General features: G+C 38.7%; 2 protein-coding genes and 1 long non-coding RNA gene across 3 annotated transcripts in view; 2 read left to right on the top strand and 1 right to left on the bottom strand.

Annotated features, from left to right (window-relative positions):
- The window catches only part of fgfbp3 (fibroblast growth factor binding protein 3), a 2,002-nt gene extending 1,229 nt beyond the window's left edge, over positions 1-773 (top strand). The window contains 1 exon segment of the mRNA NM_001078724.1: positions 1-773. This exon segment is cut by the window's left edge and continues 535 nt beyond it. Coding sequence (NP_001072192.1) covers positions 1-308 — 308 coding nt within the window. The 3' untranslated portion in view covers positions 309-773.
- A 19,140-nt stretch (positions 774-19,913) lies between these two features.
- On the bottom strand, positions 19,914-50,233 carry tnks2 (tankyrase, TRF1-interacting ankyrin-related ADP-ribose polymerase 2). The gene is given in 27 exon segments (NM_001017008.3): positions 19,914-20,850; positions 21,124-21,280; positions 21,951-22,137; positions 22,437-22,542; positions 22,636-22,710; positions 23,153-23,250; positions 23,948-24,068; positions 24,557-24,639; positions 25,148-25,400; positions 25,954-26,142; positions 26,230-26,339; positions 27,106-27,325; positions 29,268-29,433; positions 30,620-30,765; positions 32,501-32,580; positions 32,688-32,859; positions 33,594-33,672; positions 33,764-33,855; positions 35,166-35,287; positions 38,463-38,649; positions 38,815-38,881; positions 39,075-39,169; positions 39,323-39,398; positions 41,081-41,117; positions 43,782-43,877; positions 46,089-46,313; positions 49,786-50,233. Coding segments are annotated over 27 exon segments (3,504 nt in total). The 5' UTR covers positions 49,988-50,233; the 3' UTR covers positions 19,914-20,787.
- Positions 50,234-56,220: 5,987 nt separating this feature from the next.
- Positions 56,221-62,574, top strand: LOC116412227. The gene is made up of 2 exons (XR_004223593.1): positions 56,221-60,109; positions 60,961-62,574. It is a non-coding gene; the product is annotated as an uncharacterized LOC116412227 (long non-coding RNA).
- The last annotated feature ends 9,515 nt before the right edge of the window (positions 62,575-72,089 follow it).

The following is a 72,089-nucleotide window of genomic DNA, read 5'->3' as shown; positions in this document are numbered from 1 at the left end:
ATATCAAAACCAAAGGCAAAACTCACATTAAAGAGTCTGCAAAGGGGGCAGAGCAGAGACCAAAAAGCCCAGAAGTAAGTGAAGACGATGGGGGAGACCAGAAAAGCAGCTCCAAAAAGAGGAAACCTGCCTCTAAGTCCAACCACAAGCCCAGCCCACCCACTCCTTCAACTCTACCCTCCTTGGCCACCGCAGCCAGAGAAGTTAATGATGATATTATAGAACTGAATGAAGATCTGGCAGAAACCTACTGTGCAGAAAAGTGGCATTCGTTGTGCTCTTTCTTTGTCAATTTCTGGAATGGTTAAGGGCATAAGAATTGTGGGTGGGACAGAAAAGGACCAGACCTAAATCTTTTTATTTTAGCTAAAATTTGCTAACTCAGGAATTCATTGTTATTCGTAATATCACTGACAAATCCTTTAATACTAAAGCAAGCGTAGGCATGTCTGCATTTATGCGTTGTTTTCAATCATGTATTTTTTTAGACTAGTAAACTTGTGTAAGCCTAGTCAGAACTCAATCACTAATGATGATGGGAGTTGCAGTTCAGTGACAACTGTAAGATCTAGGTCTCTACCCTGCTGGTGCAGACTGCTGTCATATGGTGCTATGCTATTACAGAGGGCAATTGTGATGAATTTAATCATTCCATATTATATTCTGTCTTATAACTAGAAATGGTTTTTGTGATATTTAATTCAGTGAAGCATATTTTTATGATCAATATTTACTGTCACATTTGAATATCCTAATAAAATGATTTGAAAGTATAATATAGTTATTTATTACAGCAGGGTAATACATTCTAACACAGAGTGCTATTGCAGTGACATTGTGCTGTATGAGTGTGAGGAGTTCAACACATCAAGGTCCAACTTACTGTTCCAAGGGGTCCACAAAATCAACATCATTTTCTTCCCTCTGAATCCTTACTGCCATACTGGCATCAACATAAAGGGAAGCCATATCAAGGAGCAAAGCAGTCCCATTTACAATGTTATTTTAATTTACAAGCCGTTTATCCAATCAAACAGAAATGTTTCTGAACATTAGAGTTTAATCTCAACACTTTCTTCAAAAGCTGCTCAAAATGTCGGTCATGCTTGTTCCCAGTCACAAGTCGAGACTTGCCCTGTGCATGTTTTCCCTGTGGGACATTCCTTTACAATTGTGCTGTACAAATTTGGACATACCCCCTGTTGCTGCATATGATTGGAACAGAAAAATACAGTTTTTCTGGTGGCCTATACAGAAAAAGAGATAAACTACCCACAGCATGTACAAAGGTTACTTGGTGATACTGAAATGGGCAAGAAGCCCAGTACACGGTTCAGTCACTTAACTAGAGCCTGTGACCTGGCACTGCCACTGCTTAAAGGCACAGTCCAAGCATACGGCTTCCTATACTGCTTACTGCATTCTGCACCTCTGTTAAAGATTATCTACTTCAGGCAAATGTGTTTTGTATTTGTGGCACAATTACTTTAAGATGAAAGCTGCAATCTTGAAAAATGAAAAAATAATTATATTTTTATAGTCCAAGAATCTAGTATTTAAGCACCAAACCACACTGGCACTAGGTCCCACTTCGTATCTATCTGAAATGTTAAATTACATTAAAATATCTATAAACTCTGCAACTCCAATGAAACAGGCATGAAATGGTGATTAAAAGTCTATTGATACAGGAGAACCGTGGAACTACTGCAACTTTAGGAACAGGTGATAACAAATGGATGGGTTCCCTCAGCAAAACAAGGAAACCATCCAGACATAAAACACAGTATTATAATAGGTAGAAATAATAACTTACCAAATGTAAAGCATGGTCCAGCCCCAGACCCATAGCAAGGGGTGCGGAAACCCTTATATATCAGTGCAAAAATGGGGAACAGGCAATCAAAATCTACAAAGGTCACCAGAGAAAATAAGTTAAAACAAAAACTTAATTGAAGTGACATCTCTCGGCCCCCATGCACTGAAAGAATAGGGCACACAGTCACTCCTAAGCCAAACATCTGAAATGAAAGCAGACAGAAGTTGAAAATATTTGTCGCAATTGTGCCCGATTTCCGATGAAGCACATGTACAGTCTATTTTGGTGAACTGGATACAACTGCAGTAGGCACAGCACAATTGCATCAAGAGAATCATCTAATTGCATCCACAATGACCCTGGAATGCTAGAAATAAACATGTATTGTAGGAAACTGAATGCACCATACTGGGTTATCCCTTCCCCGAGTTTTGTTGACATGAAACAACATTGGGCTAACAGTATTAGTATTCCTCAAATAATCATACTTATCCATACAAGTGTTACTAATGGTTCAAACGAATAATTTTTTACAGTTCATGGAGTGAATGCAAAATGCATTAAAGGTAGGTGATTAACTGATGCAGGTGCAGAATTTATGCAGTAATGCACCAGTACCAACTAGAGAACAGTAATACCTGCCGCCTCCTTCTCCTTCCAGGGCCTGGACAACATTTGTAGTCTACCCCAATAAATTAGCCTTCTCCCCCACTTCTTTTGCATAATTACAAATGTGCAGATAAGCACAAACTGACATGAAGCTGACTGTTTTGTTGCTCTTTATGCATGTTTTTACTTTGCCCTGCCATTTGCACCACATGCAGAAGAGTTTGCACTTCAGAATGCAGCACAAAGAGCTGTGCTTTCCCCATGAATACAGTGCTGTCAGCATTTGGCAGTGTTGTATTCATAATGGCCAGGCTGAGGGAGGAATAGCATTTTATAAATGCTATGATCAGTGGAGAGGTAGAAGCTTTGGGGATACAATTACCCACTTGGCTCAAGCCAGCAATTAACATCATATTACATAAATATAATGTATGTTTACACTGCCTTGATTGGTTAAAAGACTCTTACATATTGTAAAGCAATTTGTTTAATCCTTGCCATGTCATCCATTGGTTGTATAGAGCACAAAATACATAGCATGCCATTCATCAATTCTCATTCACATGTTCTCAGCTTAGTTTTGTCTTTCTTAAAGGAGAAAGAAAGGTAAAAACTAAGTAAGCTTTATCAGAAAGGTCTATGTAAATACAGCCATAAGCACTCACAGAAATGCTGCACTGACTTCTCTGAAAAAAGATTAGTTGTGTGTGTAATTCCTGTGCCACAGACACACAGCTTTCTGTTCTCTTTTCTTTCCTGCTCCCCCTCCCTCAAGAATGCTGAGAACACTCCCCCCCCTTAGGAATGTGGATCTGAGCCAATCAGCAGGAAGCTGACTCATAGTCTAACTAACTGAGCATGTTCCCTTGGTCTGGGTGTCTGTGCAGGAGTGAGGCATTATGGGAATCTTCTCTACCCAGCTCAGCGGTTTTTCTTCCTGTTTGGCTTCAGATCATCTGAACAGTGAAATATGGGGAGACTTAAGGGCACTATTGAGAGAACCGAAGGTATGCCTGCAGCTTGAGATTAACTCTTTATTAGCCTTTCCTTCTCCTTAAAGTGCCTTACATGATATCCCAGAATAAGCAGGTAAGTAGATGGCTTGCTGGGTCCAAACAGAGAGAACTTCCCTTACCCAAGATTTTCCAGCTGAACCAACCAGCAGTATGGTCATGACATATTAGTATTTAAAGGATATGTAAACCACTGACAAAAAATCTAATCAGTGAACAGTCTCTTTGAAATCTTTAAAATTCTTGCCTCTCCTGTGGTTAAAAGGTTAATAGTAGGGCTGCAGCATCCCTTTAATCACCTAGGGTTCCTTCTCCAAACTAATTCACTCTACTCCATCCCTTAGGAATTTGCTTTGGCTGTTGGTTAACTGGGCATGCTCATTTCTTCTCAACTCAGGTTACTAAACACACCCTCCAGTCTAGCAGCCAATGAAGAGGTGCAATTCTGGTTTCCATAAAAACCCTGCTCTGCTGTGCATTCTGCTGAAGAAACATGTTTTTTTCTCCTAACCTCCTCTCCTGGTCTCAGTTTAACTGTTAAAGTGCTTAATCCAAGCAGGACTTTTTATCAAAGTACGTTCTGCATGTGTAAGCCTGCATTCTTCATTGCATGGACTTTACAGCACACAAGTACTGTTTGCAGATGTAAATGTCACTGAAGATGTGTGAGAGGGAAGATTGCCACCAGGTAAAAGCTGCTATTTGTTTAGGAAAATGTGATGGTGCTGCCAAACAGAGGGGATATATGCAATACAGATGTATATACAGTACATGGTAGGAAAATGTAGGGATGAACTCTTCAGCACTAATGTCCTACTGTCGAACATGACAAAACAAACAGGTTCAAATAAACATCTTACATACTGTATAGAGGATAGAAAAAAAATGTTATGTTAAGTCAATTAAATAATTTTTATTTAAGGTGATATTGGTCTGTCATAGCCCAGGTGTCTCTCATTTGCTTCTATTGTAATAAAGCACTGCTTTCCTATTCCTAAAATGCAAATTGCATATATATTACTTGGAAAAGTGGCCTCTGTTTATTGATTTGTATCCTCCTTCCAACATCTGCACCAACCAACCATGGTGTTATTTTGGTGTTCTTCTAGGCTGGCACCCATGCTCTTCATGTTTCATTTTCAGTTATAAGACACTTAACACCATGATAATAAGTATTTAATACAATAAATATTATTGATAAACATGAAAGCAGTATTTTCTGCTAAGTAATGATCTTCTGCAACTTTCAGGTTTTATTTCTCTTAATAAAGATGCCAAATATTCTCCAGAGAGGCCAAGCATATTTCTGCTTAAATTATTCTTTTGTGCATTGCCTGCTTTTGGGAAGGAATTCCCAGCTCCTTCATCTGCATTTTTCATGCTTTTGTACATAGCCAGGGGTGTTAAAGGATGAACAACAACAGATTTTGTCTGTTAATCTTACACACACAAAGCCTGAAGCATAAAATCAAAGGCAGAACTTCAATGAGACTTTTATGCGCTGCGTATGTCTTTTAAGAATGATTTTGCAAAACCACGTAAATCATTAAGCAGCTTGAGATATATATATATATATATTGTTGTGTAAATACCATAGGGTGATATGGTGACACATGACGAGGCAGATTTATCCAATGTCAAAGTTTTTTTTTGAACTTTACATTTTTCAAATGTGTGCCAACTTATAAAATAAAACGATGTCAGAAACAAAATCCCCTGTAACATATATAAAAAAACTTGAACGTAGTAAATTTTACCCTTTGTTTTCTGGCAAATTTCAAAATGATCTCAAAAACTCAAAATGAAAAGTTACTTGAATTTTGAAATTACAGCTCCTGTTGACTGTGCCAGCTTTTACATGCCGAATAATTTTATTTTGCACTTAAGAAAATCTATTAACAAATAATTTGCATTTCACAAACTCAAGTTCATGATATTTGTTAAAAAAAACTTAAATCACAGTAAAAAGTTGAATTCAAATTAAGATGAATTTGCCCCTGCTTCTTGGTTCACCGAGCAGATCACAGCAGTGATCCCCAACCAGTGGCTCGGGGGAAACGTGTTGCTCCCCAACCCCTTGGATGTTGCTCTCAGTGCCCCCAAACCAGGGAGTTATTTTTTTATTCCTGACTTGGGGGCAAGTTTTAGCCCTAATTTGGCACCTCCACAAACTTTTATGGTGCTTGTGTTGCTCTCCAAGTAATTTTCCATTTGACTGTGGCTCATGAGTAAGAAAGGTTGGGGAACCCTGCCTTACAGTATGCACTGGCCAATTTGGTCATCAACTGTCCAGATTTTATAACCTACCAATACATCTTTGCCTCCTAAAGCATTTTAAACCGCAAATCTGATCGACTGCACACACACAAATGCTGGGCAGATTTGGTGTAAAGCTTAGGCTTAAGCCACACAAGGCTGATTCTTTGCCTACAGAAAAACACAATCCACTCTGTGTGGCTGCACCTAGGCCAACACAGTGTCTCCAGGTACAGGCACATAGAAAGGTTGTTCAGATCATAGGGACTTATTCTAGGCCTGTGTTTATCACAGGTCAAGAATCAGCCCATGTGGTTGTTGCCCTAAGTCACTTGGGACTTATTCAGCCCCCACAAGCCTAGGGGCCCCTATGCTCTGACCAGCTTTCAGATGTGTCTGCACCCGGAGCCACTGTGTTTTGGGTGCGGGCACATGATGTAGATTTCACTGCTATAATGCGCGAATATGCATTTTGGCGCCATGAAAAGGCTATTTGGATTGTACACTTCTACCAGCCTTTCCCTGTGCCTGTAACCTTATAAAGTGATAAATGTTTGCTCATCGTTCTAGTAAATCTGACATAATATAATTACTGGTACTCTTGGAAAAGACCTATGAGTCTATGGCAAAAATTTTGCATAATACTGTATTCAATTATAATTTGTTTTACTATTACTCATTGGACGTATACTGCTTGTATCTATTAATAAATAGAAGTTAATAAAATGAATACTTTAACTGTCATAGATAAAAGAATCTATGGCCAGGCTGCCAAGGACCTGTTGTTCAAGAATCAAATTTTAAACGGTTGAATCAATTATTTGCAATGTGAACAGGGTAATATAGTAATAAAAACTATACCATAAAATCATGACAGACGGAAAACCTTACCTAAAGTAACAATGCCTTTAATAATTCTAGGTACTTGTACTGTGGTGAGAATATTCTTATATTGATCCTGTGATTTGGATTCTTTTTTTTAAATCTGCTCCCAGGTCCATAACCACAGGACTATATTTACACTTTAGGATCCTGGAATCGCAAACACTTTGGTACAGAAGCACAGGAAAAGGGTGAAATTTTGGGGTAGGAGGTAAATACAGGTATAGGATCCATTAGCCAGAATGCTCTGGACCAAGGGTATTCCGGATAGGGGTCTTTCCGTAATTTGGATCTCCATACCTTAAGTCTACTAAAAAATTAATAAAACATGAGTTAAACCCAATAGGATTGTTTTGCCTCCAATAAGGATTCATTACAGTATATCTTATAGGTACTGTTTTATTACTACAGAGAAAAAAGAAATCAGTTTTAAAATTCTGAATTCTTGATTAAAATGGAGTCTATGGGAGACAGGCGTTCCGTAATTCGGAGTTTTCTGGATAACGGGTTTCTGGATAAGGGATCCCATACCTGTACAGGTATAGGATCTATAAAAATTTAAATTAAATTTAAAAAATGTAATTTATCATAGAGGCCATTTTAAGCAAATAATACTAATTTTTAATAGTGATTTCCCTTTTCTCTGCAATAATAAAACAGTAGCTTGTATTTGATGGTAACTAAACTGCATGAATCCATATTGGTGGCAAAACAATCCTGTTGGGTTAATTTCATGTTTAAATTATTTTTAGAAGACTAAAGATATGAATATCCAAATTAAGGAACTGGATCTTATCTGGATACCACCCCCAGGTTGCAAGCATTCTGGATAACAGATCCTATACCTGTATAATGCATTTGTTCTTTTTTTGGAAGCCTTATGACCATATGCCACTCCTGTACAGAAGCACACTCCTGTACAGTCTAGCAGCACAGACATACTTATGCCAACCTCTTTTATTTCCCAGCTTGAAATCAGCATTCAGATAGGGATCTGCCCTATGTGCCCAGAGCATGAATCAGTTCAATCAGAGCACACTCAGAACTGCTGCCTCCCTGTGTAAAACAACATAGCATTTCAAAGGCTACTAAACTTGAATTGTTTAAATGAAACCATTAATTATGTTCAAATGAACAGGTTGGCATCACCCATGATGCTGTACACTAACTTGGTATTCTGGTGACTATTCCATTGCTGATCACTTGTAAAGGCTATTATGAACGAATGTCTTATATCTGGTGTGAGGTGTACTTAGTAAAAAAATTGTAAATTTAGCTTGATAAGTAGCAGATACTGTATATCATACATATACTGCACCAGTGATAAAGAAAAGCCATAGTACAATGCTCAGACATTCCCCCAGGCACATAAACAGTACAGATACAATTTAACCAATGTCAGGTTGATGCCAGATGTCATCACCACTATTATATTTATTTACACAATTTTGAGTTCTACAAATGTAGGGACTGGGTGGAAAGGGAGTATAATATTGTTGCCCAGGCAATTTAGCCTAACACCCCCCCCCAATGAAACTGACCCCTGCACCTGTACCAGAGACAGACATTACATTGAGTTCTACTGTCCATGGATGTAGATACGTGCCCTCTTAGTCAAGCCCAAGACTGCGAGTCTCTGTTGCACTAAGCACAGTTGCTGTATTGTCAGGTTTTGCTGCCTGCCTTTCCCTAAATTAGCCTTTCTGCTCCATAATAAATAAGCAATATAGTGTTGATCCATAGATGGCAGCTGCCAAAATTGCTCAGCCTCTTCCAGATGACAAATTCTAAATGGAAACTACACAGAAGCTTCTGCTAGAGAATTCATTATAGTGAGAAATAATCACTGCTGCTATAGAACTGCTAATAAAGAGAAGTAAAAACTCTAATATCATTCTGCAGCAATCTCCATAAGTAGCAGGGGGTTAAAGTAGAACATATTCTACAGTCCATTATACATGACCCTGCAAAGTATTTAACCAGGGGCATAACTACAGAGGAAGCAGACCTTGAGGTTGCAAGGGAGGCTCAGGAGAGAAGCAGGCCCAGTTAGGGTCCAATTAATGAGTAATTTCAATATATCATGGCTAAAAGGTCAATTTAACAATGTTTTGGGGCTGCAGTGAATATGCTGCGGTGCCCTGTAACATCAAGTTATGCCACAGTATTTAATAACTGAGCACTACGACTAAGAATCAAGAGAGACAAGGCATAATATTATTTCTGGATAAATAAGTCACCAGCGGGTTGAATAAGAATTAGCTTGATACAAAGTGTTTCTGAAAGGCCAGGCTTCCCAGGAGAATTAAGGCAAAATTGTGGGTTTTTCAGCATTACTTTGGGTGGTCACATCCTGAATTTGTAGCCAGCGGGTCTCCCATCTTTGATCAATAAGTTCTTTTGTTGTTTGACACAATGACTATAATAGATGTTTTAGTTCTATGAGGGCAGCAACCAGAACTTGTACTTCAGAAAATATTTAAGAAGAGGGGGAGGGAAGGGATCAGAATGCTAGGGCTGGATGCCACTGGGTATTTGTAGCAACTCAAATATGTAACATGGTTTCCCTTGTTGAAATTCCTGCACACAGTGTTTCCCATGATTACCATACTTTGCCAATACAACAAAGAAATATGGGGGTCTTGGGAAATGTGAGAACCAGACAACATAAAAGGAATTCCCTTCTTTAAAAGGCTCTGATCCCACCCAGGGATTTAAGCAAGAGCAAGTCTCACTTCTGCACTACAAAACTAGCCATGATTAAATGCAATAACCATTATGACTTAACAATGTGGGATATTTAGATGTTTCTCTTAGAATTAAGTTGTAGTACAGTATAGATTATGATATTTGAAAACAAATAAAATAATTTGCTTATACCCCGAATTTAACATGTTAACCCCTTAAGTCTCACTAACCCCAATGCGAGCAAATGTGCAAACTCCCTACCAACCCTTCTTCCCTTCTCCTTTTCTCCCTTTTCTCTCCCCCTCTCTTATATTGGTTTTATTTGTTTGGAAAAAAAGGAAAATAAAAACATTTAAAAAAAAAAATATTTTGCTTATTTCCTATCTTTGCATTTTTTAAAAAAATATTTGCCTCTATTTCAGGGCTGGATTTCTGAATAGGATGCCCTGAGGCTGCCTACTTTTGCCCCCCCCCCCCCCGTGCTTGCGAGCCTGCAAACCACTTAACTCATACAAAGCATTGGCAAGAGGATGCGCTAAAGTTTTTGCCTTGCACTGCTGGGGTCTTAAAGGAGACACATTGGATAAATGGGAAAAACCCTAATTTTGTAGGCAATTATGAATAATATACGGTGCTGGTTTCCCTTTGGGCTAAACATTAACCCTATCTGTAACAATTGCCCCTTTATTGGAGCTCCCTATAGATCCTCTCAGGTCCCTGTCTGGGTTTCACATGAGGGGTGGGCGTGTCCTAACGGTCCCTGCCAGAAGCACAGTAGGAGGGGGAGAGCCAATCACAGCCCTGCACTCACACAAGCACAGACAGGCTTCAGTTCCCTATCAGGTCAGCCTAGCTGCTGATTGGTTCCTATCCTACAGTGCAGGGTACGGAGGGCCGCCGGCTCCCCAGCTCATCCAGAGAATTCAGCCAGCAGGAAGTGGCACAGATGGGCGGGGCTAGTGGGGTTTGGGGGAATTTCTCAATAAATCAGTCAGAAACAACTTTTTAAGCACAATCCTTCTATATCTAGAGGAGTATAATTCCCTGCTACATTCATCATTTTTATAGGATATGTCTCCTTTAAGTTTGAATCCAGCTTCAACACTGTAAGGAGTTTGCATGTTCTCCCCAAGTCTGCATGGGTTTTCTGGGTACTCAAGGTTTCCTCCCACACTCCAAAAACATACTGGTTAACTTGCTGCTGATAACACACATTGGGGCTGAGATTTTTTGTATTTAGAAGCGATTGTACTTTGATAAATGAGCCCCATTGTGTGTGAATGTGATAGGGACCCTAGAATGTAAACTCCGCTGGGGCAGGGACTGCTGTATAATCTCTACAAAGTGTTGCACAAATGTGTAAGTACAGGTATGGGATCTGTCATCCAGAATGCTTGGGACCTGGGCCCAGGAGTCTTTCCATAATTTGGATCTCCATACTTTGCCAACTGAAAAATAATTTCTATACCTGTACTGTATAAATTAATAAAAAAGACCGGAATAAAAATTAAACCATTTTGACAAAGCTAAATATTTACCACTTGTTCATCTGTATGTGAAAAACACAAGCAGCACAATATCTTGGGACACACTAAGCCAGTAATGGGTTAGGTTCCCTTAGTGGTTTATGGGGAAAGACAAATGTTACAGTAGTATATACTCACAAATTGGTTTGAATATTGTATTTATTACAAATGTGTTAACCCGGTCTTTTAGCTTGAAATTGGCTGATTCCTAGGGTATCTATGCCCCTGGTCCACAGGTGGGGAGTGTTAGGTACAGTTTTGGAAAAACTGTTCTACTTGTCCAGCCAACTCTTAGGCTATTAGATGGCATTAGAATATGGACAATGTCCATTTAACCAATGTCCAAATATTAAGTATTGTTACACAGGCATTGGACCTGTTTTCCAGAATGCTGAGGACCTGGGGGTTTCTGGATAACTGATGTTTCTGTAATTTGGATCTCTATACATAATAAATAAATAAAGCATTTAAACATTAATTAAACCCAATAGGATTGTTTTGCCACTAATAATGACTGATTATATTTTAGCTGGGATCAAGTACAAGGTACTGTTTTATTATTACAGAGTCATTTTTTAAAATTAGAATTATTTGCTGTATAGCCTTCCTGTAATTTGGAATTTAATAAATCTGGATAGTGAGTTTCCAGTTAACAGATCCCATACCCAGCATTTAAGGTATGTGATCTCTTTTCCAGAAACCTGATTTCCAGAAAGCTCAAAATCACGGTAAAGCCATCTTCCCTAGGGTCCATTTTTACAAAATCTATTTTTATAATATTTCCTAAGAATTCTTAATGATAGATCCCATACCCTGTACTGATAAACCCCATGTCCGGCCATTTTTGGTCTGTTGCAGTAAAGATAGAACTATTTGCTAATTGGGGCAATATTTCTGTTGCTGCATACAGAATATTTAACATACAATCCCAGTGCTTACATCTGCTAATTGATTTCCATCCTCACTAATTAGGCTGTTATATAAAGAAACTAGGGCACGGCAGAGATATTATAGTTACATTCAACAATCTACTCTTTAAAATATGTTTGAATAGTGTGCAGTGATAATTACAATAACAATGATAATAATTAATATTCTGAGTTGTTTTGGCTCCATTAAAAAATGCAGCAATGTTCAGATTAGAAAAGTCAAGAAAATGGATCTAGAAATCAGCACATAGCATTGTATCTCGTCTTTTGGATGAAATACAATGTGTAAAGGTCCCTTTCTTGGATTTGTTATTCCGGTATTCAGAAAACAAGACCGTGGGAATTGTGATTTTATTGTCAGGCATGCTGATGGTTAATAATGCAAGTGCCTTCTGGGATAAGGACACAGAGGTCGGACAAATGTTCCATAACTCAGCCCACACTTCGCTTTCTTGAATAGCCAAAATCGCCTGATTAGTATGGTGTGATCTTACTCATCAGTACCCACCCCACAGAGGCTCAGGCCCGGCCCCCTCATTCTGAAACAGCCTGTGCTGGGAATTCAAGTTGAAATATCCTTCAAACGCATACTCATTACTGGTTATAAAAAAAGACACATTGAAACTTTCGCGTTTGAAAAAATTCTAAAAAACATGTAGGCATCCAAACACAAACTGTGCCCATATATGTGTATGTGTGTAGCAGAGCCCACTGACTGCAGTACATAAATACACACAGATACTGTTGGCAATGGCTGCAGCTTTTCTGTTTACTTCACTGGATGGGTGAGAATAAAAGAGCTTTCTTATCACTGTTGTTTATCGGGATGTTTATTTACCGCTATGAATGGCAGATGGCTGATATCACCACCCATGCACACATTGGATGTAGTCCAGTTTGTGTATTTAAATGGAGAGCACTCAGTAGAGAATCGGCCCATTCAGATATAATGTTCCTATAATGACCTACATTTCCCTTAATTACAACAAAATTATGTATAAATGACCGGATGGGCACTGTAGCATGTTTATGGTTCAGTGAACTGGTAGACACATGACTTTAGGGACGTCACTCTTGTATTCTGCATTTTGCCAGTATGTGGAACATCTGGTTGGCAGGGCACCAGCTCTCTCTGCAATGTTATCTGACATAAAGGAGTCTATGGCAAAAGAAGTCATAAAAGAGAGGCCCAACTGCTGTGCTTGCACAAAGCTAGGCTTCTGCCCCCTTTACATTTTGTCTGGGTAACCTTACGTTCATCAGATATCATTTTTGTTTTGGGTAAACTAAGTATAAAACAAAAAAGCAACCCAAATAAAGCATCCCTTAGAAGATCTTATGTAGCTGATGCCAAAAATGCCGGGCCTGGGTAGCCCAGCTGGCCAGCTCGCTTACAGCACCGCCCCTCTCCCGTTGCATTACCCTACTCTGTCACCGCGCATGCGTCCTGGCAGCGAGGGGAGGGGGAGAGCAAGAATAAGTGTGACAACCACACTGTCTGTGGGGGGACAATGGCACGGAATAGGGGAGTAGAAGAGGTATGAGCCTAGTGCCCCCCCATCCAACATTGTGCCCTAGGCACATGCCTCTTCTGCCTACACCTAGTTCTGGCCCTGGATGCCAATATCTATAAAACTGCTGCTATTTTGGTTTCAAGATCCTTAAAGTTCTGGTTGAATGCCTTTTAAGAGGACACAGATGCAGGGACTGCTAGGGATGTGCTGTTAGATATGTTATATCCGATCATGTTGGCTACAGATTCTTGTGCTATGTAGCAGTGGAATCTTTCAAGTTGGGAACCAGAACTATGTCTCTTTCCACTTCAAGCAGAAAAGCGTTACCGCTAAAGGCTTGGTCAGTGGATTTGGCTTCTAAAAACAAACTTCTCTCTATGCCATTTTAACCAGGGAAGCTGTTTGGTTCTGAATTGGATAAATGAATTGAAAGGAAGGGGAGGGTGCTTCAACATGGTATATCAAACGTCCACAGGAAATCTTCTTTTCGTCCCTCCACAGGGGAGTTTCTCCCCAGTCTTCAAGATCAAAAAAAATCTTTTAGAGACAGAGACGTTGGAGACAAGCTCCACAACAAGACCTGAGTCTTTAGATGCATATTTGGACTTAAAAAGGCTTGTTGTGGAATTTGTCTCCAACGTCTAAAAGGAGATTGGTGGAAAGCTGACTCTCTTCTTTCCTATTTGGAAGGAAACAACCTAAGATTCTTGGGTGTTAAAGGTGATAGAAGAAGGTGACTTCATAACTTTTCAGAAAATCCAAATTTACAGATTTTGCATAACAAAGCAAGAAGCCCTGGCTGCAGCAGTAAACCAATTTCTTGTCCCGAAAGTTCTGGAATAAGGTTCTCGGGACGAAGCTAAGGGGGAAGTTTATTCGACTATCTTTTTAGCCAAAGAGAACCTTTAGGCTGGCGGTGGATCTGAACTTTCTGAATGGAGAAAGTTTAGAATGGAGACCATTAGATCATCATTAAATATTCTTCAACAGGGAAAGTTTCTAGTCACCATAGACTTAAAAGACGCTAATTTGCATGTACTAATTGACCCGGGGTGCGGGACGTTTCTTCGCATCATGGTAAGGTTCAGCTACAAAGTTCACCACTTCCAATTCAGAGCTCTTCCTTTTGGTATAACCTCAGTGCCCAGAGAAATTTTTCGCTGGGACAGGTCACCACAGTCTCTCGATCATCTCATGAGGATCTTGGTTCCCCTGAAAGTGGTGGATACAAGCCCACAACTTGAGTGTAGGAATGCCCTTTCATCTCCTGGTGTATCGATTAGTGACAACAGGTTTGGGTGCTCACCTTGGAAGCAATGCAGTCCAAGAAAGTGGTCAGTGAGAAAGAAGTCAGTCTTCAAATTTCTAAGAGGTCAGGGCTGTACTGGCTGTCTGACTTTGCAGATCTGTAAGGGATCAGGAAGTATTAGTACAATCAGACAACACAACAAAAGTATTTTACATAAACAACCAAGGGGGAACAAGAGCCCCTCTGTTGATGAGGGAGTATCAGAAACTGATGTGCTGGGCGGAGAGGAATCTAAAACTTTTCAAAGCAATTCAAATAAAGAGTTCAGAAAACAGCAGATTGTCTGCTGGGTTTCCCCAAATCAATCTGACGGGACCGGACATAACAGAAAAGTGTTAAAATTTTGTTCTCTGTCAAGAGCAGAAAGTCCAGACTTCCTAGATGCAATGTTTATTCCATGGAAGTTTTAGATAGCTTACATTCCACTTCCCCTCTGGCAATGATTCAGAGGGTGGCAAAGAAAATTAGACAAGACCAGGACTTGGTTATTCTGATAGCTCCCTTCTGGCCAAGGACAGTTTGTGGTTCATAGACCTTATGATTCTGTCCAAGGTAGTGTCTGATCTTTCCTGCGACCATTGGTAGCAGGAAAGTTCATTCCCACCCTCCACTGACATTCAGAGCCGAATCGTTGGATATGGAGATAGAGATATCTACCCCTATCGATTCAGCCCTGAATGTAGATTTTTCTTGGGCACCTTCAATATCGTACGAAACGAGGTGCATGTATGGCCAGCTTAACAGCTTACAAACTCTACTGCATTCTCACAAAGTCTACTTCAAAAGGGTACAGGAAAGTATGGAAAGTTTTTAATCATAGCTGTTCTATGAAAAACATCCAAAGGACTGTCCAGTTGCAAAGAGTCTTCAATTTTGTCAAGATAACTTTGATAAAGGTCTTAAGCCTTCTGCCATAAAAGTTAATTTAGCCACTATTTGTGACATTTTAGAGAGAGAGAGTTAGCCAGTGAGCCTTAAGTCAAACGCTTCATTAAAGCAATTATGAGAATAAAACTTTCAGTTAGGGATGCTGTTTCTGCGTGGGATCTGAAGGGCAAGAGATGGTCCGAAACGTTGCCTAGTCTCTGACCCAAATAAAAATTGACCTTTTCACTTTGCAAACAGAAGTGTAGTAGTATCTTCTATTTGATATGATTAATCACTCCTGGCAAGGGTGCGAGCTGCTTAAGCACCCATCCAGCAAGGAGAAGTTAAGGTGGCCGATTCTCTCCTGACAATTAAAAGGAGGCCTTATGTGAGAGTCCATTGGAAGCCCTGCAAATTATGTCCTGGAAAACTCTTTTTCTGCTGCAATTGGGAGGGTTGCAAAGCTTTGGCAGTGGCGTATTCTTATGCCTTGTTCTTTCCAGAAAACGTGCTGAGGATTTTTTTCAGACCGAAAATTCTTTCTGACCAGAACATAAATTTGCAAATTGTTCTTCCGTCCTTTTCCCCATACCTTCCAATGAGGAAGAAGAAAAGTTAGATGTTGAAAGATTTTTGGCTTATATTGAAAGAACCAAATCCTTCTGGAAGTCTGAACATCTCTTCATCTCATTTTCTGGTAAAAAAAAAAAATTGCAAAGCCTACCATTTCAGCATGGGTAAAAAATGCTATTGCTTTGGCTTACACATCCTTTGGGAAGGATCCTCCAGTTTGCTTAGAGCAGTGTCTACTTCCTGGGCAGAGAAGTCACCATTGAGCTTGGAAGAAATATGTAAAGACGCTACATGGAGCAACATTTCTACCCTTTATTAAGTTTACAGACTTAGCAACCTTTGAACAATGCAGCCTTTGGCAGCTGGATTCAGGAGTTATTCAACATCCCTAGATCTTTCCCCCCCCCTCCTCCTTATTTCTAGCTTGCTAGATCCTGTTGGTTTTCTGTGCTGCCTGTAGGATTATGGAAAAACTAAAATGTATACTTAGAGAAATTTTCTTTAGCCTGAAAGGCAGCACAAATATTTCCTTTCCTAAATACATTTTAAGCATGGCATGGTGTGGGATGCACCGAATCCAGGATTCAGTTCGGGATTCAGCCTTTTTCTTCATGATTGGGATTCAGCCAAATCCTTGTCTCTGGCCACCCTGAATCCTAAAAAACACCTGACTTTTTGTCACGTAAACACAGAAGTTGACATTTTCTCCCAATTTTTCCCCCAAATTTCGGTTCAGTATTCGGCCGAAAACTTTATGAAGGGTTTGGCCAAATCCAAAAAAGTCGATTCGGTGCATCCCTAATTATAGATTTGTATTAATTACTCTGTGTGTCTTTTTCCTGTGCTACAGGGGTGGAAGGGGACTTAAAGGAACAGTAACACCAAAAATTCAAAGTGTATAAAAGGAACTACAGTATAATGTACTATTGCCCTGCACTGGTGCAACTGGTGTATTTGCTTTAGAAACATTACTATAGTTTAGTAAATGAAGCTGCTGTGTAGTCCCGGGGGCAGCCATTTAAAAGACAAAAGGCACAGGTTACATAGCAGATAACAGATAAGTTATGTACAATACAATGGTGTTTTATCAGTTATCTGCAATGTAACCTGTACCTTTTCTCCTTTTTCCAGCTTGAATGGCTGCCCCCGTGGCTACACAGCAGCTTTTTATATAAACTATAAAAGTGTTTCTGAAGCAAATGTGCAAATTTTACCAGTGCAGGGCAACAGTGCATTGTATTATGATTACTTAAAAACATTTTTATTTTTTGTGTTACTATTCCTTTAACCCATAGTTTTCTATGCTGCCTTTTGGATTAAAGAAAAGTTAAATTTCGGTAAATATAATTTTAACTTTAAAGTTTTGTGCATGCACTCCCCAGGGTGGCAGGGCGGTGCCTGGAACAACAGAACATGGCGGCACAGTGCTCTCATGCTGGTGCATTATTTGCAGAGGAACATCAGCCCTGGATAGGAACTGACTAGAATCACAGGGGTAGGCCTAACAACCTGCACTACCTTATGAGTTTTATTACAGGCTTTTTTGAAAAATCTCCATCCCCCAAGGGCTGAATTTAGATGTGTCAAGCTTTATTAAAGATATTCAGATGTGAACATTTACAGTTCTATCCGCTTGGCCTATATAAACGTGATGTATAGACTTTTGTGGCTTCTAGAAGTTAACATCAAGGCCAGGTTGCCCCATTTGGCTCTGTCCAAGAGACTTTGAATTTACACAATTTTTTTTCTGCAAGCATTTGAAATCTAAAATACATTTCTGATGAAGAAAATGTTGCTGAATATGACCTTACGTCCAGAAAACACTAATCTCTTCTGGAATGTATGAGATGTTAATTTGACCATCTTTCACAGGTCATAAATCTATTGAACCTACAGCTAGACAGCCAGATGCCATGGAGCAGATCACTTTTATGCCCTCCACAAATTCTAATAAAGGCTTTGTATTTTAAGACCTGGGAGCAGCTTTGTGCATTTTGCTAGCACAGAGAAAAGCAGCAGGAACTGTGGAGGTCTGAATGTAAAAACTGGTGGTCTCTTGCACAGACTGATGAAGGAGGGGGGATAAAGCACTTTGATGTGAATGAGTAACTTAGTTGTGCAGCTGTATGCATTATTTCTTTTTTTGATTCCCTCCATGGCTTATCCAAAGATTTCATTTACTTTTAGAATGTCTTTATGAGATGTAATATATTCTAATACAGACATGGAAATAATTATCCCGAAGCTCAGGATTACAAGAAGGCCAATTACCCATAGGCTCCATTTTAATTAAATAATTCATATTTTTAAAAATGATTTTTTTCTTTGTAATAATAAAACAGTATCTTGTACTTGGTGCCAACTAAGATATCATTTATCTCTATTGTCTTGTCTGAGTCCACTGCTCTGGGGGCCCAGGTAATATGTGGCCCCGAGACCATTGAAGATGAAACTACTCTTACACTATTTGGGTGTATTAACCTGGGCAGATTGTTTTTTGCAAGGGCTGTCTGGGTTTTCTAAATTAGGAAATCCTGCCCCCTGATGTAACAAGCCCACCCCCACTATCACTAGCCCCACACCCTTCGCAGAGTTACCAAAATGAAAAGGCAACCCTAATCTGGGCAAAAAATAAAAAAAAAAACTATTTGCCATTGAAATTTACAATAAATGATATATCAACAGCACAAAGTTTAACAACTTGACAAATGCACATTTTTAATTCTTGTTCAACACAAGGGAGCACATTACACACAATGCAATGCTATTGGCTACCCACAAAGCAAACATTTCCTTTTTTTTTTTTTTTTAAATAGGATGAGCATTGTAAAAAACACAATTTCAGCATACAGTCACACCCTGGGATAAAAGAGAGTATAAATCACCAATGGTTTCCTTCTCTCTACAAAATGAGAAAGTCAATTGTTTTGTGGGTACAAGTTATCTGGACCAAACACCACAATGAAAGGCATGACAAATATCCACATTGAAATTATTCACACCAATTTAAACCATGTACATTTTGAAGTCGGCAACCACCTACAAAAGGAAGTTCAATATCCACTGGTGAAATGATAACAGGATATCAATGACTGGCAGTTTCCTTCCCACGCTAATACATTGTTATGGACTAATAAGGTATCAGTCACTAGTTCTAAAAGGCCATTATAACACAGAAGGCATATACATCAGGAATCCCTGCACAGCTGGGACAACTTTTTGGTCATAGGGAACAAAACAAGGTCACATGTAGTACTAATGCAAGAGACAGACAATGCCAGGAGTTGCTATTACCATGAAGTTGTTTTTGGTTGCTCTAGGAGTGACTTCAATTTAGTAATAGAACAGAAGCCCAAGACTGTGGTTCTTTATAGCAACGGGTACTGAAACAAATGTGACCAATTCGAACCCCACACCCACATCTCCTCTTCAGTGCCTCACTTCTTTGTCTCCCCTTTGCAGATGGGGTGGATTTTCTCCAGCAGCGGCTCTAAGCAACTTTTCAGATGCCACCACCAGCATGAAGTCACATTGGGTACAAAAACTAAGCTTGCAAAGCCCAATAATGCACAGCAATCAGCACAGTTTAAAGGGCAGTTATGTTAACTTTTAACATGCTATAGAATGTCCTATTCCTAGCAAACTTGCAACTGGTCTTCATTGTTTATGTTTCATGTTTTATGTCACTGACCCTGGCAGTCAAAAAAGCTATTTCTCTGTGAGGCTGCGATTTTGTTATTTTTTTTTTATAACTTATTTTTCTATTTAGACCATTTTTTTATTCACATTCCAATCTCTCATTCAAACTACTGCCTGGTTGCTAGGATAAATAAAACCCTAGGAACCAGAGTTGTTGCTAAACAAAATGCTTAATAACTGAAAAACCACAAAAAATAAAAATGAAGACCAAATGCAAATTGTCTCAGAATATCAATGTCTACATAATACTAAAAGTTAATATAAAAGGTGAACAAACAAATACATTGCATTGGCTGCTATTGGTTACTGGACCAAGCAAACTACATAATCCTGCCAAGTATGCTTCTTCCTATTGAAGCAATACTGTAAAAAGTTCCCTTTACTTATTAAAAGCATGACTCTTCCTTTCCTCAAATTCATTTTGAATAAATTGTTCTCTTTTAAATAGACTGTATTTTAAAAACAAAGCAAGTTCGCGTCACAGCTAAAAAACAAAACTGGTGCAATAATAGCCCTGAACAAGCTGTGCCTGAAATCTCCCATAGTTATTTAATGGTTTCGACATTAGAAACGGTCCTAGAATATAGTACATAACGGCCAGCATTGTGGTACACCAAGGACAGTGCAATCTCCATGCCCAGAGGATTCAGTATGCAATTCATTTTGTACAAGGTTGAAATTCTAAAAGTCTATATTACAAAGCAATGTAAATAAATACCAGGCTAGTACAAAAGCTCTTATTTACAGTTTTACAAGTGAACAGTATTCAGTGTGCTTTAAAATACACAATTTTAGTAATGCAATTTTTACACAGATTAAAGATTTTCAGTTAAGATATTCAAGGTGAACTGAAAAAAAAGTTTCAAGTTAAAACATGTAGAATTAAATAGACAAACCCATTTTATAACAAGAATGGAGTCTGTTAAAGTGCTGCTAAACAAAAATTATTTTTGTGAATGTTCAGGAAACAAACTGTACATTGTTTAAAGCGACTCGACTGTTCCAATGCATTCACGTTGCTTTATAATGGATCCTCCTTGGTGGCAAAATAAAAGTAGGCAATTTGCGAACCATCTTTCACTTGTCTGCAGTAGCCCTTCTTCTCAACCTTCAGCAACCACCTCAGGCCTCATTATTTGATAGGTTATTAGATATTCAGGATAAGCCTACAAAACAGTTAAAAGAGGATAAAAATAGTCTGGGTTTAAAACGACACCCCTGCAGTTAAAATTTCTTTAAGCCCAGGTAACCAGGTAACACACACACACACACACACACAATATTATATTTTACATTTTATATATATATATATATTATAATACATATATATATATGTGTGTATATAATATATATACACACACACACACACAGACTCTCTAGGTTATCTTGAAGTGCATGTTACCCAGACCCACAAAAATTATTGATTGAACAAACTATACCTGTTCTCCCCGGTAGATGACATACTCTGCCAAAGCGAGTCCATTTACACTGGGTCGACCAGTTACAGAATGGTGACCAGGAGGAGAATGAGCCATCTTCATTGCACTGAACTGAAGAAACGACTTCCCCAGGGTAACTCGACAAAATAACAACTGCCTATTGGTAACAAAGAACAGCAGCTAAATTGCAGGATTCTTGTATTTACACTTATACAGAAAGACTAATTACATGTTACAGATGCCACCTAGTGGAAGGAAGTTTCACAAAATAAAACAAAACACTAGCTCACTGGACTATAAAGAGCATACTCTTCAGCTAATGCAATTCTTTGGCTTTTTTTTTTTTTAATGAGTGGGAATTATTTAATTTGATTATCGCAGATTATAAGTAGGATAGTGATTTTTTTTTTTTATCATTCGGTAGCCAGAGAGGCACCAAGCATACTGAGACATCAAGTAATTTGCTTAGGATCTCTAGAACTGAAACTAGGGTTACTAGCATAATATCCTGTCTCAGAGCAAACTATTTAACCTCTAGCTCACCTTCTCTGCATCATACCCCTGTATTTCATACAAGACTAATTTTGCCCACGAGCAGTAATCCATAGCAACCAATAAGAAGTTTACTTCTATACTGGTAACCAGTAAATGCTTCCTGCTGATTTGTTATAGGTGATAAGAACAGTAGCAATTTTGCTCTTTATTAAATACATTTCCCACATATGGTGCAAATATTAAATAGGTATTTATGGGCAAAACAGATTCAAGGCCATATAAATTAAAGTATTGGAATGATCATTCTTATAAAAAAAAAAAAATACACATACCTATGACAAATGTAACAAGATCGATCTTTGTGAACTGGGCACCCTGTGCCACCTCCAATGCCATACACATACTGGTTACTTTTGGAGGAATTCTCTGCAAAATATATTCCAGCACCAAACATCCCACCAATGTATGCGTGCCTTTCATCAAACCCCTTGTGGATAATTGCATTTACAAATGGAGACCCTGTGAACAGAAGAATATATAAAACATTTAAATAAGTAAAACACTGAATAAACCAGAAAAAACACAATCTGTGTGGAACTAAAAATAACCAAGTATGCAAAAAACAGGAGACTGTCATGCACTGTAACATCCTAATATCAGTTTTAAAAAAACAACCATGGATCATGTCAATTTCATGCTATACCAACACATAGAAATATTACACTTGACATCCCTTAAGTTCTAAATATTACTGCCCAACCATCCAGGAAACAAGAGTATGACATGCACTGTACTAGAGACTATAATGTATGCCTTACCATGGAACAGCATTCTTTCGTTAGAGTGGTTATGGTTTTCCTCAGTAACTTCTTTTCTCCTATGAGTGTATCTTTCCCAAAGTTTTTTATTGCAAACTTTCTGAATCTAGGAATTGAAAAATAATTAGATAATTAGCAACTTTTTCAAAAGACAAGTGTGTAACACAACACTCATTCAGTTTATTACCAATACATGTACCTTTAAGATGTTATATTTGGTAAAGACTCCACCTGCATGCCCCCCATCTCTATGTTCCCTGACAGTGCTCTGCATCTAAAAAAATACAATAGATTAATACACACACACAAACTACTTGAAAATTCCAATAGGACGCAATCCAAATACCACCCACTTATCCTGCAACGTGCAATACTTGAGATCTTAATAAAGTACCATAAAATGGAATTTGCACATTGCAGAACATGTTGGGGCCATCTGGAAGGTGTTGAATTAGAGTTATACAGTCCTAAAAGCAGCAGGAATCCAAACTAAAGCACCACCTGTATGTTTATTTAGGTAAATAGAGGAGGTGAGGTAGCTCTTGGAATGTTCTGAGGAAATGATGTCTGAATGTTATTTGAAAAGTTCAGTATTTGCAATTAGAAAAACATTTTTTTTTTATTTATACTCATCTCAAAAGCTTTGAAAGATTTATAATCAAGAAAGTTCCAATATATATGTGTCAAAAGGAAATGGATCTTGTTACACAGTTTACCTCTTCTTCAACTGAAAGAAATTCTTTGTCATCAGGAGCAAGATCAATCAGGATTGTTCCACTGTTAGCTGTATTCAGTGTTAAATAAGGGTTCAAACCTAAATAAAAGTAAAACAACAACAAAGGCAAGGGTTATGTTAGACAATTTTCTAGCAGCTTCCCATGTTTTGTTTTCCGTGGCATTTAACAATGTTATTTATGTTTATATACACAAAGTGATCTATATTCTTATAGTTTGTCCAGTCTGCAAAATATATTACATGTATCCATTAGTCATTCAGTTTCAGAGTAAAATCCATCACCTGAGTATAAGCTAAGTTAAAGAATGCCTCTTGTATACTTATAAAGTCCATTAATGGTTAGTTTCATTGGAATAAAAGTTGTCACTTTCAAGGCATGAACATAAAATGTTTAAATATTTTCTGCAATGTTCTTTACAATTAAAGTGCCCAAATGAGAAGGAAAATTATTCCAATGATACTGAGGGAATGACAAACTGTAACAGAGAAGAGTTGCTACCATTTAAAAAGTCACGTGTGCCAAAATCTACATCTGAAATCAGTTGACCATAGCTACAGTTGTTACTTTACCATAACTTTCCTTGAAGAAATACAACTAACACTTTGCATGTATCACTTACTTTTTAGTACATGATACTACTTTTCAGTAAATGCTTAAAATGTAGGCTCTACTTTTTAATACACAAATGATAGCACAACATTAGTTACAGTGACTGGAAAACTCTACCTTAAATGTATAAAGGATTAATAAGGAATATTAGATCTTTTTAATTACCATGCTGTCCAGAGATGAGTCTCTCTACTCCTTTGATGATCTTGTGTCTGTGTCCATACGCATTTATTCCAATCTCCTTGAATTCCTTATGGCCCATTTCAATTAAAACATCTAATGTGATCTAAAACAACATGAATTCCACAATCCTCATACCAAAGTGCTGCCATGTACAATTGGGTTGGATAAGTCTGGACAGAATACAGTATTTAGAGTTCTGTATTTAAACAAAAAAAGTAATTCTAAGATGCACCAAATCCATAAATGATTATATTTATTTTAAATATTTTTCTTCAGTAATCACAACTTATTGTAAGCTGCCACAGAAATACTGTATGTTTAAATACATATTTTAGCCAAGGAATCAAAGTTGCCAGGCTTCATTTTGCATCAAATGCAGCAGATCCCAGATTTTGCTTGACTGGTGATGGAGATAAGTGTGGGTATTAGTATGCAAACCTGCAGGAAACAAAATGTCTGTGATGCTAGCTGGTTTACTAAAAATATTCTATCACTAAATGCTGCAATCTTCCTGCACAGCAATAACTGATGAGCAGAACATATAACATGAATAAGAACAATTCATTAAATATGACTACATAAAGTACTAACCTGCTCTCGCTCAAAGATATCGATTAAGTGCTCTAGGCCAAGGTTCCGCAAAAATTGATTGATGCTCAACTCTACACCTGGAACTATGGAGAAAATTGTACAGTTAAAGACACGCTTTATTATTCCTTGGTCATCATAAAGACTTCTTACCTTCTTTCTAGTAGGGGTAAATAACCAAAGTACCTGGTGATTTTTTGTTCAAAAGCTTTGGACTATAGTTGATGTATTGGTAAAAGTTCATACTCTGGGCAGATATGGCTTTATATTGCTTTGTTCACTCTGACACCCATCTGCCCTACTGGAGCATAAGTTGCTTTATTTTAATTTTGTCTGTTTTGCGTTTTGAATCAATAAAATGTACCTTTTTAAAAAAAAAAAAAAAAAAATCTTTAAATAGAAGTGATCACCGGCCTACTTTTGAGGAAAAAAAATTGTGCCACAATGTCACTGGTGCCGTCAATAATGACATAATACTGGCAACAAAATGGAGAACATGTAAATGCTGAAGGTACTTTTTATTTGAGATTATAAAGCTGCAGTAAAAGTTCCACAGATAGTTACAAAATGATGACAGCATTAAGCACATCTTACCTTCTTCTTTCTTATCCAATCCAGATGCTCCTTCAGCTCCTCCACTACTAACAGAGGTGGCTTCTGAGAAGCCGGAAGCCAAGTTATCCAGGCTACTTGCAGCAGAGAGAGTTGGTGAACTTGATGGCACAGAAGAAAGGGTTGCCACAGCAGTGGCAGAAGGCTGAGAAACATTTATTAGTTGTGGCTTATAAAATGTTGACAGAGCAGCTGGAGGCATGGCAGCTGTCAGAAGAGCCCGAACATCATCAGCCTGATCACAGAGAAAAGATAATTAGTCACAGTTTAATCCAATTAGGCTTATTATACATGTATATAAAATATTTTTAGCACTGCTAAAGAAACCAAGAATGCCTAAATATTTAGGTTGCTAAAGCAATGTTGAAGAAAAAAAGTCTACACTTTTTTTTTTCCAGCCACAGACCTCAAGCGGAAGAATAAAGCCACATAGGAACAATGCCACTGTACTTCAAAGGTCACACAGATGTCCTTTGTTAACAGGACCAGAAACTTTTATTTTAATTAAGTTAATGTGAAGCAGAGAAAGCAGGAATGGTTGGCTGATACAAAATTCTGCAAGAAACTTCAAGGATATTTTCAATCTACACAGCAACTTGAACGCCAGTTAATGCAGCTAGGCAAAAAATGCAAGCATGCGGTTTATAAATTAGTGCTAATATGCAGCAATTAACAGAAACGGATATATTGCTAAAAGTATTATCAACCGGCGCTGTAAGACTGACAAAATGTTCACAATCATTTTCTAGTTGAAATAAATCTAAATAATAAAATGGCCATCAACTTACTGTTACCAAGTCTAATGGAGCTTGCCCTTCTTGGTTTTTCAAAGTAGGATCTGCCCCATGTGCCAGGAGCAGAGCGCAAAGCTGAGTTCTTCCTTTCTGAGCTGCTTCATGCAAGGGCGTAAAAGCCCATTTGTCAGTGGCATTGACACATGCATTATATTTAATGAGCAAAGCTGCCACGTCCACATGCTGCAAAACAACAATAGCTTTGTGGGTTACTTCTGAATTATCAACAGAAGATTTAGACAAACATATGCCAATAAACAAACTGTTTACCCCATATGATGCTGCATTGTGTAAAGGGATAAGGCCTCCCTTGTCTTGCGCATTTACATCAGCACCATTTTGTAAGAGGTACTCTGCAACTTCCAGGTTATTGTAGCCAGCTGTGAATAAAATCAGCTGCGTCAGAAATGACATTCAGGTGGAGTCACACAAATATGAACATTTACATAGAAGAGCAAGATCAGGAACAAGCTAATGGTTATGTAATACTAAGTAAAGAGATAAAAATTCAAGAAAATGTTGAAAACTTCATGATGTGAATGATGTATAAACTCTGTGTAAAAGGATCTATGCACTGTAACTGAAATGAGAAAGAAACCTATTAAGAGAACTTCGGCGTCCTCAGAGGCCTTTATACCCCCCATTCTGAATCACACCATGTGAATATAAAGCAGCGCAGTGGGGTTGGTGGGCACCATCTGTGGCTGCTTGAGGTCCTTTCAACAGCTATCAACTGTGCACATTTCTTGTCAGCAAAGTCAGGACCAGATCGGCTTCATATGTGCAGAGTCTGGCCATCACAGAGCTGGGAAAAGGAGGTCAATTGGGCAAAGGTTGTGGCTGCCAACCCTACTGTGCTACTCAGGGCTAAACAAGGCTGTATTGGTGTCATTCTGGTGTGGCCCAGGAACAGGAAGGGCAGCATCTTTATGGAGCCTTAGTTATATAACTAGTATTTGCTTTCCTTTAGTGATATGAGTGGGTTTTGCTATCCTTTAATGAATATTAACTAATGCTTTCCTTGAAGTTCAACTGTATCTGTAAAACTATAAAAATAAAAACCTCTACCCAAAAGCAGTGGGACTTGCTGTAGAGAAAAAAAAAAAAAAAATCTTTACCAAAATAAAGCTGCTTCACCCAACTGACCTGCTAGATGAAGTGGTGTAGAATGTCTTCCCTGCGTATCCCTACAATTGACATTTTCAGGAGTACATAGTTTTTTAACCCGTGATACACAGCCCTTCTTAGCAGCGTCTAACAATGCAGCATCCCCTCTGAGAAGATCTTGAATGTCAGTATCTCCATCTTTCACCAAGTCCAAAGGGGTGTTTCCATCTCGGTTTTTCTTTGTTGAATCAGCTCCATGCTATTTATCACAGATATTATAAAAATTACAATGTAAAAAAAATTTTCATTATGGCTAGTTGTAACATAAAACATTAAAACGCCATGACTTGCTGCTGTTTTGCTTTCAGACACAAAAGAGGGTAGGCACCTGGTCTCTATTATCTTAGCACTATCTGTGAACTGTTTCTCAGTTTCCCCAAGTAACTGCTGATTGGGCAGGGCCATATGGGAAAATAAAAGTGGGCAAATACAAGCCAACTTCCAGGATACCCTTATAATTTGGCCATACAAGCATATACCTGCATCGCACTCATGTAAATTATATACAGTATTGCTGTTCTGTGTTAGCCAGTGGCCTCATGAATGATCATACCAAACCGATTAAACCTTATTTTCCCTTACGATCAGTAAACTGTTTGGTCAAAGCTGGGCAGTTTGGATGTAGTAATCAGATTAACCAGTCCTGTGTGGCCTTATCTAATGAAGCTGGTTCCCATGATGCTACTTAAATAAAAAAAAAAATAGAGCTCTGTAAGTCTAAATTTAAAACAAGATGACGCAATAGTTAGCACTGTTGCCTTGCCATTCTGGGGTCCTAGGTTCTATTTCAGCCTGGGCACTATCTGCTGTATATTTTCCTTCATGTCTGTGTGGGTTTTTTCTGGATACTTTAGTTTCCACCCACACTCAGGTTAACTGGTTCTTGATGAAACGGACCATAGTGTAATTAAACGTGATAGGACTTAGACTATAAGCTCTATGGAGCAGGGACTGGTATGAACATTGCATAATATCTGTAAAGAACAGCGGAATAAACTTTAAAAAAATAAAAATGTATTTAAAAAAAAAAAAACTATTGCAATCACACATAATCTAGAAGCCTTGTAATGCCAAAAGATAGATTGGTTCTTTCAACCACCAACAGAAGATTCAACATTGCAACATGATATAAAAGTTTGCTGAACTAGCCAAGTCCGTTTATATTATTTTTATCTACAACTTGGTAATTTTCCTGTGGGACCAAACTTTAAATTATATCCTTATAAATGGTGCTTTCCTTCATCAGAAGCCATTTATAACTTGAGACAGCAGTTACCACGGCTGCACTCTCCCTGCAGTGTTTCTTTTGGCTTTTCCCCCTCCAGTCTGACTTCCCTCACTTTCTTACTTCAATCCGTGCACTCACTTACTCTTCCTTCTCCTGTCTTGTTCCCTCTCACTTTTTTTCCTCTGCCCCTCTCCAGTCATGATCCCTCTGCTGCTCCCACCTTCCATCCATCTCCGGTCTCTCACTCTACTCCACCTACTCTGTTACTCTCTAGTCTTGCTCTGTCTACTGATTCCATTTTGCATCCATCTCTGGTCTTAGCATCTCCCTCCCACCCTCTGCCCCTCTCTGGTCTTGCTCTGTCTGCCGCTCCCATTCACCATCCAACTCCATTTTTCGCTCCCTTTATGTCTCGTTCCCTCTGCCCCTAATGCATTCTCTCCCTCTTCAGTCTTGCTCCCACCCTTTAATCAATCTCTGGTGTTGCTCACACCTCGCTTCCTCCTCTCCATCCGCCTCTGCTCTTGCTTCCCCTCTCCCCATCATCGTTGTCTCCTTTTCCCTTCCTCTCATTGACCTGCACAGTTTAACACAGCTGGTTAGGATACCACTGCTCAGATCACAGGAAGGAAAAAAATGCTGAAAAAACACATGTACATAGGGACTACCGAGAGAGGCAAGACTAAACTTTAAAACAACAAGGGGAACAGAAAGGAGGAGACTAAAGTTTGTCTTTTTAGACAATAAAATGGAGCAAACAGAGAGCTCTTTGAAGACACTGCACATAGAAACACTGTAGATTATAATGAATTATACACCCCCTTACTGTAATTTATAAAGTCACCTTTTGCTTCTATATGGTCACATAACTCCTCGGGTTATATTCTTTGGGTAAAAGGTTAAACATACAAACCTGCAAAAGAAGTTTACAAATCTCATATTTTCCTTTTGCTGCAGCTTCATGCAAAGGGGTGAATTTCCATAAATCTGCAACGTTGATAACTGCTCCATGCTTGACAAGAAGCTCTGTAACCTCATAGTGACCGTAGGAACAAGCGTTGTGTAAAGGAACCAACCCGCTGTAAAGGAAATAATTTACATAACACTCTTATTTTCAACCAACAACAACGGTTAAATTCACCATTCATTTCTTCTGTTCCCAAGTTGTTCTCTGTAACTATTAAAAACCATATAAACAATGGGTTCTATTATCTGGTATGTGAGGTGCAACGGCTTCAATTTAGAGAAAAATTCATGATGGTTTAGTTAACATCACATACGAGGAACAGATACTGCAACATAGTTACATAGGGTTGAAAAAAGACCATTGTCCATCAAGTTCAACCCATCCGAGTAAACCCAGCACACAACCTATACTAACCAATCTACACACTCACATACATAAACTATATATATACAACCAGTAATACTAACTGTAGATATTAGTATCACAATAGCCTTGGATATTCTGCTTGTTCAAAAACTCATCCAGGCCCCTCTTAAAGGCATTAACAGAATCTGCCATTACCACATCACTAGGAAGGGCATTCCACAGCCTCACTGCCCTCACCGTGAAAAACCACCTACACTGCTTCAAATGGAAGCTCTGTTCCTCTAATCTATAGGGGTGACCTCTGGTGCGCTGATTGTTTTTATGGGAAAAAAAGAACATCCCCCATCTGCCTATAATCCCCTCTAATGTACTTGTACAGAGTAATCATGTCCCCTCGCAAGCGCCTCTTTTCCAGAGAAAACAGAATAAATCAGTCAAAAAATTCAAAGCTGTGTTTTAAATGGTAAATGGCAATGCTGTATTTTAAAGTGTTCTGGATAATGGGATAATGGATATCTGGATTGTAGGTCCCATTCAGACACGCTATTCTTCTTCTTCTTCAAAAAAAAAAATTTAAAATGTTAAAGTATGTAATTTTCTTTATTTTTATTGAACAAGTACAGAGAATCCCTTTCCTCCGCCCTTTATTAATCACTAGACATGAAACCACATAATAATGTGCAGGGACCAGATTTATCCCACAGTATAAATTCCCGGAGTTCTGACTTCTGGTTTGCTGGTTCAGGGCTTAGGTCTATTGTTTTTACAAATATGATATGCATTTAATTTGCAAATATATATTTCTTAATAGATTTTGCAAATACAACCTGTTCTTGAACAACTGTTTATAAACTTCCACTGCATTTACTCTGTATGCAATAAAAAAAAAAGGTTAAAAAAGGGAGTAATAGGAAAGAATTGAGCTTGTTTACCCTTTATCCTTTGCATGCACATCCGCTCCATGCTGCAAAAGATATTCCACTACTGCCACTCGATTATATCCAGCTGCAAAGTGTAGGGGTGTAGACTGACGCCCTTCTATGTCTCTACAATTAACCGACTGTGATGTGCAAAGTTTCTGTAAAGAAGGCAAAAACACTTATAATTAAAATTAAGCTCTAGGCCCTAGAGTCTAGGTGCACAATCTAGCAAAAATCCAACTGCAATCTAATTTAATACTGAATGTCTAAATTCTTGTATATATCTCAGAGGTGTGTTGTACTGCAAACTGTTTGGTACAGCTGAATCACATGATAAAAAAAATCATAATAAAAAGGGTCAGTACTCTTACAAAAACAGGCAAAGGAAAATGTGTCATTTGAGACCGTAAACATGTATGTATCATTGTATCTGGTATTTTTTAAGTATATGCCACCCTGTGTGCTAACTGTTATAGAGAAAAGGGGAATATATACCAGTGATTTATTCTTCTAAATATGTTAGCTGACTAAAGTGACATCTCTTTTGTTTAAAAACTCACAATTTCTAAATGTAGTGCCATAAAAATTTGTGTTTGCTTATGAACAATGAGCACACATGGGAAATCTAGTGATTTTAAATGCACTACAGCCAAAATGTGGCACTAACACCTAAAATATATATATTGAGTTTGAAACTGTGCACAGGCATTCTCCTCCACTTGCATAATCTCCATGTATATTACTGACACAAGGGTGTCGTATCCCTAAGATAAATCTTTGGTTAATCTCCTTTCTGCTGAACATTAGCTTTTGTATAAGAATTTTATGAAATCTTTATGTTTGATGTATACACCATAATTTAACAAAGCTGTGCAATATGCTGGTGCTTTAACAGAAAAAATGATAAGCTGATAAACCAGAGACCAGACAAAAACTATTATCTGAAGTCTGATATTAATACTGGTTTTGGGTGCCTTCACTGTCTTTGGACATATTCTTGGATTTCTGGACAAGACTTGTCAACTAATTGAGAAAACCACAGTATATTTTACCAAACCTGAGGTGATGCTTGTACAAGCCTATCTACAATTGCAGGCATAAAACGTATTTTATTATAGAAGTAAACTGTATCTATACAGAATGTAATGCCTAGTGGAAACACAGATGGTGCTGTTGCAACATGTAATGCAGAGTTTTTAGATGGAATCTTAAACTTATACATACAAAATACTATCAAGTATACTATCAAGTGAAGACACACAGAGCTACTAGTAGCAGCTACTTGTTGTGGCTACTTAAATAGACAATGCTGGTCATTTACTGCTAATTGTCCCTACGTGTATTATAGCAGAGGCAATTCTCAGTGCTGTCTATGGCAAGGCATTTCCTGAAGTAACTGCCACTAGTAGCTCAGTGTGTTTTTACCCTTACATGGATTAAAATAAGTTTGTGTTCGACAAAAGCCCAATCAACAGATATAGCAGCAAATGTTCTCTTGTTTTCATGAAAAAAATCAATAGCTTTTGGCAAAAGTGTTGTACTAAATAGTATAGAACATTGCAAGAGAAGAATTTTTATTCTATATTGAAATTGTATTAGGTCATGCCCAGTTAGTCTTAGAATAATGAAAGCTTAGGCAAGATAAACTACAAACTGTACCAAACCAAAGAAGCTAGGAAAACAAACATGGAAGCAATTTTATAAATACAGGTATTAGTATATTTCTTAGGTTTATATGACAGCAAAAGGTTCTGGCACAAGAGGAGGCATACAACAATCCAGTTAATTACTTGACCTAAGCAGGAAAAATAAATAGGCAAATCGTACTCAGAGTAGATCTCTTTTTAAAATATCACACTGTACAATTTGTAAGTGCACCCAACAAACGCTCACCTTTACAGTTTCCACATCCCCAGCTTTTGCTGCTTCTAGCAGTTGCCGATCTGCATCAGTGTTACTGAATGGTAAGCCTTCTACACAGAAGAAATGTATAATTAATGGAAAATACCGGATACCATTATTTTGAACTCATGCAATGTTGCTTTGCTAAAATGAGACATTGTAAGCACAAAATACATACCCTGAAGAATCTGCTGCACACTTTCATTTCCCATCTGAAGAGCAGTAAAGCCTTGCAAAGATACAATCGATGGGTCACATCCTGAGTTTAGTAGAAGTCGGCAGGTTTGCAGATGGCCACAGTGTGCTGCACGATGGAGACTCGTCTGACCTAGGTTATCCAATGCATTGACCTAGCAGAAGAATATTATATAAATATATGTGTACACACACATATTAACACAAATACTCATACTAGTTCATCCTTCCAATAGATAAACAGAACTTTGTCATGATATCAAACCTGTTTATATTTAGAAAGTATAAACAAACACTTTTTTTTTTTTTTTTTTTTTTTATTTGACCAAGTGACCATGGGCAGCATCAACCTCACTTGCAAGCATTCACATTGGGACTGAAGAAAACATTTTGTCTGTTTTAGAACACTGAAAATATTGAAGAAATAAATTAAATCCCTTAGGGAGAATGAAGGCTAAATGGGGATTCAGAAACACCCCCACTCAAGACAAAACACCAATAATGGCACATAACTCAATTTTCAACAGTGCTGATAATTTTGGCTGGTAAACAGAAAGAAGTGTCAATTTTAAAAAATACATGGTTCGAAAAATACTATTATTCAATAGTTTCCCTGCAATGCGATGAAAATGGCTAAAATGGCTAAATATCTTCATGCTGACTTGCTGTAGTTTTCTTACAAATGAATTTATGGCATTTTACATATGCATGGGAACACAGGAATCTAAACAAGGAAATATTTCAGAACATTCTCATCTAAGCTAAAAATAGCAAAGCTTCACTCCAAAAGATGTGGAAATAAAAGTAATATAGTCTTTACAGTGACTTAACAATTCACACAGGAATGTAAGAACTTAAAAAGGAGCATCAAATACGAGAAAAATTATACCTTGGCTTCGTGTTTAATCAGCACCTCCACAATATCATTATGAGCTTTGTCTGAAGCAACATGGAGAGGCGTCAAAAAGCTTTAGAGAAAAAAAGAAATAAATGAATAATAATAAAATAACAATTTTGAGATCCTTAAGAAAGATTTTAAAAAAGAGAATATAAACTTACTCTTTGGTCTTCTCACTAACATTTGCTCCTTTTCTAAAGAGAAGTTCACACACTTGCTTCCTCTTTGGATAGGGTGATGAAGCAGCACAATGCTGGAAAACGAAAATAAATACATTGTAAAATCTATTGATGACCGACATTTTCATGTATAAGAAAAAAAAAATCTATAACATTCTAAACATCAGCACTCAAACAATATATGCAGCATCATTTTTTTTGGTATGGTTATGAGACGTCTAAACCATTACAAACTTTTAGGGGTACACTGAAAGAAAAGAGGGCTGATTTAATAAGACTGGTGCTACTCTGCACCAGGGGAGTTGTCCATAGCAACCAATAGGACCATCATCTTCATTTCCTAGCTAGTAGTAGGTTGTTTAAAACTAAACAATGACTGGTTGCTATGGGCAAATGCACTTGGCCAATATGTCTGCCTTTCAAAACGTTCATGTTTCTTCAACCTTTATTATACATGAGTGTTAATTTGGAATGTATATGCCTAACTAATCAAAGAACATAAATATATTAGTAGGAATATAAAAATGCTTACAATATGGCATCTACAAAGCTTTAAAACAGTTTAAGAATTTTAGCGATAATTCATTTTCATGAGAACACTGAAGACAGACATTTTCCCTGGAGTATTGCAAAGCTGGGAAGAAAGGGCAGACACATGACCTATGCATATTTGTAAGAAGAGGGAAAAAAATTATTGCTGAAAAGCTGTTCTGCTAGTTCAACAGGATAGCTTGGGCCCTGGTAATATTTCTGCTCAAACAGAGGATGGGTGCATTTTAGAGCAATGGACACCAATATTAAGGACTCCTACTCTTTGGATTTACCCTACAACATGTCCTGCTACTGTTAATAGAATTAAAGAAGCCAGATAAAGGCAACCTCAATGAGGTAAAAACAACATATAAGTAAGCAAGAATGCAACCAGACAAGGACAGGAAACCTAGCATGTGCCACTAGGTTTTGCCAAACTAGCATTCTGGTCGTAGAAGAAATTAAAGAGTCACAGCCAATGCACGATAAGAAAATGTAGCAACAAGAAATCCGTCATGTACAAAGAGTAAAATCAGTTTATATACGATGCCAATTCTTCATAACAGGTCTAACACACTTAAAGCATGCAACCACTTCAAATGAGATTCAGATTCAAATGAGATATTTGTGTGTGTTCAGTAGGTAGACAGATATTTTGGGGTCCAGAAGACACTCTACCCCTCCATCAGCCACAGATATCCTGTCCTTATCAAAGCAAGAGATAAAAAAATGGGCAAAGATTTTTACACAGTTATAAAACCAAATAAACTTGCATACACGTGCCCAATTATACATAGTATATAAGCACATGACATTTACATAGAAACCAATGCAACTGGGTTTGGTTTCTTACCAAAGCAGTGTCATGAGTCTGAGGATGCTTGAAATTCACAATCTCTAAGGAGAGATGTTTTTTAACACGTGTTAGATCTGCTTCCCTGGCAGCTTGAAGCAATGAATGGCCTTTGAATTCATCTGAATAAAAAAAGAAATATAAAAATGTAATTGATTTGTATTAATTATAAAAACAATTTGATACATAAAGGTAAAACAAATGTAAATATCTACTTATTCTTTTAGGTGACAATTTTTATTAGGTTATCAAGCCTATAGAACATACAGCATTTTGTGATATATCTATATCGCTGCATAGATACTATACATAACTCATTTGTGTCATCAGAAAACTAAACCAGCAATGTGCAAAACTGATTATGTTAATTGCAAAGGTCTCTTGACGTATTTTAAATAATCTAACTAGTCCACTGTAGGAAACCCTGAAGTCGCCAATGCCCAATGCTGCTGGTAGCCAATGTCTACAAAATTGGGTGCAGATGTAATTTTTATGCATAGTGACATCAATGGAATACTGAAAATTTTCAACTGCACTCCCTTTAGTTATATCACTTGACAACCTTGCACTAGCAATTACATTGGAATTATGAGGAAAAAAAAAAAAGCTGCACCGGAACATGATAAATTGGTTTTGATTTCATCTTTCAGAAACAGCATTAGATAGATCATTTGAAAGCAGAAAAAAATCTATATCCTTCATACCAACCATTCAGGCTAACAGATATTTTTGAATGGGCATCCTTAACACTTAAAATGAAACAGATGACCAATGCCTGTCTAAACACTGCAAAGTAATCACCTTAAAAATAGCTGAAATGAATGCCATTTCCTTCTGGGAAAACCTGTGGCTGAATGTAGCACCAGAAGTTAAAGGAGAAGGAAAGGCTAAGTCACTTGGGGGTGCCAAAATGTTAGGCACCCCCAAGTGACTTAGATCGCCTACCTTTTACCCCGGGCTGGTGCCCCTGTACGAAGAGAACAGCACCAGCCCGGGGTAGCAGCGAGCGCTTCCTACTTCCTATTCGCTTGCGCGCGCATACGCAGTAGAGTGAAAAGCCGAACTTAAACAAGAAAGTCGGCTTTTCACTCTACTGCGCATGCGCCGGCCCACAGATTTCGCCGGCAGAAGAGAGAGGAAGGAGGAAGCGCTCGCTACAGGTACCCTGGGCTGCTGCTGTTTTCTCCTAACAGGGGCACCAGCCCAGGGTACAAGGTAAGTGCTCGAAGTCACTTGGGGGTGCCTAACATTTTGGCAGCCCCAAGTGACTTAGCCTTTCCTTCTCCTTTAAAAGTTCTAGGTTTCCAGGACATGCCCTACCCCAATCTAATTGTGCAACCTCCTCTCCTGTGAGGTGCCTACACAAGCTACCTTGTTCACACTTGGGCACTGCAAAATAGGGCCCTAATCTTAAAGTGGATTTCAACATCTTAGGCCGTGAATGACTTAACATTAACTGTCCAGGTGCTCTGAGGAAATGCTAGGAGCCTTCTTAGAATTATAAGAAAGGGCTGTCATATAACCACGCAGCATCAATGTATTAAAACTGAACAAATCATTGTTTACTATACAGTGGAGGAAATAATTATTTGACCCCTCACTGATTTTGTAAGTTTGTCCAATGACAAAGAAATGAAAAGTCTCAGAACAGTATCATTTCAATGGTAGGTTTATTTTAACAGTGGCAGATAGCACATCAAAAGGAAAATCGAAAAAATAACTTTAAATAAAAGATAGCAACTGATTTGCATTTCATTGAGTGAAATAAGTTTTTGAACCCCTACCAACCATTAAGAGTTCTGGCTCCCACAGAGTGGTTAGACACTTCTACTCAATTAGTCAACCTCATTAAGGACACCTGTCTTAACTAGTCACCTGTATAAAAGACACCTGTCCACAGAATCAATCAATCAAGCAGACTCCAAACTCTCCAACATGGGAAAGACCAAAGAGCTGTCCAAGGATGTCAGAGACAAAATTGTAGACCTGCACAAGGCTGGAATGGGCTACAAAACCATTAGCAAGAAGCTGGGAGAGAAGGTGACAACTGTTGGTGCGATTGTTCGAAAATGGAAGGAGCACAAAATGACCATCAATCGACCTCGCTCTGGGGCTCCACGCAAGATCTCACCTCGCGGGGTGTCAATGATTCTGAGAAAAGTGAAAAAGCATCCTAGAACTACACGGGAGGAGTTAGTTAATGACCTCAAATTAGCAGGGACCACAGTCACCAAGAAAACCATTGGAAACACATTACACCGCAATGGATTAAAATCCTGCAGGGCTCGCAAGGTCCCCCTGCTCAAGAAGGCACATGTGCAGGCCCGTCTGAAGTTTGCCAATGAACACCTGAATGATTCTGTGAGTGACTGGGAGAAGGTGCTGTGGTCTGATGAGACCAAAATAGAGCTCTTTGGCATTAACTCAACTCGCTGTGTTTGGAGGAAGAAAAATGCTGCCTATGACCCCTAAAACACCGTCCCCACCGTCAAGCATGGGGGTGGAAACATTTTGCTTTGGGGGTGTTTTTCTGCTAAGGGCACAGGACAACTTATTCGCATTAACGGGAAAATGGACGGAGCCATGTATCGTGAAATCCTGAACGACAACCTCCTTCCCTCTGCCAGGAAACTGAAAATGGGTCGTGGATGGGTGTTCCAGCACGACAATGAGCCAAAACATACAGCAAAGGCAGCAAAGGAGTGGCTCAAGAAGAAGCACATTAAGGTCATGGAGTGGCCTAGTCAGTCTCCGGACCTTAATCCAATAGAAAACCTATGGAGGGAGCTCAAGCTCAGAGTTGCACAGAGACAGCCTCGAAACCTTAGGGATTTAGAGATGATCTGCAAAGAGGAGTGGGACCAACATTCCTCCTAAAATGTGCGCAAACTTGGTCATCAATTACAAGAAACGTTTGACCTCTGTGCTTGCAAACAAGGGTTTTTCCACTAAGTATTAAGTCTTTTTTTGTTAGAGGGTTCAAAAACTTATTTCACTCAATGAAATGCAAATCAGTTGCTATCTTTTATTTAAAGTTATTTTTTCGATTTTCCTTTTGATGTGCTATCTGCCACTGTTAAAATAAACCTACCATTGAAATGATACTGTTCTGAGACTTTTCATTTCTTTGTCATTGGACAAACTTACAAAATCAGTGAGGGGTCAAATAATTATTTCCTCCACTGTATATACGACTGAATAACAATTGTAGTATTTGGTGCATAGTGAATATTTTGTTTCTGGTAAAAAGTCCTATAACAGAACATTGTTTTCAACAGACAACACTTCAGTACTCACATGATAACATTTCTTTCAGCTGAGGAGTTGGTGCCAAATCAATAGCACTTTTATTATGGCAGTTTAGCATAGTGGGATCAGCCCCATAACTCAGTAAGAGAGAGCACACCTCAACTCTATTCTTAGAGGCCGCCTCGTGCAGGGGAGTGAATTGCCACAGATCCATTGCATTCACAGATGCACCACGCTAAGAAAGATTAGAGTTTTGATATTTGTTAGCCAAGACTGCATAATAACATAAGGTTAAAAAATGCATTAAAACCATATGCATGCACAACTTCACATCTGCTCCAACCACCATAATTTCTCCACACACAGCAAATCTGCCACTATAAATGTATAAAACACAAACCTTTACAAGAAGTTCAGTAACCTCATAATGACCATAGGAACAGGCATTGTGAAGTGGCACCAAATCTCTGCAATGGCAATCAAAAATAATATATACATAAGCAGTAACAACTACACAAATAATTCCTGATGCCCTTGTAAAGGGCTTACAATGGAAGAGTTCTTACATGCAACCAAATACACAGTGGTTTGACACATGGTGTATTCAGGGTTACTTAGCAATATACACATCTTCTACTATTAAGAAAATGGTTTTCATACCCTTTATCCTTTGCGTGCACATCGGCTCCATGTTGAAGCAAAAGCTGTACAATTTTGACACGATTATAGCCAGCAGCTAAGTGCAGTGGAGTAGACTGCAGGGGAAAAAATATGAAACAGAAAAAAAGCAATTACAATAAATATATATAAACTGGACTTTAGCTGCCCTTTAAATAAATACACATGACCACAATACACATTTAAAGAAAACAATAAGAACATCGGGATTAATAGTATAAAATCAGTACCTTTCTTCCATCACTGGCATGACAGTTGACATTTAGAGGTGTTAACAAAGCCATCATTTTCTCTTCATTACCACTTCTATATAATTACAGAATTTTAAAGAATTAAAAAAAAGTAACAGCATGCTGAACACACTATAAATTACTTGTAGTTTTGTAATAGAAAAGCAATTCACAGATGAATATTTAATGCATAGCTGCTATCTATCTTACTAAGGTGCAAAAGGGAAAGGTACAATCATTGCATATGTGCAGTAGAATGAAAAGCTGTTCTTTAACAAGAAAGTCTGCATTTCCCCCCACAACACACCTGATCCCCTGTAGTTACAGCAACAAACATTGTGCACGATTTGTGCCTGACAGTTAATGGCCCACGGGTAAGAGTAGACACATGGACAGCCAATTCACATAAACCAGCACCTCATATCACACAATAGAAGTAACTTTTGGAAGATCTGGAATTACTTCCTGAATGCTTATTTTAAGCATTCCATTACTAGGTGATGAACATGGCTGCATAATAAATGGCTCCATTTGAAGCAAACTTATACAAACTAAAAGCAACTTTTACATAAAGAAGTTTTTTCTTTTTGGTGTAATAATTAAATTCATATTTATTAAAATTTCTACATAAATCCCTATAAGGTCTACAAATAATTAATAACACTGTATGTTTGCGGACACTGGTAGAAACTCCTCATGCATACTTCCATGTCCTGCTACACATCTTTAAAATAGTATGTGTGGACCTTGGTTTTCAGATTCAAGACAACTGAGCCATATCAAGACTAGCTGCATCATATCACTGACAGTTCATGTCTAATCTATTAGTAGGACACCTCATTCCCAAGCTGTTGTATGACAAAAGTACAACTATTGTCCATGACATCTAACTACAACACACTAAGGGGCATATATATTAACATTGGATACACATCATCAATGATGTTGCCCATAGCGACCCATAAGCAATTCAATTAAAAAGGTCACCTACAAGTTAGAAAACAAAATTGGTTGCTATGGGCAACATAAACAGCGATGTTTGTCTCCAATGTTAATAAACATGCCCCTAAGGATAAATTTATCACAATGCAGTGATTAAAAGGTCAATGAATGCTTAGTTATTTACCTTTTCAATTTGTTTAATTTACATTGGTGCATAAATACATATTTTTCTGAATTATTTTAATTATATAAATTTACTGCTTCAGCTTGTTGTTTCAGACTAAAGGTGGCCACACACGTGGCGATTTGAGATCGTCAAATCCGCCACTGGCGTTCAGGGCTGAAACGGTAGATAAGGAGGTAGAAACAATAGGATTTCTACTTCCTTCTGCCGATTCAGCCCCGACGGCAGATTTTGCTCAGACGCCTTCTATGGCGCCCGATCAAAATCTTTTAACCTGGCCAATGGGCGAGTTGACCGATATCAGCAGCCTCCTGCGATATCGGTCGACTCGCGACTTGCCATACATGCACCGAATATCGTACGAAACGAGCTTAAGCTGCAAATGCCAAAAGCTATTTGAACTAAACTCTCCTAGCCTAGAGAGGCAGGCTAGCTGCATGGTGAGGGGGTAACTGAGCTCTCCTCAGCAAGGGCTGTGCCAAGAGATGCCATAAACTAGCAAAGGTATTAACTTGGTATCTTCATATGGAAAGTTTGAGGGTATATTGGCCATTCAAAATATTTAATCCCCTAAAAACTTTTTATAATGTCTGTTTTTATTACCTTATTGGTAAATTTCCTTTTATACATACCTGGCACTTTCCAACAGCTCATCCTTCTTGTATTCACCTACAAATAAGTTTAAAAGCCATTTAGTTGTCTCATACTTATCTTCAATAACTGCTATATTTATTACAAATGTATGACCATAAAAATGCTAAGCCACCCTTACACACATCCAGGTAAACCCCATATGAAGGTTGAAACTTTTTTTTTTTTTTAATAGTTTAATAATTTTAATAGACTGGCATGCATAAGACAAACTAACTTCCTTCTGAGCAGGCACTGTGGCAACAATGTATTGCTAAGCAGAAAAGTAAATTTTCCTTTATGTTAACTCCCTTGCCAAGAATGTGGCATCTATGTTTTTGGGGAAAAGAAAAAGGGACATTTAAGTAACGTCTACCTTTTTGATGGTTGATGCAGATAAAATGGGAACTTTGGGAGCACACAATTAAATTCACTACAGACACTAATCTGAAAAACTCTGGTCCTCTGGTAATGTTTCAGAGGACCTGAAAAGGAACTGCAGTATGTCCACACCCACAGCATGGTCAAAACTGTGATTAGTCTAAAGGTAAAAACACCCACAACCCTACTTTGCTTCTCAGGAATGAGCTTTAGGCTAATGTCCCAGGGAGATATAGTCGCTGAGATTTTTAAAAAACGATTTTTAAAGTTGCTCGTTTTGTCTCTACGTAGAGAAGAATATAAATCGCCAGTACCTAAACAGACAATACTACTTCAAATCGCTTATTGCTCCATATTCCTATGATTTTCAAGTGATTTTACAAAGAAAGCATTGCCAAAACTATTAGAATCGCTGAAAGTAAAACCCACTGAGCAGGAAGTCGCTGCGATTTCCCCATTGCACTGAATGCAATTTCTAATTGTGGGCAGGGAATATGACACCTGGATTTGTGGGAAACAGAATCGCTCCATTGTTAAAATCTCAGACTTGTCGCTGGATCTTGCTTTTTAAAGGAGAAGGAAAGGCTAATCTCAAACTGCAGGCATACCTTAAATTGTCTCAATAGTGCCCTTAACTCTCCCCATATTTCTCCTGTTAAGATGATCAGAAGCCAAACAGGAAGAAAAAACATTGAGCTGTGCCTCACTCCTGCACAGACACCCAGACCACGTGAACATGCTCAGTTTGTAACACTATGAGGAAGCTTCCTGCTGATTGGCTCAGATCCACATCCCTAAGGGGGGAGGAGTGAGTTCTTAGCATTCTTGAGGGAGGGGGGTAGCAGCAGAGAGGAGAGAGCTGAAAGCTGCGTGTCTCTGGCAGAGGAAAACAGACACAACTAATCTTTTTACAGAGAACTCAGTGCAGCATTTCTCTGAGTGCTTATGGCTGTATTTATATAGACCTTTCTGATAAAGCTTACTGTATATACTCAAGTATATGCCTAGTTTTTCAGCACCCAAAATTTGCTGAAAAAGTCACCCTCGGCTTATACTTGAGTTGGGTGCCATGGGACCCTCCAGACTAGCACCCTCTCTCCTTTGTGTGCAAATTAGGCCCCTCCGCAACCAGACCCTCCAGTGCCCTGGTCTGCTCCCAAATTCATCTTCATCTAGCATCCTCACCTGTCCCATTCTGCACTAGACATTGCAATATATATATATATATATATATATATATATATATATATAGTTTTGAAGGACTTTAACTCTTTGTGTTTTAGCTTGGTTGCTAATTGAGCTAAGGGGGTAGTATTATCATTGTTGATACCATATTGTTTTTGTTGACCTTCTTACAGAGCTAGTTTCTCTTTGAAATAAATATTTTAAAACATGTACCCCACTGATGCCTCAATTAATGTAATTTTATTGGTATTGGTGTTGTGTGAGAAATCCAATGCTATTTCAATGTAATATGGCTACAATTGCCGCTTTTTGAAGATTTGATGCATTCATACTTTCACCCAGTACTCTATTTGATATAACATTTTGTGCGGGCAACAAAACAATACAGATGTTAATCAGGTTAATATAATTCTTCTAAAACACAGACAGGTATAAAATTCACATTCAGAAACAAACTGTAGACTGTTACAAAACCAACAGCATGACAACTGTAAAGGTGTATAGACTTAACAGACATGTCAACACAAAAAAATAAAATTTTGCCCAATAAAAGAAAATAATTCTAAGAAACTTTCCAATATACAGTTATTACAAGTTTGTATTGCTTTGAAGGTAAATGCAATAGCTATTGAAAGCAGCATTTTTTTTTAACTGCTGGTTATGACCTTTTAAACATGTGAAAGAAACATATAAGGCAAAGATGCTTTGAATACTTTTTCTTGTATTGGGTCAAAATTTATTTCTGGTTGACACGCCCTTTAACAAGCTGTTTGGCTGTTTTTACCAGCAATCGAAAGACACTGTATATAAAAGCGATCCACAAAGTCTGCAGTGATGAAAAAAATAAGCAATTATTTAGGGCCTGAAAACGCCTTCACATAACCAGTGAATGATTTGTCATACTCCTCTGCTTCTGTGAGGCTACAATGTTTTTTTTATTTTGTTACTTTTTATTACTTCTGCTATTCAGGCCCTCTACTATTCATCAGCCATCAGTCTGTTATTCTAACCAGGAAGCTGCTGAAATACCTAACTGTAAAGCTACTTAATAAAAAATTAATTCAAAAAGCACCCTTAATAAAAAACAGAAGCATGCAAATTTGGCAAATTCTTTAAAAATCAAGAAACAATGATTACCTGTGAGTACTGCTTTTGCAGAGGGATCAGATAAGTCCAAAGCTGTCCTACTATCAGTATTTCGAATGGTGGGGTCTGCTCCATGCTGAAGAAGGACTTTAAGAACAGGAAAAGAATTCAGTAAGATTTCTACCTACCTAAATGTCACCATAGTGCTTTGGGCTTTATTTAATGAAAGAAAATTTTTTAACATACACTTAATTGCACATGTAACTAAAATGTTGGAATGTTACATAAACTATTTGCAAAGACAGACTGATCAAAGCAAACCAACATCAGTTGTTGCGAATTACTCAGCCTTTAATGCAAAACTTTCTGCTGTGCAGCCACCCATCACCCATATGAGAGTGGAGCAACTGTAAATACATATGTTATCGGACTGGGCCACCCAGTGGCCCAGATCCAATCCCCCCCCAGGGTGCTCCTGCGATCTGCCGTATCCCTCCCCTGACGCGCCGCAGGTAAGTTTATTTTAGGAGCACTCGAGGGAGGGGGTCGGAGGGTGTTGGGGCCCTTTGCGGAGGGGGGGTGAAGGTGGCGGGGGCCATTGGGGGGGTGCAGGGGCCCCTGGGGAAGAAGCTTTCAACCATGCGTCCATGGTAGAACACAGTTAAGGCCAATACAGGATTAATCATTTTGGGTATCTAACATAACACAAGAATCAAGTAATCACAAAACCCAGTGGGTAAGCTTTAGCCTATAGGATAAACCCACGTAAAGGGGAATTTTAAGGATTTTTTTCCCAGAATCCCTTTGACTTACAAGAATCAAGTAATATCACGGACAGCTTTTCCTCTAGCCAAGGTGGCAAAATAACAGACACCTAAGCACACTTTATATATGACTCTAGATTACAACATGTAAGCTAATTTGTTTTTAAGTAAACATGTAGTATGTTATAGAATGTCCAATTGGTTTTCATTTTTTTTTTATCCTTTTTGAATTATTTACTTTCCTTTTCTGGCTCTTCCCTAACAACCATATAGTTGCTAAAATTCCAAGCTGGAGAGTCACTGAATAAACAATTCGAAAAACACAATAAAAATGAAGACCAATTGCAAATGTTTCAGAACAGCACTTTCTACAACATACTAAAAGTTAATTAAAAGGGGAACAACCTCTTTAAGTAGCCATCTTAGGCCCCCACTAGTCATGGTATTTCTCTTTAGACTTTGCAGAGAGTTGTTTGATGCAGTTCCATACTGCTACAGTAAGCACTTTTTCAGCTAGATACCAAGCTTATGACACATTATACAATGCCTTCAGACAATTAAATAATACAATTATAATCTTTACAATTACAACATTGTAAACCATGGGGTTGTGTGGATTTTGGTAAACTAAAGGTTTGCTGAGAGAACTATCTTATTAATTTCATGAATGAAAGTTTCTTATTCCTTCCCTTAGCAGATATTTTAGGTTAGGTGCTAGATACTACTAATTCACAGAGATGAACTAACACAGAATTAACATTGATTTCCAGTCTCAGTAGAGTCAAGCGAAATGGCAGCTCACCCCAATACAAGAAGAAATAGAGCAGAATAGTTAAATATTTGGAGTAATTTGAGCCTCTGTTAGACAAAGGAAATGTTAAACTTGGCTTCAAACAACCTCTTCTCTGCTCATGCAGCAGCTGTGATCCTGAACACGAAACAAGGGTATAGCACAGGGAGATACTAGCCATATGGGAAAGGCACTGAAGTTTGAAGCCACCTTTTCAAACACAAAGTATGTGTGGAAGTGATACTTTCTCGCAAGAAACAGCAAAACAGGAAAAAAACCTTGGGCAATATGCTCATATTCGTTTCTATTATACTATTCCGTCAATGCAGGAATGTAATCAAGGCTGGCTTCTTCTCAGAGACATGCTGGCCTTCATAATACCAACATGCTCATATGAATGTTTTGATAATATGTAGTTTCTTTGATGACTATCTATGAAACAGATCACTAGTTTGTGTGCATGATGTGTTCCGGAACTGGAACTCCAATGCAAACTAAAATGAATAGCTACCAGCTTAGCCACAAGTCATGCCTTATGCTCACACACTCAGCTTTCTGACAGATAGTCATTTATTTATAATCATCTAGAGCAGTGCTGTCCAACTGGCACAGTGGTCAAAACAGGCTGCCACTGTCAGCCCTCCAACACATAAGCCAGAAAAATGTAGGCCTTTGGTATCACGGAAGTTGGACAGCATTGATCTAGCGCATGCAATATATCTTTCTGTCACATTTTTATGGAAAATTAGCAGATAATGAAAAGTGTTTAAGAAATTCAGCAAAATGTTCTCTTTTGGCACATACCTATGCAAACATCAATTTTTCCCTTAATGGCTGCTTCATGGAGAGGGGTATAATTCCAATTGTCTCGGGCATTTGGATCAGCACCATGCCTCAGCAGAAGACTAACCACTTCAGCATGGCCAAATGAACACGCATTATGGAGTGGAATAAGCCCACCATCATCACGAGCATGTACGTTGGCACCACTCTGCAGCAGATGCTCTACTACATCTTTTCGACCGAATCCTAAGAAATAAAAGTAACAAGTAAAACAAGAGTACATTCTTTGCTTGTTTTGGGCAAGGAATGAAATAAAAACCAATGAAACATACAGAATTAAATTCCTAAGGCTATTCCCACACAATGCATTTTAGCATTTTTTTTGCAATTTCCAGCAGTAATCATAACAAAAGCATTTTCACTCAGTAGTGCTATAAATATAATTTCTGATCACAAATTACTGATCTTGCAAATAATCTGTTCTGATTCTGAGTTGTATTTATCTACAATCCATGTTGTAATCCAAGGCTAAAGCTAATCAAAACAAAAGTAGCAAAGTACACACTATTGCAGAGCACTCAAAATGTAAAAACAAAACAAAAAAAATCCATACCATAATGCTAAACATAAATCTTAGCCTTGAAGTACAATACAATTGTTCTAAATTGACACACATCTAATTATTACAGAAAATGTTTACTTTTTACCAGAGGAAAAGGGTGCTTGTAACACGTCTGTCTTGTGAATTAATTGTGGACAATTTCACATTTCCTCAATCAAAAGAGAGAGGAGGAAGGGAAGCTGGACAGAGACTGATCATGATCATATGTGACCATATTCAGAGGAGAAGATCTGTCTAATTATTGTTAAAATGCACAATGAACATGTTTCACCAAAGATTTTTAAACGAACAGAACCCAATCTAATGAGGACATATAATAACCAAACACTAGAATTATCTACCAATCAGAAGTGAAATAGGAAGACGTCATAAAATATGTCATTTGACAGCTGCCAAAATATTGACTTCTTCTTATAAATGGTACTTAGTGATATCAGTTATAAGGCTTAGTGATGTCATTTCTGTCACGACTCACTTAAACTTGTTTACTATAATGAAGTTGTAAAATACGAGGATATTAATAGTCACATCGGAGTTCTATGGCATTTGGCCTTAAGCTTTTATATGGTCATGGAACTTCTTGGTGACTTATAACATCATATTTTACAATAGGGGGTACATCATTACCTTTATAATCCTAATAAAGGTAAGGCAACCATTATCCAGAAACCAGATATCCAGAAAGCTCCGAATTATTGAAAGGCCTTTTCCCATAAACTATTTTAATTAAATAATTCAGATTTTTATAATTGATTTCCTTTTTCTCTGTAATAATAAAACAGTTCCTTATACTTTATCTTAACTAAAATATAATTAATCCTTACTGAATGCAAAACAATCCATTTTAATTAATGTTTTAATGATTTTAGTAGACTTAGGGCAGTGGCAGACAGGGAGATTACTTTGGGAAATCGCTGCGACCACCGGTGATTTACATTCTTGCCAGTGGGATGGCATTGCAGGAAGATTAGACGCCCGTGACAAATCTCCCTGTCTGCCACTGCCCTAAAGGTACTGAAATCCAAATTACGGAAAGACCCCTTATCTGGAATACCCTAGGTCCCAAGCATTCTGGATAATGGATAATAGGTTCTATACCTGTATTTAAATACTAATTTAGCTTTTCATCTGATTTATAAAGGCATTTGTAAATAGATTGAAAATTCAGAAAGCAACTGTCACAAATCTTTAGTACAGTAGAACCACAATTTTATAGTTTCCAGAGGGATTGCACCAAAGGGGCGTCAATTCCCAGGAAAACATAAAATCCAGAAAAGAAAAAACCGTGGTAATCCTGTATAAGACCAGGAGAAAAAAAACCAGTGCCAGTTCAGGGAAAACTAAATCCAGGGGATTACAATCAGGGTCCTACTGTATACATGTATACCCATGCAAGGTTTAAGATTTAAAACAAGTAAATAGTATACATTTGTGTGTGTTATGCCTGATGATATTTTTTCATTCACCCTAAATTTTAAGGTGTCATGGTTTCTGTTATACTTTAATAAAAATTTGTCTTGAGACCAAAGTGATTATTTAATAACTGACTGCACTGGATTTCTTCATTTCTGATGATACTACAATGTTTCATTTCGCACAGAAATTCTATGCAAGCAATTACATGTTGAATATGACAATTAAAAAGATCTCATGCTGAGTCTCAAAGATCCACAAAATGATCCTTCTCACAAACTGACAAAAGCAACAGTAACCACATGGAAAGCTATGGCAGATTGGTGGTGGTTATTCTGGGTGGGAAAAGGGGCTCTGGGTCAATAAATCTTGATCTGCGATAACTAAAATTAACTCGCCAGGTAAAAAAACAAATGGGCCAATATTTATTACAAATAGACTTTATTAATTGACTTGGTTTGCTGTGTGAAAACAAAGTAAACTCTGCTTAAAATTTAGATTCTCATCCATATGGTTTTTTTTTTCAAGAGGAATATCCCAATTCTAATAGCCTCAGAGGAAGCTCCTTTGTTCATAATTTATACAAAGATATGCCAGTACAATTTCTTAAAGTTCTTAAAAAAAAATCACTCAAAGTAATGCCAGTTTTCTTTCTAAAAAGAGCAGTTCTCACACCTTCATTTTTATATTCAAATCCTAAATGTAATATTTTGCTTGGATTTTGGGTAGATGACCCAAAATATCAATAAAGTCAGATAAAAGGAACAGAATATCATCTATATAACTCAACCTATGTGTAATAAGGCATTTATATAGGCTTTAATGATCAAAAAAAGACCACTTTCTTCTCCGATTGGCCTACAAACCAACTGCTATAGGTAGAAGTACAAGACACATAATTCCACAGTATTACAGCTTCTTTAATTTTTTAAGATATAAATTTACCCTGTGGACTGGATTGGAACCACCAATGCCTTTTGATTATTTCTATAAACTCCACTGATTTTGTGGCATGAGATCCTTCTAATAGAGTCCAGCCTGAAAATATAGATAGCTGGGCAGCTACATGGAAATGTTTGGACAGTGCTGCCTCAGGACATGTAGTCCTATACAACAACTGTATTAGGGGAGGAGGATGAAAAGCCTGTTTCACCCCCCAGTGCCCACTAGAGCATTTTCTTGACACATCCCTCCATGTGTGCAGTGACAGGATGATTCCATTCCTGTCAATTAAAATACACAGGGTAGGGGCCAAATTGGCTTCTGCCCCAAGGGCATAGAAAACCCATTGTGTGACAATAACCTTAAAGACCTGGAAAATAACTGACCTGATATATTGTTTCAAAAATCAGAACCAAGAAAGTAATAAACTTATGCTGCTTTATTTAAAAAAAAAAATGCAGCTTTTTTTTATTTTTCTTTAATGCAGCTACAGCACATTTGTAAATACTTTTAAAGCGATAGAAAATATTTCATGTATAATGGAAAGTTGTTCCAAATTCCATTTTCGGTGACCATGCAGTTTGTGGGTGCTGATCCCTATGAAATGCAAAGCCCCAATGTGAGCATCACTGACAGCAGCACCCACTGTGTGTAAGGTGGCTTCCCAGGCAGAGAGAGGCCTGTGCAGGTATGAAGGGAGAAGCCAGGCTGAGCTGCCCATTCGCTGAGGCCTGATCTTACCTGCAGCAAAATGCAGCGGGGTGGATTTCCTGCCGGCAGTGTCGCGACTGTTGACATTATCGGCGTTCACCAGCTTTCTCACCCGCTCCACGTCCCCGTTCCTACAAGCTTCGAACAGTTCCCGGGCCGGCTCCCCAGCCGCTGCCATATCTCCGTGCGAAGCTGCCGACCCTGAGGCCCCAGCGCAGCGACGTCCCGACATCCTCCACCAACACTCCGTCGTTCCCGGCTGGACGGGCGAAGAAGAAGGAGCCGTCGCGCCCAGGGTACCGTGCAATGCCTTCGCTCCCAGGCCGCACTCTCCTTTCCTCCCACCCACCGGACGGCTCACCGGGAATCTAAGGCCATTCCCGGAAGGGTCCCCGCAACCCCGGGCCGCCGTCTGGCACGAATATCTATGGCACAAGCCTAAACATGTTCAGGCTTCACACCGGGCGCAGTTACTCCGCCATCTCCGTTCTCTATTCCTCTCCTTCTCTTTACCGAACCCGAATCAATCACATCCAGGAAAATCCTAGTTCTCGGAGGGGGTATCACGTGACAGCAGCGCAGTATAAGGAAATCGGAGGTGGCAGCGGGAACGCGCATACCGACACATGACGCGAGTGCGAGCACGTAGGTTACGCCAATACACCGAGCAGGAAAGCAGGCCCGGGCTGTGCTGGCGTTCCAGAGAATTTACTTGCAGATGTCCTTATACAGATGTGTATAGCCTTGTTGGGTACACAAAAGCGCCACCGTGTTATTGTTTCTTTAGAGATTATACAGTTTGGGATTGCAGAGCATTCATTCGCTGCAAATGAGTAGATATGTCAGAATTTAACCTGACACTGGCAACTTGAGCTTACACAGTATGAATTGTCATGATTTTTACCAGTTCTCCTGTCCTTTGTTATTGCATAATGCCCAAATTACATTGGGGAGCTGCTTTATCCAGTTTACTTGAGTCAGATTCTGAGTATCTATAGGCCTATGGCAAATGGGATTTATTTCCAGTCATTGGAGAAATGGCCCAATGGAGTGATTTAAGCAGGACCACAGTTACATGGGGTTGAAAAACAGTCCATCAAGTAAACCCAACACACACAAACCTATACTGATCTATACACTCACATACATAACTATATAAACAAACAATACTAACTGTAGTATCTACATGTACATACTGGATACTATGCTTGTTCAAGAACTAGGAAGGCCATTCCCCAACCTCACTGCCCTCACCGTGAAAAACCACCTACACTGCTTCAAATGGAAGCTCCATTCCTCCAATCTAAAGGGGGGGGCTCTGGTGCTTTGATTGTTTTTATGGGAAGAAAGCACACCCCCTCTCTGCCTATAATCCCCTCTAATGTACTTGTACAGAGTAATCATGTCCCCTCGCAAGCGCCTCTTTTCCAGAGAAAACAACCTCAACCTCGACAGTCTAACCTCATAGCTTAAATCTTCCATCCCCTTAACCAGTTTAGTTGCAGTCTCTGCACTCTCTCCAGCTCATTAATATCCTTCTTAAGGACTGGAGCCCAAAACTGCACTGCATACTCAAGGTGAGGCCTTACCAGGGCCTTATAAAGGGGCAAAATTATGTTTTCATAATTCAATGCCCTTTTTTATACAAGAAAGCACTTTATTTGCTTTAGTAGCCACAGAATGACACTGCCTGAAATTAGACAACTTGTTATCTATAAAAATCCCCAGATCTTTTTCCAGTAAGGCTACCCCAAACACACTACCATTTAGTGTACAGCTCATGTTTACAGTGGACCCTAGCAGAGTTTTATAAGCAGATTCATTTTGCCTTATATATAAAATTCACCTCATATTTTGATCTGGAGAAGATTCCTTCCTTCCTTCCGGGTTAAGAGAAAAGAAAAAATACTGAGGATCGAATTCCCTTTGTTTCCGGTTACAGTACAGTTAGCGCACATGTGGAAAGCAATTAGAAGACATTGGCCTTTAGTTAGGGATGGTTTGCTAGATATTAAAGCACTTAGAAATCCACCAGTAATGTCATACAGGAGATCAAGAATGATAGGCTGTATTTTAGTAAAACCGGACATGGGTTTTCCATTGTTGAAACAATGGCAACTGAGGAGAAATGGGACATTCCCATGGTTATATTTGCTGTTCTTATTGTCAAAAGGTCATGTTATATACCACCCGAGAAAACGCTTTCCTGCAAAAATAAATGGTATACGTGTGAAAGTTCTTATGTGGTTTATGTAATCAAATGCCTGTGTGGGCTAGTTTACGTTGGTCAAACCATACATATTATTAGTGAACATACAGTGGATATAAAAAGTCTACACACCCCTGATAAAATGTCAGGTTCCTGTGCTGTACAAAAACAAGACACAGATAAATCGTTTCAGAACTTTTTAGGTGGAGGGAAGAAAACCAAAAAAACTAAAATAATGTGGTTGCATAAGTGTGCACCCCCTTAAACTAATACTTTGTTGAAGCACCTTTTAATTTTATTACAGCACTTTATTACAGTCTTTTTGGGTATGAGTCTATCAGCATGGCACATTTGGAACTGTTCATAATTCCCTCTATCTTAACTAAGGCCCCAGTTCCAGCTGAAGAAAAACAGCCCCAAAGCATGATACTGCCACCACCATGCTTCACTGTGGGTATGGTGTTCTTTTGGTCATGTGCAGTATTGTTTTTGCGCCAAACATATTTTTTGGAATTATGGCCAAAAAGTTCAACCTTGGTTTCATCAGACCATAACACCTTTTGCCACATGCTTTTGGGAGACTTCAGATGTGTTTTTGCAAAATGTAGCCTGGCTTGGATGTTTTTATTCGTAAGAAAAGGCTTTCGTCTTGCCACTCTACCCCATAGCCCAGACATATGAAGAATACGGGAGATTGTTGTCACATGTACCACACAGCCAGTACTTGCCAGATATTCCTGCAGCTCCTTTAATGTTGCTGTAGGCCTCTTGGTAGCCTCCCTGACCAGTTTTCTTCTCGTCTTTTCATCAATTTTGGAGGGATGTCCAGTTCTTGGTAATGTCACTGTTGTGCCATATTTTTTCCACTTGATGATGACTGTCTCCACTGTGTTCCATGGTATACTAATGCCTTGGAAATTCTTTTGTACCCTTCTCCTGACTGATATCTTTTAAAGGAACAGTAACACCAAAAAATGAAAGTGTATAAAAGTAAGTAAAATATAATGTGCTGCTGCCCTGCACTGGTAAAAGTTGTGTGTTTATTTCAGAAAGTCTACTATAATTTATATAAATAAGCTGCTGTAGCCATGGAGGCAGCCATTCAAAGGAGAAAAGGCACAGGCACATAGAAGATAACAGATAAAACACTATTGTATTCTACAGAACTTATCTGTTATCTGCAATGTAACCTGTGCCTTTTCTCCTTTTTTCCAGCTTGAATGGCTGCCCCCGTGGCTACACAGCAGCTTATTATATAAATTATAGTAGTGTTACTGTAGCAAACACACCAGTTTTACCAGTGCAGTGCAACAGTGCATTATATTTTTATTACTTTAAAGCTCTTTCATTTTTTGGAGTTACTGTTCCTTTAACAATGATATCCCTCTGATGCTTTGGAAGCTCTCTGTGGACCATGGCTTTTGCTGTGGGATGCAACTAAATAAATGTCAGGAAAGACCAACTAGAGCAGCTGAACTTTATTTGGGGTTAATCAGAGGCACTTTAAATGATGGTAGGTGTATGTGACTCCTATTTAACATGATTTTGAATGTGATTGCTTAATTCCGAACACAGCTACATCCCTAGTTAGAAGAGGGTGTGCACACTTATGCAACCACATTATTTTAGTTTTTTTGGTTTTCTTCCCTCCACCTAAAAGATTTCAGTTTGTTTTTCAATTGAGTGGTACAGTTTATAGGTCACATTAAAGGTGGAAAAAGTTCTGAAATGATTTATCTTTGTCTCATTTTTGCACAGCACAGGAACCTGCCATTTTACCATATATCCACTGTATACAGGAACATTAATCTGCTATATATAAACACCAAAATGGCTGATCAAGCTGTTTCATATAATTTTCTCTCATAGGCCATGGGGTGAACAATTGAAATTCCAAATCGTGGATAGTGTTCCAAAAAAGCGTTGGGGTAGCGATAGAATTAGAGCTTTATTGGAAAAATAAGCAAGATGGATACAGAGATTGGAAACACTGGCAACCCATGCCCTTAATAGAGAATATGATTTAAGTAAAATTTATCGGTGACTAGTGATGAGCCAATTTTTTGGCAGGCATGGGTTTGCAGCGAAATTCCGCATTTCGCCATCAGCAAATTTTTTTCTGCAAAAACGGGTACAAAATTTGCGGTCGCATCAAAAAAGACGTGTTTCGCAACTTTTTGGCGTTTCGCAGATTCTCTCATCACTATCGGTAACTTACGATGTCCCAGAGTAAGTTTTTAGAGTTTTTAATTGGTTTTATCTTCTTCCTTTGCAAGTTAACTTATTTGAATGATGAAACTTTAATATTGGTATTGGGAATGTGCACAAGAATATATGAAATTAATAGATAAGTAACACATTTTCAAGTGGCTAATGGAAACATTTGTAAATATGATTGTGGTTTGTAACTTGTCTAAAGTGATATTCAGTGAAAACATTTGTAACTATTATTGTGGTTTGTGGTATGATTTATCACCAGTAGAGGTCACTATTTTGTCATATATAAGCATTTAAGCATGTGCTGCTGGTAGCAGCTTGAAAGAAGTTGAAGACACATGGAGCTACTAGTAGCAGCGGCCAGGGGAGGACGCCGGGTGGGGTCACTGCGGGAGGTTAGGGGGGCCTAGAGGGATGCGGCCGGTGGGGGCACCTGCAGGGCCCCTGGGGCAGGAGCCCCGGTGGGCTCTGCACCCCCCAGTGCGAGCCTGCTGTCATGGCTACAAAAATAGAAAATGCGAATCATTTACTGATAATTGTCTTTACGTGTTTTAGCAAAGGCAATTTTCAGTATTGTGTACTACAATAAAGAAGATATTGCTTATTGTGGTGCTGTCGACTAAGAGGATATTGGATAAGCAGATGGATGTGGCCATTGAGTGACATGCACCTGTTAAAAAGCGTAAAAGGTTCTAACAAAAGCTGTTGAGGAATTTTTTGGTTTTCCCCTTCATATTATTTTTGTTCCTAGATGTTTCCACATCTTTTACAGTTACCCAGGGTCAATCTATCTTAATGTGATCACTGTTCAGATAAAGCAAGTAATTAACAACAACCAGGAATTAGACATGTCCTGAAACTACATAAAACATATTGAAACATCCAATGATCCTGCATAACTCTAAGGGGCACATTTACTAAAAATAAAAAAAATTGTTTTTAGAAACTCACATTGTCATGCCAGGCCATATTGCCCGGGCATTGTAACAAGGTAAAATGGCAGCATTTGCGTTGTGTCCACCAGACACCCCTAATTAACCCAATACACACTATCAACATCTGGTTTCGGGCTCCCACAGAGACCCTTAATTAAATATGCAAACCAGGACTGCAGGAAGGTGTCAACTTCATCAGACAATGCGGGACCAGCCCGTTGGGGCAGGAAGCTGGGGTCTTTGATCTGTTGATCAAAGAGAGGCAAAGTGTGGGCCTAGTAACAGCACGGGGGGGACAGCATACAGAAAATATGGATTATAGAAATGGATCCATATCTCCGATGCTTTAAGGTCCACATCCTCATAAATCACACAGGATTTACGAGGAGGCCCCAGGCTTCCCAATGATACCAAACAGGGGCGGCCTATACCCGCCAGTTAGGAGAAATGGGTTCTGGGGGACTGGGACATGAGACCCCCCCTCATGTTTGGTATCATTTTGATGGGTTAAAACAATTCCCTACTTTCATAATAATATTGAGTACTGGCAAGTACCAATATTATATGAAAAGAAACTGCCATGAAAAGTACAGCTCTCTAAAGAGGGTGGGTGGGGACCACCCAAAGGGGTCATATGACCAGGTTCTGGGCACTCCCTCCTCATGCATACGGTAATGAGGGAGGGGCCCAGCGGGGGATAAAAGCATGCATGCCCAGGTATTCTTTAGCTCATTCTGGAGGCCTCAACTTATGCAACTTATGTTGAGGGATGGGCTCAGGATTTCAACCTCTTGCCTCAGAGGGCACAAGATATTCGGTAACGTATTTCTCTGTGTTTTAATCCCCTTTTATTTTTATAACTGTTCTGCAACATGTATGTCTGTTTGTAACATTCACTGTTTTTATATAACATATGCACTGTCCACTTTGGAATATTAAATATAAAATGTAATAAGTTTTTCTTTGTGCTCTATTGAACCTTTATGCCTTAAGAAGAGTGTTTATGTAAATGTGTTTAACCCCTTGCTAGTTATAAGGAAAGTGTGTCTGCTTAACCTTTTGTTTGCTGGCGGGAAAGTTGTGTGTTGTCTGTAGACTAACTTGCATTGTCTGCTAGAGTGCTTAGCTAGGAGTCTGGGGTGATTTGCCTCTGTGAAGCGTCAGTGTGCAATAGAACCTCTAGATTTGGGTGCTTGCGGCCTTTAAACGCGGTGGTGGCAGTTTGTTAAGTTTAGGCGGGTTGGTGCTGTTTGGGGTTTGATTGCATGAGTTAGCAATTATGATCATGATCAATTATGTATTTATTAATATTCACGATAATTTGTAAGCTGATCATATGAAAAATTTGAGAATTTATGTAGTTGTCTAAAAATTTGAGAATATTGCAGGAAATTCTCGAAAACAATGTGAATTTTAAATGGATGTTTATTTCCTTGAATCCTTCTTTTTTTTCCCAAACAGGAAAATGGCATTGGCGCTCATTCTTGAAAATAATAATGTGAAATATAAAAACAATGATGGTATTAACTTCCCCTTGAAATTGTGTGAATTGTGTCAGTCTAAAAAATTCATAAATCTCGAACGTTTGTGGGTTTTAAAAAAAATCTTGATTTTTTTGAGAAAAAAAACAAAACAATCATATACTGCCAAAACACATACATACATCGTGAAAAAAATGAAACATAAAAAAATTTAACTTTTTTCAGAAAACCTTTGTAAATGGGCCCCTAAGGATTTTAGATCTATCATTTAATAAAAAGGTATCGTTTAAGCAAAGGGAAAGAGCAAAAGTTGTTTTACACAGCATAATAAATAGGCCCCAAAATGTATGTCAGTTTGGCAGAATTCTGTAAATCCCTGAATCAGACTGGAAAGCAAAGATTGTGGGGATGCTTCAAATGGGCCTGGACACCAGTGGGCTCTTTAAATTACTTCCCAAGCCTGCTTTTGTACAAATTAACTTCTAGAGGACCTTTTCCCTTAGTATTGCCTTGCATCCTTCACTCACACTCATTAAAGGGGACACAAACTGAGAGAAGAGGAGACAAGAAACCTCCTCATGAATATAACTCAACTGAAATGGCTCTAACAAAGGCCATCAGCGATATCCATGCTGCTAAGGACCAGGGACACTATACTTATACCATACTTAGATTCCTGGATCTCTCTGCAGCATTCAATACAGTTAACCACTGTTTCCGTTTAAAACATCTCCAAATGTGTGGTATCAGTGGTTCTGTTTATCATGGTTGGCATCCTATCTTTCTATGCACACCTTCACTGTAACAGTTTTTGACAATATATCTTGACCTGTTGATCTCTCTGTTTGGGTGACAAGACAAGGGTCTTTCATAGAGCATCTTTACATTCTCTCTATTGGTGACCTTATCACATCTGTTGGCTTCTGCTATCACCTTCTGTTGAAAAAACAAGTAAGCCTTTTTATGTCTTTAAAATTACAACCCCCAGAATAACATACCTTAGTTTCTGAATTCTAAGTTGAAATCTCAAGCTCCTTTCTGTTACTTCCTGGTACAGGAATCAGACTGAATGCAGAGACTAAGGTATGCTATTCTGGGGGGTGTTTAGAGTAATTTTAAAGATAGAAAAAAAGGTTTACTTCTTTAACATTACACTTGACAATGTCACCCTACATCCAAACTACCAAGGCAGGTGTCTGGGGGTCAACTTAGACCCATCCCTTACGTTTCAGCCACATTGCATCCCTTACCAGAACATGCTGCTTCTTTCTAATAAACATTGTAAAAATACATCCCTTACTCTGCCCCTCCGACACTGGTCCAGGCCCTCATACTTTTCAGAATAAACTATTGCAACATATTACTAACTGGTCCCCCTTTAATTACATCTTTACCCTCTTAATTCAATCCTTACTCCTGCTGCCCACCTGCTCACGTGCATCTAAATCACTCACCTCCACCTCACATCTTAGATCTGTCCCCTGGCTTCTGGTCAAGTGGCAAATACTGCAAAACTCTTATCCTGTCCTTCAAAGCCTTTCATGCTTCTGCTACTTTCTATATATATCGACTCTCATCACCTCATACACTTATTCCTGGCCTTGCGCAATCTACTGACTATACAATTCACCAAAACAGAATATGGCGCATATGGGCTTGATTGCGCCCTGCCTCTCTAATTGCTCCACCATCTTGCATCAGGATAGCTTCCCTCTCTTTTCCCATTTCCCACACTTTTCTCTACGCTCTTTAATCATATTCTAGATGAAGCACTTTGCTAGTCTTCCTCTGCAACTTATCCTATGCACATTTAACCAGCCCCTTTTTGATTGTAAGCTCTTTTGGTAAGGGTCCTCATCATATATGTGTATTTCAACACCTAAGCACTTAAGCATAGATTTATCTGTTTATACTGTAATAACCATTCACTTGTCTGTGTTTACACCTTGTAAAGCACTGTGTAAAATAGTGGTGCTATACAAATAAATACATAAATGCAAATACATACAGAAGCCTTACATACAAGGATTTACTTTTGATATTAAGGGGTCAGCAATGCAGCCCATGTCATGCTGGGGTAAGCAAGAAGACGCAGTTGGCTACCAAAACCCACTACATTAATTAGCTGATGTTTTACATTTCAATCACTAGATGGCACAAATGTCTTTAATATACAAAGCAAGTCTTATTGGGGAAAGTTTATAACAGCAGTAACACAAGTGGGCATGGAGCTTTGTTGTCAGCGCCCTCTAACCAAGAGGTCCAGTAAGTTAGTAGTATGAAATCTGATGGTGGTCCTGTTTAGACCATAGTAGTCTAGTACCCTCTTTCAGTTTCCCTTTAATACAGGTTCAGCATCAATACAAAGTATTGTACATATGCACGATTGGCCAAATTGCCATATATATATATATATATATATATTGCTATATGCTATATACATTTCAGCTATTTCTATTGTGATGGGACGGATCTTTCACCAACAAACATTTTTTATGTCCCATTTTTTTCTCTTTTTCATGTTTCTCTCCCCCTCCTTTGAGTAAGTAGGTGCACGTGCACAAAGCATGTCAGACCAGATTCCCGTTTGTGGAGAATTATTGACTTTTTTTGGCAATGACATTATATATCCAGTGTTGTAATCAGAGGGGTTGCCTCTCTTCTTTTCATCTGCAGATTCCTGCCAGCCAAGCCTGGATATGTGCAGAGCAGATCTTTAAATGGATGCAGGCTCACCCTACTTTTAATAAAATGAATAAAAATAGTGTGTTTTAGCAGTTCTTTCATACTTTGATTTCTAAATGTTTATTTCTGGAAGCTGACAGGTGCACTGGGGGTTAATTAGTATTAGCTGCTTAATTTCATTGATATGAGAGGCGTGTTTATCCATAATGCATTATTTTCCCCCTTAATTCCTGTGTAATTGCGGCCATGCAGGGGGTTACATCAGCCACAAATGCATTTAATGTTGCAATTCTGCTACTGCATCAGTAGGTCACAATTCAGAAGAAGAGGCCAGATGGATGCAATGGTGCAACTACATGGCTGTGCAAGGAATAATGTTTGGACACTAATACCTTTAATGAATGGTGTCAACATATTCATTGTTTACATCCAATTTAGCTTGACCACACTTGTGGCTGCATTCTTCATGGAATGTTTCCAAGCATTTTCTCTAGTAATACTTTCTCTGTAAATATCCTGATGCAGTTTGCTGCTTTATAACTTGCTTTATCAAGTTCCTATATTTCCCAAGTATCTACCTTGACCTGACTTCTCTATTCCTTATGGTTTTACCCTAGAGTTAAAATATAATGGCCTCAATTTTTGCATTCAGCTGTAAATTCCTTTTGACAGGAGTAAAGAAGGTCACAGAACAACTTATAGACTTATACGGACCCCCTTATGTTTGTAACTAAAGAAACACATTTATGGATGAATGCTCAGCCGAGAATCTTACACATCTCTCTCTTCAGTATTCCAGAACAACTGCCTGCTTCAGTGACAAAAAGGTCAGTTCAAAGCTAAAAATAATGTGAGAGGTTGTATTTAAATGTCACACAGTAACTGCTGCCCATGTGACTGCTGTGTTGGTAAACATGAAGCCTCTGCATATGTTTACTATTTATGTACTTTGTTTAATTATTACGCAAGAATAATAATAGAAAGGGATAGGGCAAAAAGGCTATTTGCATTGGGATTCTGACAGCAGGGGGGAAACCTTGGGCGGCAGAAATGGAGATTAGATACAAAGGTTTCTTATCTTCTTCCCTCAGCCTGTTGCACCTCTAGGCAGCAATGAATCAATTTCTGAGGTGAAGAACTGATCCCGTCAGGGCTTATGTGACACCATAGTTACCCACATGTGCAGTACCCAAAGATTCGTGCAGTACCCAAAGATTCGTGCAGTACCCACAGAGTACCACTTCTCACCTGTAAACAGCAATGTAACAGTATTACGCACTTAAGCTGCCTATACATGGGCCAAGTCACCACCTTAGTGGCCATTGGAATGGGACTCCTGGTGTCCTGCCCGATCCATATCTATCCAAAAATCAGAAGATATTTAACAGGCATGATTTAAGATACCATCGGGCAAGGACCACATGGGGCTACCATTCAGGTCAGCCTAGTTAGGCCTAGTGGGTACATGGTCAAATTGGCCAAAAGTTTGGCAACCTCACCAAAATAGCAGATCTCACAGTGTTTTGCTGGTTTAACACAATCTAAATAAAGGAGGGCGTTTATTGGCCCTGTTTTAGCCAAGGTGCTTTATAATTTATCAAGTCCTGTCATTTATGAACAGATATTAATATGCAGGATTGTTTTATGCTTTTCATATCGCTACAACATCCATCACAAGTCTACTTGGATTTCTACTCATCACTGAAACTCCTTTCTGGCTTGTTGTCATCTCCTTCATTTGCACTTCAGGTTTGCAGATTTATCTCTAACTCTAGGTGCCCAAGGTCTGAGCACCACTGGGTCATATTTCAGGACAAGGTACAGAAAGTTCTCTTGAGCAATGTTGAAGAGGGAGAGAGTGCCAATATTTTATGGGTTGCCAAACAGCAATGACAACAGTTGTAGACATGCAACTTTTAGTTATCAAAAGTATACGAAACTCATGCATTCGCCTGTTATGATTTTTGCCGATATAGTTGCCAAAATGACAAGCTCAGCATCCTAGAAAGTCTGGCTGTTGCCTGCAGCTTCCTATATTAGCACATAGCAAAGATGTACCAGGAAGCCATACTTTGATGCTACATATAAGTTGCACTGGGGATTCTCTACTACAGTAGTTACACTTTAATGGGCAGTGCAAGCTGTGGTTTCCTTCATGCCCACGTGCTCACCCTTAATAGGCAGATTGTGATTGCCAGACAGGCCCAGATTTGTGGCGAGGCCACAAAGGCCTGGGCCTAGGGCGGCACAATTTTAGGGGCTGCATGCCGCCCCGCTGCAGCAAAATTTTAACATTTTGCGGCCATGTAATTCATGCTTTTAGAAGTTTTCTTTTTTGTTTGTTTGTTTGTACGCACATGAAAATTTTTACTAAAGCGAAAAAATTTGAGGTTTTCATGTTCACCGTTTTTGTTCAACATTTTAATTTGTATGTGCTTTTCATATTAGGATCTTTTAGTAAATGTTCCAGAGGAATAAAATGTGACCTGCATGTGTAGTGGTGGAGGTGCCGGGGCTATTATTTGAATAATAATACATTTGTATGTATCTTTCTTCTTCTCCATTATTCCCTAAAGAGAATTGAAAACTGTCATCACATCTCACCTAGACAATTTTCCATGTCATTATCGTTTTCTATCGCACAAGGGTGCTTTATTCTCATCATGTGGGTGCAGTTTTATATTTCATTTATTTCCTTGGGGTCCTCTACAGAGCTGCAAAAAGGTTTGTGCTCCAGTGAAGAATTCTAAACAAAGGACCATCATTAGTAAATATGTTGTCATAATGTATATACTTCCGCAAAGTGTTTCTTATCTGGGCAGGTAATTTGTCTGCCCTGAAATGGGATAGAGTAGATTTATTGCCCTGCAGGTGATGTGAGTCAGGAATGTACTGACGCTTTTTACAGTAGGACAGGAAATGACAGTCTGCGGTTCAGCAGTACATGCAGTCGTGCATGCAGTTTAATGTTCTAGGAAGAAGTGCCCAAATCACAGAGAACATGATCAATGTATTCACAGTATATTACACACACCCCTACCCCAGACACCATCAAAATATGGGCATATTATCATAACAGTGAGTTAGCTTTTTTCCTATTTATGCACACTGTGAGACCTGCCGCTGTTCAGTGCCTTTGCTTGCTCATGGGCTTGTGAGCTGCTAGCTGTCTTTAGTAGCACAGATATTCTCCCAAAAAACAATTTCCCACCTCCAGCATGGTTCCCTTACAGCACTCTCTGATGGCAAATAAGATAGCCGGTATTTTACAAAGACTATGTTTATTTCAACAGCTATCAATAGGAAAAAAAGGTAACAGTGATTAGTAGCCCAGTTTTATTTTCCAGAAAAGGTGGCACAGGTATGGGATCCCTTATCCGGAAACCCGTTATCCAGAAAGCTCCAAATTACGGAATGCCCGTCTCCCATAGACTCCATTTTAATTAAATAATTCAGAAAATTAAAACTGATTTCTTTCTCTGATTTTTCTCTGTAGTAATAAAACAGTACCTTGTAATTGCAATCCTATTTGGTTTAATTCATGTTTTATTGATTCTTTAGTAGACTTAAGGTATGGAGATCCAAATTACAGAAAGACCCCTTATCCGGAATACCCTTGGTCCCCAGCATTCTGGATAATGGGTCTTGTACCTGTATAGGTATAGTACAGGTATGGGATCCATTATCCGGAAACCCATTATCCAGAAAGCTCTGAATTACGGAAAGCTTTTTTAAATTGATTTCCATGTTCTCTGTAAAAATAAAACAGTACCTTGTATTTGATCCCAGCTTAGATATAATAAATCCATTGGAGGCAAAACAATCCTATTGGGTTTAATTAATGTTTTTTTTATTTTTTAGTAGACTTAAGGTATGAAGATCCAAATTACGGAAAGACCCTTTATCTGTAAAACCCTTGGTCTTGAGCATTCTGGATAACGGGTTCCATTCCTGTATCTGTTATCCGGGATGCCTGGGTCCTGGGTTTTTTTTAGGATAAGGGATCTATCCATAATTTGGATCGCCATACCTTAAGTCTGCTATAAAACATTTAAACATTAAATAAACTCAACCAGATTAATGCAGCTTAGTTACCATCAAGTACAAGTACTGTTTTATTATTAAACAGAAAAAGGGGCATCATTTATAAAAATTTGAACTATTTCCTTAAAATGGAGTCTATGAGAGATGGCTTTCCTATAATTTTTAATGGCAAAGGACCTGTGTAACTGCAGGACCTGCCAATATGGGTTGATTAGTTAGAAATTTCAATGCGCATGGAAGTTGCTGTTAATTAAATATAAAAAATGTAAAACTAAATAAAATGAATCCCAACGTAACCACATACACACATCCCTCCGCAGAGATATTGTTTGATTATGGTCAAACCCATGCCCTAGCACAGTACCATTGAACATCCCATAAGGATACTTTGTGCCTACATAGCAATATCCTGGAACACAATGAAAAATATGTGGGCCTAACACCTGGCACCTGTTTGAGCCCAGAATACTGGAACTCAGCAGGAAAGATGACTGGAACCACAAACGCCCATCCCTATTAAAAAACCGAACTGCTCTTGATAGTCTGATTCATTAGTTCATAGCATCATCCAAACTTTATATTACTATCAGCAGGTTATGACTAACCTACACAAATACAATAGCAAAGCAATATTCTGTGCACCTCCTGGATTTTATGTGAGAAAAAAATCATATCACGCTTGAGATATTACATTCCATTGAAAGCATAACACTTGTAGAAAGTGAGGCTTGCACAAGCGATTCATTTCTGATAAAGGAAAACCACTCTGAGTAATTTCCCTTTCCCATGGTTGAGGAATATGGTGGATGATTCTGATGTGACACAACACTCTTCCTGTACTCTGAATTCAAGTTCACACAGTTCATAATCATGTGAAACATTTTATTTTTGTAGCAATGGGAGGACATGCATTGACTTCTGTGAATATTAGTCCAGGGATATGCTAAGTTGGCTGGACGATTGCAATTTAGACATCCCTAAATCAGACCATTGTTTCCCTAAGACTGGAGAGGCAGACCTTCCCTTTCCCCAAAATGTCTTTTTATTGCCACTGTGTTCCAAATAATGCCTTGCAACCACTACATGAGTGATTTGGACCTTTCTTTTGCAACCACTGTACTAAGTGCCCTGGTTACACAGACACATAGAGGGCTGTTAGAGCGCTCCAAGGCTAAGTAAATGTTGGAATTGCTATTGACATGCCCACAATCTGTGCAAACATAAAAATGGGGTGAAGTAATGCAATGGCTCCTCAATTTACTGGTAACATTTCAGTCCAATTTTTTTGATGACATAAATGTTAGACCATAATACCCATGTCAGGCTAAATCTGATATTGAGGTTCATTACTTATTTCATAGCCTAGCGCTGCCCTCTCTAGATGGACTATCTTAGGAAAAGTGTTCTTTACCCACACCTTGGTCTTACAGGCTGACTGGTCCCTACTGTGGCTTTTGATAGAGGAGAGCTTTCCCAAACCAATACCCATAGACATAAAGACACATAAAAGGATGGGGTTTGGGCATGTGCAAATATATGCACTTGAAAATAATGACTTTGCATGATGACGATGCTGGAATGCAATCGCCACATTTTCCTTGTGGTAAATCTTAGCTTACTGCATGACCACAGGATGTATGTGTGAAGCGTGCAGAATCTCCAATATTTGACCAAAAAAGAACACAGAGGAAGTAGAGTGATAACAATGAGGAAGACACGGATGAGTTAGAAAGGTCAATGTCAGAGACCAAAGGAAGCAGCAGAATTGAGATGAGACTTGTTCTGTTGAGGCTAGGCAGCAGATTAGTACATTCTTAAAAGATCAAGAGCTAGGATACTGAGGTCAAGGAAGGCATCAGTCAAAAAACAGCTAGCTAAATTACTTGTCAGAATGAGGCACTGCCTACAAGACTCAAGATCATCACCATTTATTTATAGCGGCAGCAAGATATGCAGCACTTTACAGAGACTGTCAGTCATTCACAGTAGTTCCTGCCCTAGTAGAACTTACAACAAATAACATACTTATATAAATACAAATATGTTGCAAAATGACACAGCAGAATAAAGGTGATCATCTTGCAAAATGTACAGTTCATATCTTCTAAGGCATGTTGAACAATCCTTACTGATGTGGAAATGCTACAGTTAGGTCTCTTTTAACCTTCAACTTTATGGCAATGTCACAGTGGGTGAATTACAAATGTAATGTAAGGCTCTGCTGGGACTGAAGCCAGGAACTTAACCACTGGGCCAGGTAGCAGCCAGCAAGCTCTTGTCTCTCATTCATTCTATACCTCATCTATTCACCTGGCTTTCCATTCTCTTGGTGAAAGGGATTATACACCATGAAATCCTTAGCCAGGGCTTGTGGCTTTCTAGGTAATCTAAGTACAAGCATGAGAACATTGAAAATATCTTTTGGCCTGACTGTTGGGCTCCAGAGTAAGACCTCAAGCCAACTGTTTAAATCTGGAGGCTGCTAAGTACTAAACAAATCATAGCTAGAGAACAGAGCATGTCACACTATCCTAGAATAGCATGAAACATAATACAAATGTACTAATGCCCTGGTTTAAATACACGTGTTAAAAAAACAAGGCCTAACACTGGGTCTACTTTTCATGAATATGCCAAAAGATTGAAAATCTTCAATTCAATTGTCATTCAACTGCAAATAATTATCACACATTTTTCATTTTAATGTATGCCAAGGAGATTTCTTATTCAGAGTTGTAATTTTGCAGCTTTCTCCCTTTTTCACAAACATCACTGTTTCTCTTTACTGAACTTCTTTTAAAGGACAATATTGTGCATATTACCAAAACAATAAAGCAAGTTTGACTGTTCAGCCTTTGATCTGTGGAGTTCCTGTTCCTCATATTAGGTTAATACCGTTTCCCAATAACAATTTAAAAATTACCATTATTATAAAAGATATTGGGTATGTAGTTTGACAGCTGGAGGGCCACAGTCTGGACAGTTACCTTTCTAATGGCTTGGTCCTGCTGGTAGGTTTTCATCCAGTGACACATTTACTTTTTGTTCCGTTTGTCCTTCAGCACCTGCCATTAATATATCATGCTTAAATCCTGAAGCAGAGGAGCAGAAAGGAGAAGGACAGTAAGATTTATATACCACTATATATATATATATATTTATATACGACAGATACCTGTGAAGAAGAAACTATCTGTAAATTATTACTGCAGTTTAGAGAAAGGTATTAGATTTTTCTTAGCTATTACAGAACACTATAAATGTTACTTAAAGCGCACCTATCTACCTAATAAAGCCTGTAATCTAGTTGGGGGAAACACTAGTTTTTTTTGTAACAAAAGATAGTCCCCACCAACGCTAGGCTCTATCAGCCTGCACCTCTGGAGGGGGGGAAGCAATTTTAGGGTGAAATGTGCCCTTTAAGATCAATTACATTGAGTACTATATAAATTGAAAGGGTGATGAGAAGAATTTGGTATTGTTGGCTGCCATCTTTGACCATGTCACTCTCAGCCTTTATCTTGGTGTTTTATGTGCACTGGCCCAGTTGTATGGCTCAGCTTCCAGTGAACATACACTCTAATTCTTTGTTGTCTGGCATGAGATGAGTAGGTGAATTTTGATACCATTATTTAAAAAGGTATAATGTTTTCAGTCTAATAACTACAGGCCTGTTAGTCTGATAAAGAGATAAGATACTGGAAATTTCAGTACAATAAGTATGTGTATGGATGGTTTAATGCAGGGATCCGCGACCTTTTTTTACATTTAAATGTAAAATATGTTGGAGAGCAACACAAGCTTTCAAAAAGTTCCTGGGTGCCAGTTATGGGCTGTGATTGACTATTTGTAGCCTCTATGCGGACTGCCAGACACAGGAGGTTCTTTTTGGCAGTACACCTGTTTCTTATGCAACCTGACTCCAAGCCAGGAGTTAAAAAATAAGAACCTGCTTTGAGGCCACTGGGAGCAACATCCAAGGGGTTGGTGAGCAACATGTTGCATGCAAGCCAGTGGTTGGGGATCACTGGTTTAATATGTAATAGATTGTGTGCTATAGAGATTAGCTGCAATCTAGAGCTGGGGTTGTAGTGGATGGGATCTACTTAGATTACGGTAGTGTTTGACACAGTACCACACACAAAATTGAATTAAATGAAGGAATATTGGCATACTATATTAAATGAATTTAAACTGTTTGAAATAATATATTACAAAGAGTAAACCAATGTTGTTACTGAATTTCCTAAGGGGTATGTCCCTTTGCTCTTTGATTTTTAATTTATTTATAAATAACATTGAGACTGACATTGCATGTGTTTCTTTTATTTTAGAATGATACTGAAGTATGAATTTATAGGCTTGGTGCAGGATGTTTCCTCTTTACAGAGTGATTGGAATAAACTGGAGGACTTGGCAACAACTTTTCAGCTTTGATAAATAAAACTGGTATCCACCTCGGGATGCTCGATAAATGCTCAATGCATGCTAAATGTAATTATGTTGGGCCTCCTTAATTAAAAAAGATTTTTTAGGGGGGGAGGGTTACTGTGAAAACCAGACTTTGTGTGACACTGTCGAAAGTGTGGTTTTTGGTGCAGGCCCATAGAAAGCATATTAATGGGCTGGAAAAAGTACAGACATATTAAACTAAGCTGGTAAGAAATGCAATGATGAAACAACAAGGAAAACAAAGTTCTCTGGAAAAGTGGCTTTTACAAGGGGACAGGATAACACTATACAAATACATTTGAGGACATTATAGACAAATAGAGTGGGACCTTTCTCACACACCACAGAACAAAGCAAGATAAAAACCTTTTTAGCCTAAAGGTGGCCATACACGAGCAGATACGCTCGCTTGGCGATGTCGCCAAGCGAGCGGATCTTCCCCCGATATCCCCACCTACGGGTGGGTGATATCGGGGACCATTTAGGTAAAAAAAATAATAATCCGATCGTTTGGCCCTGGGGCCAGACGATCGGATTATGTGGGCGGCAATGGGGCAGTCGGATCGGGGACCGCATCAACGAGCCGATGCGGTCCCCGATCCGACCAGATTTTCTAACCTGGCCGATCGAGATCTGGCCAATTTCAGGCCAGATATCGGTCGGCCAGGCCGCTCTGCTCTCCCCATACACGGGCCGATTAGCTGCCGAATCGGTCCAAGGGACCGATATCGGCAGCTATAGTCAGCCCGTGTATGGCCACCTTAAATCTTTGCCTGAAACAATGCTAATGGATATTCCCCACAAGGGTTGTAAGACTGTAAAATGCTCTCCTGGGTGTATAAATACACAGGTATAGCTCATTTTACACTGATCATGACAGTATATCAAGCATTCTAGTGGAATTAGTCAAAGGAATACAAAGAAAAAAAAATGTGCAAACATAAGTAAGTTCCAATAACGTTTCCAGCAACACAGTAAAAGTTTTTTTTAGTTAAACTACTGTACTTAAACAAAAACCGACACATTGTTTTAGGCAAAAACACTTTTTTGTGAACTCAGCGATCAAGATGCAGATTATTATGAGGTTGGGTTGAGATTTTAAAAAGGTCCCTACCAAGCCTCCTTTTTAAAATCTCCAGAAGGTGCCCATTTCTTTGCATTGCTGATTTTCAAAATCAGGTACAACTTTGGCTTAGAATTGACATTTAGTCCCATAGATGCAGTGTTGGACCAACCTGCCAAAGTACCATAGGACAGCCCAATGGGTCACAGCCTCAATGGTATTTTCCATCAATATTTATTAATCCATAATTTCACCATAGGGCTACATATCAGCTATAACATTTATCATTGAGTATACCAAATTGTTGTGAGAGTGGGCCTGCCCACCTATCTGCCATCTTTATTGTACAGCGCTGCGGAATATGTTGGCGCTTTATAAATAAATGTTAATATAATAACTGCCATCCCCACAATAGCTTGCCACTGTCTCCATCCTCTCTTGTCCTCCACTGACCCCCCCCTTGCCTACTGCTGCTCTCTATCATTGTCTGATCTGCTATGGCAACTATGGGTGTGCAAGATGACAGGAACCAGAAGAGTTTCTATAAATGGTAAAGTAGACAGGAAAATCGGGGAGAAAGACGAGGAAAATGGATGGAAGTTTTGGGGAAGACAGACACTTAAATATGTTTGGCTATAGATTATAATGAGTAATGTACCACATACTACAACTTAAAGATATTATGAATTATATAAGCGTTACATGAGCTGTAAAAGCACTATTCCTGCATCCTCTTTCTTTTATTTCATCACATATATGCTCAGTGATTTCTAGCATGTTTATAAATTACAGTAGGGGCTACATTATCCACTATATAAGGCCTACATGCATTATACTCCCCGACTTGTTGATGTGGGATTTATAAACTGTAACAGTAAACAGAAAACTTTTAAAATAATCAATACTCTCCCAATACCCTGCACTTTGAAATATTTAAGGTTCCCTGATGCACATGAAAGAAAGTGTGTAGAAACACTGGTTTCGTTATGTATATTCATATATGTTCACTGATTTATTCCTTGATTTCCTTGAGTTCTGTCCTACATGTTGTGCATTGTACTTTACACATGTAATTAAACACACAACATTTCTTGTACAACAGTTACAAATTTACAAACCTAACTTAAAATATTAAGTTTCTCTTCTGTCTGTCGAATGGAAAAACATTCTAATCGTGTGTTTTGTATATGGGAACTGTGAGCTATAAATAACGATAAATATTGGCGAGTCCTGTTAGGGTACCTCTCTCCTTTTTTCATAACCCTCAGTCATTCTGAAGGCTTCAATCAATGACTGCATTTTATATCCCCTTTCTTTCTTCAAATTGAATGCAATAAACTGTCTAAACTTAATTTGCGATTTGTCTAGTATCTCATAGCAGCCAATAAGCAGGCCCGATGTGTTCAAATTTGACCCCATATATTTGGTCCTTTTTGGTTCCAAAGGTCTTATTTTGCAATACGAGGTCAATTGTTCAGGGCAGTAACTCAGTGCAAACCAATGAGAACAATAGAATAAAAAAATTGATTGGTTGCCATGGTTTACTGCCAGTGCAAAGTTGCTTAGTGTTGATAAATAAACCCCTTATTTTGCTGTATCTTGGTAACTGGTAACTTGGTAATTATTCATAGTAGTCGATTCACTAAAGGTCGATAACACTTATCGCATGCTTTTTTGCGTTAAAAAGCATGCAATAATTAAGTCCAGATTCATCAAAGTCATTTTGCATGCGTTAAGACGCATATTACATGCGCAAAAAAACCCCACTGTCGCAATGCGTTATTTACCTCGCATCGCATTAATTCTTGCATAGAAATAATACTAACGCATGATTCACAAACACATATGAAACGTTAAATGCACTACATATCGCATTAGTCTGTGCGAATATTGACACCTACTTGGGGTAGGCGGTACTTAAAGAAAATTGTGGTTCGTCAACTTTTGGCAACACAATATGGACTTTGCAGTGGGATTTTTTCAAGTATGTGTTGGCCCTAGAGTGATGCATCCTCCAGTTTACAGGGAAATGGTAATCTTCAGAACAGTAGTTTTCCGAAAATAATGGTTACATGCGTAAAATCGTGCGCTAATATAGCATATATATTGCCATACTCTGCCTGTCCTATGCTGCCTGTGTGTGCCCTACTCTGCCTGCCCTATGTTGTCTGTGTGTGCCATAATCTGCCTGCCGTATGCTGCCTGTATGTGCCATACTCTGCCTGGCCTATGCTGCCTGTGTGTGCCATACTCTGCCTGCCCTATGCTGCCTGTGTGTGCCATACTCTGCCTGCCCTATGCTGCCTGTGTGTGCCATAATCTGCCTGCCCTATGCTGCCTGTATGTGCCATGCTCTACCTGGCCTATGCTGACTGTGTGTGCCATAATCTGCCTGCCCTATGCTGCCTGTATATGCCATACTCTGCCTGCCCTATGCTGCCTGTGTGTGCCATACTCTGCCTGCCCTATGCTGCCTGTGTGCCATACTCTGCCTTCCCTATGCTATCTGTGTGTGCCATACTATGCCTGCCCTATGCTGCCTGTGTGTGCCATACTCTGCCTGCCCTACCCTGCCTGTGTGTGCCATAATCTGCCTTCCCTATGCTGCCTGTGTGTGCCATACTCTGCCTGGCCTATGCTGCCTGTGTGTGACATACTCTGCCTGCCCTACCTTGCCTGTATGTGCCATAATCTGCTTGCCCTACCCTATTTTTAATAATACAAAGTATCAGAGTGCATACCTTACCAAAGCCTCAATAATGATAGAGGTGCAGAACAAAACCCATTCAGCAATTTCAAAAATAATCACAAAAGCAAAAAAAGTGTCTGCACACTCAAAAAGTACAAAACAAAAATCTTTTATTAAATACAAAACATAGAAAATACAGCCCAACTTGTTTCAACCCAATAAAGGGTCTTCATTGGGGCAAAAAAAGTTTTTTTTAATGAAGACCCTTTATTGGGTTGAAACGCGTTGGGATGTATTTTCTATGTTTTGTATTTAATAAAAGATTTTTCTTTTGTACTTTTTAAATGTGTGCTACCCTATTTTTAGACCAAAGTGAAACCATCAATATGTCACCTTTAAAAATCCTCCTACCTGTGCCTACACCCGAAAGAATTGAGTATGCTCGGGTGCAGGTACATGTAGTCGATATCTGCCAGAAATGCAAAGTTTCGTGTTTTTTTGGCGGATATTGGCTACATGTGCCAGCACCCACATGTTTATGCCCTTTGTGTGTATTGGA

The sequence above is a fragment of the Xenopus tropicalis genome, chromosome 7, assembly GCF_000004195.4.
Source record: "Xenopus tropicalis strain Nigerian chromosome 7, UCB_Xtro_10.0, whole genome shotgun sequence".
Taxonomy (NCBI): domain Eukaryota; kingdom Metazoa; phylum Chordata; class Amphibia; order Anura; family Pipidae; genus Xenopus; species Xenopus tropicalis.
Note: the sequence above shows the minus strand (reverse complement) of the source record. Positions and strands in the feature narration are given on the sequence as shown.